At 49.2% G+C, this 69,301-nt stretch overlaps 4 protein-coding genes across 11 annotated transcripts; 2 read left to right on the forward strand and 2 right to left on the reverse strand.

Moving 5' to 3' along the window:
• Window positions 1-326: 326 nt before the first annotated feature.
• Window positions 327-24,874, reverse strand: BAG6 (BAG cochaperone 6). 8 transcript variants are annotated; one of them, XM_033141670.1, is made up of 26 exons: window positions 24,615-24,874; window positions 20,055-20,163; window positions 18,695-18,812; window positions 17,689-17,912; window positions 15,831-15,884; window positions 13,732-13,806; window positions 13,147-13,322; window positions 12,745-12,874; window positions 11,518-11,715; window positions 11,091-11,367; window positions 10,550-10,636; window positions 10,304-10,411; window positions 10,086-10,198; window positions 9,909-9,993; window positions 8,180-8,562; window positions 7,112-7,448; window positions 5,587-5,756; window positions 5,425-5,478; window positions 3,904-4,006; window positions 3,677-3,801; window positions 2,624-2,770; window positions 2,081-2,140; window positions 1,267-1,410; window positions 1,046-1,153; window positions 794-940; window positions 327-648 (listed from the first exon to the last, which is right to left on the reverse strand). In XM_033141670.1, exons 2-26 carry the CDS (start codon window positions 20,130-20,132, stop codon window positions 550-552), a joined length of 3,600 nt encoding a protein of 1,199 aa, XP_032997561.1. In that variant the 5' UTR covers window positions 20,133-20,163; window positions 24,615-24,874; the 3' UTR covers window positions 327-549. The 8 variants fall into 8 exon arrangements, with proteins under 8 accessions (XP_032997561.1, XP_032997562.1, XP_032997566.1 ...); XM_033141671.1 differs by having other exon boundaries at window positions 24,611-24,874; XM_033141675.1 differs by having other exon boundaries at window positions 17,722-17,912; window positions 24,615-24,873.
• A 284-nt stretch (window positions 24,875-25,158) lies between these two features.
• On the forward strand, window positions 25,159-26,913 carry LOC117042404 (U4/U6 small nuclear ribonucleoprotein Prp4-like). Its single transcript, XM_033141951.1, has 3 exons — window positions 25,159-25,198; window positions 25,904-26,497; window positions 26,813-26,913. The coding sequence occupies exons 1-3, from the start codon at window positions 25,159-25,161 to the stop codon at window positions 26,911-26,913; spliced, it is 735 nt and encodes a 244-aa protein (XP_032997842.1).
• A 3,168-nt stretch (window positions 26,914-30,081) lies between these two features.
• On the forward strand, window positions 30,082-43,899 carry APOM (apolipoprotein M). Its single transcript, XM_033141679.1, has 7 exons — window positions 30,082-30,311; window positions 32,684-32,826; window positions 35,743-35,816; window positions 37,997-38,095; window positions 38,199-38,299; window positions 39,353-39,391; window positions 43,780-43,899. The coding sequence occupies exons 1-6, from the start codon at window positions 30,150-30,152 to the stop codon at window positions 39,374-39,376; spliced, it is 603 nt and encodes a 200-aa protein (XP_032997570.1). The 5' UTR covers window positions 30,082-30,149; the 3' UTR covers window positions 39,377-39,391; window positions 43,780-43,899.
• Window positions 43,900-50,261: 6,362 nt separating this feature from the next.
• C2H6orf47 (chromosome 2 C6orf47 homolog) lies at window positions 50,262-50,949 on the reverse strand. Its single transcript, XM_033141952.1, is given in 2 exon segments — window positions 50,262-50,821; window positions 50,824-50,949. Coding segments are annotated over 2 exon segments (639 nt in total). The 5' UTR covers window positions 50,903-50,949.
• Between the last annotated feature and the right edge of the window lie 18,352 nt (window positions 50,950-69,301).

The following is a 69,301-nucleotide window of genomic DNA, read 5'->3' on the forward strand; positions in this document are numbered from 1 at the left end:
CCTTTCTAGGTTTTTTTTAAAAAAAGGAAAGCATGTAAATATATATACACACAATATACATATATGAGATGTAAGGTTTGGTTGTTAAGAACGAAATAGTTTTTTTAAAAAAAACACCTTTAGTTGGTTTTACTTGTATATTATTAACACGGCTGTCGAGGAAGCAATATCAACTGTAAAGATTTAAATCGGCCTTTTCCTTGTCGACTGAAATTGCCGGTTTTGATCAATTCATCCTTGTAATGCAGATTGATGCACTTGGCTGCAGTCGCCGGGCCATGAAGCAGCTCAATATCCCACCAGCCAAAACACACAAGCACCACCAGTCCTTGGACAAGTGGCTTTATTTACTGATTCAGCAGCAACTCGAGCGCTCCGCTGGGGGAGAAAGGTCACAGCAACCAGAAGATGGGGTTGGGAAGGGGGACGTAAGTTGGGAAGGAACTTAAATATTTGGCCTGAGAAGGGAGTGGCTGTCTGCATCGTGCACAAAAAGGGACAAAGAGGTGGGGGGCCTCCCTATCCAGGAGGGTTTTGGGGCAGTGACCATTACAAGTCCTCGGCCACAAAGGCTTGCTGGGCGTTGGGGAACCTCTGCGGGGTGAAGCTGGGATCAGCTTGCAGCCGCTTCTGCAAATCAGATTTCAGCTGAAAGAGAAGAAAAAGGGAGAGTGAGGGGCAGGAGTCCGGCTGCCCCAAATCACCTGGACAGACAGGTGTTAATACAGCCCCCATTGGGGTGAAAAGCAAAAACAAAGGCCCCACCCTCCCACCAACAGACCCCCGTCCTCACCTGCTGTCGGTAGCCTTCCTGCAGCGCTGGCTCTGCCAGGTCTCTGCTCAGGCTCTCGGCGCTTGTCAGAGGTTTCACGCCTGCTACTTTGGCCGCTTTGTTGACTGCCTCGGACAGAAGGAGCTGGGGACCATCCCCCTGCATAGTCTTCCAAGAGAGGGAAGAGACACGTTTAGGATTCTGCGCTTGCGAAAGATGCTGAAGCAACCTGAGCGAAGCGAACCCTCCCTGGGGCAAGAAGGGCCCTCTCACCTTGCGCCGCTTGGCCGGCATGCCGCTCAGGTAGGCGTCGCTGAGGGGGGGCTGCTGCTTCAGCTTGCGCTGGCTCTGGATGTCCTCCCGGATGATGGGCACCCACTCCTTGCGGAAGAGGAGGGAAGAGGAAAGCATTGAGGGACCCATTAGCAACTCCAGAAATTATTTCTCCCCGGCCTCCCCCTAGTCTCCGCCTGCTTCCGCCCCAGACCACTCACAGGGGGCACGGCAGCCGCCCAGGGCTCTGCGTCGGGGGCAGGCGGCTCCCCTTGCTGCGGCTCCTCATGCTCTGGCTCCCCGTGCTGCTGGGGCATGGCCTCCTCGGCCGTTGTGGCCGGGGCCGGGGATGCGGCGCTGTCTCGCTGCAAGGAAAGAGAGGAGAGAATGGGAGCGGGGCCCAAGCAGGGTGCGCCTGCCAGGCACGTATCCCCCGTGTTTCAGGCAGAAAGGGGCTTGGTCCCAAAGTCAGACACTGTGCAGCACTGGGTAGGGGCAGCTTCATAATCAATAAAAGTTTTTCCCCGATATACCAGCTAGTTGTGAAAGCCTCTGGTTCAGACACACACGCTGAGCCTCGGAGGGGGGGAGGCAGCCTCAGTCCTTCCATCTGCTATATGGGAACACTCATCACCTACCTCTCAGGGTTCTTACAAGGATCACTGGCGGCAGCACATGCTAAGGGCTTTGTATTTTATTTTATTTTATTTATATGCCGCCCATGCAACCGGTTTTCCCCAGCCACTCTAGGCAGTAGCTAAATGTAAAGGCACAATAAAACATCAACTATTAATAACTTCCCTGTACAGGGATGCCTTCAGGTGTCTTCTGAAAGTCTCCTTGAGGGCGTTACACAAGGTGGGTGCCACCACCGAGAAGGCCCTCTGCCTGGCTCCCTGTAACCTCACTTCTCACAGTGAGGGAAACCGCCAGAAGACCCTTGGAACCATACCTTCTCCCAGCTCCACAGCACCCTGACACATTCAAAGAAGCCTGCTAGACACAGGCCAGGGGCTCCTGGCCCCCACTCCGTACCTGCAGGGTTTCAGAAGGCTGCTCTGCAGCCTGAAGCTCCATCGGCTCTTCTGGTACAGGCTGAGAGGATGGGAGAAGAGAGAGAGTGCATTCAGAGGCCTTGGCGGCGATACCCAGCACCCACAACTGAGTCACGGTCTCCCCACACACCTCCCCTCTGATCTCCCAACAAACAAGTCCCACCGGGAGGTGGTCCACAAAACAATCTGATCTGGCTCCTGGTGGCCCTACCAAATCTTAGCCAAAGGGGAAATGAAGAAGGCGAGAGAGACTGCAAACAGCCCCCCGCAACTGCTCTCTCCTTGGGTTTTGCATGGAATGTCTCGGCTGTGCCAGACATTATGCCCCGTAACTGCAATGTCCTCACTGCAACTGAAATTGTGGATTGCGGGACAGTACGGGGTTATGGGCAAAAATGCTCAACACTCAGAGACGTGGACCAGTGTCTCCTCCACAACAGAGGAGCCTCCAAAAAGGCACAGGAAACTAGGGTTTAGTGCCTGATTCCGCCCCTGCTTCTCTATCCGATTTCAGGAGTCTTACCTGTGGGGGGTCGCCCATCCTGCGGACATACTGTAGTATTTGATCCTCTGTGACGGGCATGTGCTCCAGGATGACCTGCAGCCGCATGCTCATCATGGTGGTGAGCCAGCTCACCAAGGAGGGGTTCATGTCTGCCGACATCCGCCTCTGCCGCCCAGGCGGGCCGAGAAAGAGAAAGAGACAAAGGCTGTCAGGACCACAAACTCCCATTCCAAGCCAGCTGCCTTCAGTAAACGAGACGGCGTCCTCCAATTCATTGACGCAACCTCGAAGTTAGCCGGGGCAACAAGTCCTTTGGGACAAGTTAAGTGAGTTGGCAATATACGACTCACAAAGTTATCTGTTTCAACAAAAAGGAGTAAGTTGCTAGTCCTCAGGGCTGAAGAAAGTGGGAGACCAGCTGAGATCTTCCATTTGTTTTCCTAAGGTACTTCATGACCAACACAACTCCGATGTTGCATTAGCTGAGGCCCAGTGCAATACAGAACAGAGTACGCTAGACTCTGGGGAGGCTGGGAATGCTTCCTATAATCCCCCCTCAGTTACAAAGCACACCGGTGAGACTCTGGTTCAGCTGCTCCCTGCCAGGCCAGTCTACCTTCCGAGATAAATTGGGATGGTTGACTTCCATACTTCATTCAATCAGTTTCGTTCTCCATTTTTTCTGTACCATTTTTAACGAGATCATTATCATTGGGCAGACGTTAAGGGTGAAACAGACGCACTTTGGACAGTGAAGGACTTTATAGGGCCTTCATTTGCCAGGAGCACAGTGTGCTCTGTGCCCGACAATGTTTCCCACGCCATATTTCAATCATCTCACCCCTGGGCACATCCATATCAATTTACGCTTGCAGAATTCCAAACGGGACTTCCAGCATGCAGCTATGCCCATGCGATTCCGACGCTGCCGCCGGGGGGCGCCACAACTCGTGGGCTTCCTTTTCTCGCAACTCTTCAAGTGGCTCTAGTACCTCCCCGACTGCCCTGCATCAGTCCTACATCCCCTGAAGATGGGGGAGGAACGTCAGCGGAACACAACACATCACTCACAATGCGGTCGTTGATGACAGCAGTCAGGGCTCCCTGCTCCCCGCGTAAGCAGTAGAGGTTCAGCGCCAGGCACTCAAACAGGCCCTGGTTGCACAGCTCCAGCAGCCGATACCCAAAGGTATTATCTGGAAGGAGAGGGGAGATGGACGCTGCAGAGGGGGGCGGGGACACCAGGAGGAGAGGCAGCCCCCTCTGGAAAGCTCCCTGAACTCAGTCCACTCCCTTACCAGCGCAGTGGAGGATGTGCATAGCAATGCGGTTGAATTGTTCCTGCAGGAACTCCAAGTTGGTGCGGGTGATGTCAACGCCATCTTGAACTCGGACGGAGGCCTGGGGGGGAAATGGGAGGCATCAGAGACGAGGGGGAGGGAGAAGTCGGGGTAATATACCTTTAGGGCAGCAAGAAGCCAGCTCAAAGAGCATTTTCGCCTGCATCTGTAGACACACAGAGACGTTCTTGTCACATGTAGGCTGCCTACCATTGTGGAGGCTAGACAAAAACCGCAGGGAGGAAATCAATCTCCCGCTTTGACAATTGTTCTGTTAGTGCAGGATTTCCCAAACCTGAGCTTTCTGCTGCTTTGGAGTACAATCCCATTATCCCTGACCACTGCTCCTGCTAGCTAGGGATGATGGGAGTTGTACTCCAAAAACAGCTGGAGACCCAAGTTTGGGGAAACCTGCATCAGTGCAAGAATTTCAGCTTGCCAATTGGAATGATCCCCTCTCTTGTCCATCCACCCAGTGCAGGTCTGGGGCTTCACCACACAAAAACAGCAGGAATCAACACTATGGTCAAAGAGACAGACAAGGAATACCTAGCAAAACTTGAGACAAAGTTTTGTTTTCCCCACAGAAGACCCAACCTAACCCATCAGAGGCAGGGAAGATCTGGAGGGTAGGATGACTCCTTCCCCTGGAGGAGGAGGCAAAATTTTGAAGACCCTGTGATGGTAAGAATTACAAATGCTGGAAATGTGAAGAAAAAGAAGGAACCTTTTATTATATGTGGTGGATATGTAAAGTAATTTAAAATTTCTGGGAGATGATTTATAATGAAATGAAAAAAAAGTTTAAAATAACTTTTGTTAAAAAACCAGAAACTTTTTAATTAGGAATTATTGGTACCAAGATACCAAAGGACCAGAAAATACTGTTCATATATGTGACAACAGCTGCACGGATACTACTAGCTCAGAGATGGAAGGAAGAAACAACCCTGACCAGAGAAGAATGGCAAACCAAGTTGATGGGACTATGCCAAAATGGCAAAATTAACTGGGAAGCACAGAAATCAAGAAGGCAAGAACTTTAATAAAGAATGGGAAAAGTTTATAATTTATTTATGAGACCATTGTAAGCAGGTTAAAACACTGGCAGAATTTTAACCACACTTGTAATGTAACGGAAAGGATGGATAATTTAAGAAGGATAAAAGTTTGGATATTTATTGATATGCAGTTGGAAATATTACCATTAGGACCCATGGAAGGGATGGAGGGGAAGTCAAGAGATTCAGAACAATCTCGATATTTGGATTCTGAATTGGTTTTTTTTTGTTGTACGTTTATATTTTGGAAAATCAAATAAGAAAATTATATAAAGAAATACAACGCTGTCCCGGGAACCATGCAATCATTTCAGTGACCAATGAGGTGCCAGCGGAAGATGCCTGGGCCCATCTAAATCCTGCCCCAAGTCTCCACAGCCCACAAACACTTCGCTGCGCAGGAGGAAGTGGAACTTACAAAACTCTCGCGGATGTACTCCTCCAAGCCGTTGATCAGATTGTACGTGGCCATCTGGAAAAGCCGGAAGAAAGGGGGAACTGTTAGTAAGCACCACAGGAATGGACTCGAGGGGGGGAAGGGAGGGAGGTTGCGCTTGGAACTAGGGGCAGGTCCACTCACCCGAACGTTGCGCTCGGTGGGCTCCTGGCCATGCAGGTACTCCTCCCGGAAGAAGCGGCTGAGCTGGGGCTGGATCCGCTGGAGCGGCTGGAACTGCCCGTGCAGCAGCATCACCATGTCGACCATGGAGAAGTTCTGGCAGATGAGGGAGAGCAGATCTCCAAAGAAGCCTGGAAGGTAGGGAGACAAACCTTGCAAGGTGACCCTCTGCTTAACCCAAATGGGACGGGGGGGGGGGAGGCAGCAACAGCTGGAAAGGCCAGGTGAAAGAGAGAACGGAAGCAGGTATTGACTACTCTCCCTTGCCCTGCCCTGGGATTTCCCCAGGGAGAAAGAGCCTCGTGGCACTTCTGCCCGGCTGGAGGGAAGGGAGCAATGTCAGCTGGGAGAGGCCGTCCCTCGGGCGAAAAACGCCACTATGGGATATTTGCTGGCAAGGAGCTCAGGCAGAAGAGTGGCCAAGAGGCAGAGCTGCAACCCAGCTTGTCCCGTTTCAGCCACGAGCTTGTTCTCGTCAGCCTAAGGCAAGTAATTATCCCTTTGCCCCAGGATGAAGCGGAGCTGCCATGCAGAGCAACACACGAGAGAGGAAGGGAATCCCCCCCCCCTCCACCTTCTCCTCCTTGGGCAACGGTGGCAGAGCCAGGGCCCCTAAGTCCAAACCAGTGTTTCCCATCATCCTGAGCAAGACCAGTGGTCGGAGATGATGGGAATTGTAGTCCAAAAATAGTCGGAGACACAAGTTTGGGAAACGCTGGTCCAGACTGTGGGATGTTGTGGGCGACAGACATCCAAGAAAGAGGAGGAGCAAGGTTTGCAAGGGGTTCTACAGAGGGTAGTGACTGGAGAGATCAAAAGGGCCAGACTGCCTCTCCCGACTGGGGCAACCAGGACCCCAGAAAACAGGAGTCTTTGAATTAGTTAGGAGGCAGAAGGCAGCCTTCTCCAACCCAGAAAGTTTCCGAGCACAATTCAAAGTGTTGGTGCTGAACTTTAAAGCCCTAAACGGCCTTGGCCCAGTATACCTGAAGGAGCATCTCCACCCCCATCGTCCAGCCCAGACACTGAGATCCAGCTCTGAGGGGCTTCTGGCAGTTCCCTCACTGCAAAAGGTGAGGTTACAGGGAACCAGGCAGAGGGCCTTCTCGGTGGTGACGCCCACCCTGTGGAACGCCCTCCCATCAGATGTCAAGGAAATAAGCAATCTAACTTTTAGAAGTGTGCATGCACATGAAAGCTCATACCAAGAACAAACTTAGTTGGTCTCTTAAAGTGCTACTGGAAGGAATTTATTTATTTATTTATTTTTGTTTCAACTTTTAGAAGACACCTGAAGGCAGCCCTGTTTAGGGAAGTTTTTAATGTTTGATGTTTTATCGTGTTTTAATATTCTGTTGGGAGCCACCCAGAGTGTCTGGGGAAACCCAGCCAGGTGGGAGTGGTATAAATAATAATTTTTTATTATTATTAACCGGAAGCCCCCACCCCAACCGTGCAAGGGGGGCACATCCAAGACCTTCCTTACCCAGGGCCCCTTCTGTGCCTGGCTCAAAGATGTTGCTGGTGCCACTCAAGCGCTGGATGAAGTCCGCAATGCTCTCGGTGCTGCCCTGCTGGGCACTGAGCGACCCCATCATGGACGACAGCACCCCTTGCACCACGCTGGTGAAGAACTCGGGCGGCAGGGCGTCTGCCGAGGCGCCGCCACGGACGTTGCTGCTCCCTCCCCCCAAAGGCGGCTCCATGCCACTCTGGGGAGCCGAGGGCGGGGGAGGAGGCGGTGGCGGTGGAGAGGCCGCTGGCTGCGGAGGAGGCGGGGGTTGCTCCGGAGGGTGGGGAGGAGCCGCCCCCATCTGCGTCGCCTGTGGAGAGGAAGGGGGGGGGAGAGTGAGGCCAGAAGGGTGCTGGGGAAACACATGCAAAGGCTTCCAGGCCAGCAGGTGCAGGTCAAAAGGGAAGGCAGGTCTCTGGGTGACCCGAAGCACATCAGCAAGGGCTTTGGATAGCCAGCCGTTAAAGGAGATACGATAGCCATCTTTTCTCCTGCTCTGGAGGGTAGGACTCGAACCAATGGCTTCAAGTGACAAGAAAGGAGATTCCGACTAAACATCAGGAGAAAATTTCTGACAGCAAGAGCTGTTCGACACTGGAACAGTCGTGGGCTCTCCTTCCTTGGAGGTTTTTAAGCAGAGGTTGGCTGGTCATCTGTCCTGGATGCTTTAGCTGAGATTCCTGCATTCCAGGGGGTTGGACCTGATGAACCGTGGGGTTCCTTCCAATTCTCTGACTTTGCTCCCCAGAATTACACGGCTTAAATGGGCGTCGGGGGTAACTTGGAGCAGATTTTCGTTCAGAAGGACCGAGTCTGGCTCCATTTAAAAATGCCACACTTTTATTATGGTTGTGAATCGCTTCAAGGCTTTTAATAGTGGGGAACGTTATATGGATTCAACAGACAGAACCCGAAACCCAGTATCTCCTGAAAGTACGCCGGCAGACCCTTCCTCCCCTGAGAGAGGGGCTACCACCACCGCCCCACCCCCTGCTGAAACCGCCACTCCTGGGAATGAAGCAAGGCTAGGACCAAGCTTACCTGGAGGAAGTCTGTCATGCCTTGCAGGAAAGCCGGGACGCCCGGCATTGCCACGGTGATGGTGGGGGAACCCAGGCCGGCCACACCAGCCATGCTGGAGCCAGCTGCCCCCAGGATGTTCCCCAGCAGCTGAGAGAACTGGAGCTCCGCGGCGGCCGCCGTCGGGGGTTGGCCGGAGGGGATGGGCCCTCCCGGGGCACCAGCCGAGCTGCCCCCTGCAGCGGTGGTGGCAGTGTTGGTGGTGCCAGCGCTGGCCGAGGCTGTGGGAGGGGAGGCAGAATTGCTGGTGCTGAAGGTGGCCTGGGCGCTGACAGAGGAAGAGGTGGAGGAGGAGGAGGAGGAGGAGGAGGACGAAGAAGAAGATGAAGTCCCGCTGCCCTGAGCTAGGAAGGAAAAACGAAGAGGTCTGCTACGTCAGTGACCAGGCAAGGGCATGGGAGCATTTGAGAGAAGAAGATTCCTTCCCAGGTAGTCACTGACCACTGCTGGGTGCCCACCCCTAACTAGAGCCTGGGACAGCTTGTCTCCTGACCAGCTGCTTCATCTCAAAAAACAAACAAACAAAAACAGGTCCATCACAGACTCCTGATTTTAAAGGTTTCCTTCTGGCTAGCTTGCCTGGACCACACACGAACCCCAGATGGAGTTCTCTATCTGTTTTCCAAAACAGGCTGGAGGGAAGCTAAACCCATGTGGGTATGCCTACAGAGACCACACCATCTCACTGCAGAAACAGCCAGGATTCACAAGGGCCAAGGCTGCTCTTATGCTACAATTCTTCAGGGAACAGAGAACAAGTAGGGAATGTCTACTCTTCTGGAGAACCCCCGCTTCCTTTTCGGAAAAGAAAGAAAGAATGCAAAGCTATGTTTGGAAGCGTGTAGGAAACCTTGCCTAATCATGGAAACCAGAGGAGCTGTATAGGGCTTACAGGAACTGGAGGTGGGGCTCTCCCCATCAAATTTTCTCCTACAGATGCTGTTTTTTAATCAGTTTGTAAAAAAAGACAAGTGAGGCTTTGGAAAAGGCACTTGGGAAGAAACCTGTGGGGAAAATTAAAAAGCAAAACGCTCATCCTTTCCAAGTTCCCTTTTTTGCTCTTCTCCCAATTTACCAGCAAAACAGAATTATGGAAGTGTCTGAATTGCAGAATTTATACAGTTTGCAGAATTCAGCTTTTCTTGTTTCGGAATTTAAATTTTCATAGCCCAAAAGACACATGGCCCTTGGCTTATCAACTCTTTGGTCTGATATTTGCAATTACCAGCACATCTTGAAATCACTGTTTGCATGTTTGTTTGTTTTTATGAAAAGACGTCTGAAAGAGTTTGAAAATCCTAATATAGGATTGCACAATGAAAATAACAAAACAGCACTGTTTGCATGCAAACCTTCATAATAATAATAATAATATATTTGTACGCCGCCCATCTAGCTGGGTCTCCCCGGCCACTCTGGGCAGCTTCCAACAAATATAAAAATACATTAGAATATCACAGATATTCAATGGACAAAGTCAGCACCCTGCCCTCTCTCTCTCATTCTCTCTATGTCACACACAATCCCCTATGCCATTAACTATTCCAGAAAAAGAGTTATGTACTGATGAGGTCCAACTCCCATTAAGTGCTCACTGCAAAACGACCCACCCACATGTTTCCATTCCAAACACTACAAAAACGTCACCACGCACTTCCCCACCCCCTTCTCTCTGCCTCTCGCCACGTACCAACTATCACAGGCTGCATGAGGAGCTGCCCCACCAGCCCGCTGATCATCTGGGCCAAGGAAGCATTCCCCCCGAGGCCAGGGCCCTGCAAGAGAGAAAGAGATTTGGTAGAAGATGGCCGACGGGGAGCAGCGATCCCCTCTCGGAAAAGGATGCTCCCTCCGCCCTAGTCCTCACCCCTTGTCCTGGTGCCTGGGGTGACCCAGGGTGTGTGGGCCGCACAGACGGAGCAGAGGGCCTGGCGATCACTACACGTGTCGGAGCCGACTGGAAACTGGGGACCTGCTGGCCTAGGGAACAGGAAAAGGCAGGTAGAAGTCTGTTCCCTTCAAAATCCGTTCCCGCCCCCAAAACAGTATCCTCTGCTGTGTTTCAGCGCCCTCCCGTGCCATTACCTGTCGCCGCTGATGCAGCCGCTGCCATAGCCTGCTGGGTTATCTGATGGGCAACAGCCTGCATAAACTCTGGCGGGAGGCTGGGGAGCGGCATGTGAGCAGTGCCACCTTGGGGGGTGGGGTGGGAGGAGGGAGAGAACACAAAAAACAGAGGGCAGGCTCAACTAACAACCCACAGTCATGGTGTGCAATCTCATACACACCCCTCTTCCCCCCACCACCCCAGCCTTCATTCTCCCTCCTTACCCATTCCTTGGGGGTGCCCAGCGGGTCCGGCAGGTCCTGTGGGTGGCACTCCGGCCGAGCCACTCCCACCCATCGGGGAACCTGAGTCTTGAAGGATGAGAAAGGCAAGCAGAACTTAAAACGACAACAAGTGTCAAGACTCCCCTGCACCCTCCCAGAGAAACTGAACTGTGCAGGACCCTACATGCGAACCTATGTCTCGTGTGTTTGGGGAGGGGGGCTTTGTTAGAAGAAATCTGCAGCATCGCTCACCCTTGAGTCCCCACTTTCTCTCTTCTTCTGCTCCCCCTTTTCTCCTGGGTTCTTTTCCTCCTTGCTACCTACGCAGAACTCAGCCAATCAGAGACCTCTTGGTCTAACCCCGCCCTGCTAGCCAGCCCACTACGCTGCAAGGCCCTGGGAACCCTTCTACAAATGACCTGCTAAGCCAATGCCAGAAGGAAGCCAGCATCCCCTAGAAAAAATGAAGACTCTTTGCCCTCCCCCACAGCCCTACAATCGGTCTCTCTCTCTCCCCCATCGGCTCCCGGGCAGTGCTTACCCTGTATGTTCATGTGCATCATGACCACCGGCTCGACAGTCTGGTGAGAGATGCGGATCACACGGGGGTGGCCTGTCTGGGAGGCCTGAGTCTGAGTCGGGGTGACAACCGGGGATGACGAAGGGGGTGGCCCTTCGGATGGCTGCCCGGCCTCGATGGGGCTGGAAGTGCGGGGCTGGGTGGCGGGGGCAGCCGGGGAAGCAGCGGAGCCTTCTGAGCCGGCTGGGGCCCCACGAGCGCCGTTGCCTGTCATGGTGACTGTGGTCCCAACGTTGATCTGGAAGAGAGAGTGAGAGAGCAGGCTGCAGGTGCCGCTGCTCCTTTCCGCTCTCCCTCGCTGAGCTGGCCAGCCTGCAGTCGATGCCTCAGCCAGGGAAGGCAGAAGCGCCGTCGACACCTACCGCCCATTCACAAGCAGTGCACTCACCTGGATGGGAATGGCAGCCTGCTGCAGCACCATGGGGGCTGTGTAGTGGGACATGGGCCGCACCACGTGGAGGTGGCGGGGGGCACTGCAGGAGAGGTTGCAGCGCAGGTCAGAGAGCGCCACAAAGGTGTTCCCCAGGAGGCGCAGAGACTCCCCCACCAGGTTGATAATGCGTTGGTCCTCTTCGCGGCCCTCCGTCTGCCAAACGCAAAAGGCAGTAGAAAGACAGTGAGCAGCCACAGGCTTCGGATTCCAGCAGGAGAGGCACCAGCGAGTCTCTGCCAACCCCATCTACTCTCACCTCCCAGCTGAAACCATTTCTGGCTGCTAAGTGCACTACAAAGGGCAGGGCAGGAACCCCTTGTAACGTAATTGGCAGGGCAGGTAGAGGCTAACAAGGAACAGAGATCAGCTTTCGAGAAGGGCACCTTAAAAATGACCAGGACGGTGGCCTGGTCAATGGGGTGCAAGGACCTAACTCTACAGCACTGCTGAAGCAAACCAGATGCAAAACTGGCTGGTTCTCTAATTAGGAGCCCCATCCAAGAATGGTCACCAGGGGGTCAGGGTGGCTCCTTCCTGGAACAGTGGTGGAAAGCCCCAGGCACTCTGATGGAGTGAAGCTGGCTTGCTGTTGTCTTCGCACAGCGCAGCACACCAAGCTAGCCGACTCCCCCACTACTCGCTCCCCTTCCCAACAAACAAGACTGTCCCAGAAACATATGGAAGATAATCGCCCATTGTCTCAACCACCGGGATAGGGGACGAGCGGGCCAAACACTCGCCAAAATTCAGCCCCAGAACTTCCTCCGGGTTCAGCCCAGAAACATACAAAACGCCCTAACATTTCTCAACAAGCAATGACAAGTGGCTCCCAAACACAGATTCCCCAGTTCTAGTTACAGGTAGGTAGTCGTGTTGGTCTGCTGTAGTCGAAACAAAACAAAACAAAACAAAAAATCCTTCCAATAGCACATCAGAGACCAACTAAGTTTGCTATCGGTATGAGCTTTCGTGTGCATGCATTCTTCAGATTATTTTTTATTTTGTTTTGACAGATTCCCCAGCCATGTTTGAGTCCCAGCATTTGTTGTATGAGTAACACACTGCATAGAAAAGAAAGCATTGGGCGGGGGGAATACCCAACCCCCCCCCACATGAAAACAGAACAAGATTCCGATCACTGCTCTGGGATGCCACGACGCACACCTCCAAGTTCGCCCTTACGTTATTGTTGTAGTCTGCAGTGCCGGCCGTTCCAAGGATCTCCTCGTATCTCTGGAGGAAGGGCTGGAGCCTGCTCTCCACCCCGCGGAGCTCCCCCAAGACCTCCACGTACTCGCCTGGGGACGGGTGGCTGTGGGGGAAGAGAGAAAGGGTGCTCAGATGATGCCTAGGCCTCCTCGATGATGATCATCTGGCAGAAGCAACAAGGCCTCCCTTCTGAGCTCACCCATCTACTCCACTCCACCCTCCTCCTCAGACGCCCCCCTCTTTTGCACCAACCACCCTCTTGTTTTGGCGACCCCTCCACCACCACCATGCAGCAGCTCCCCCCTTTGAATGCCAAGCCACAGAAGCCAGCCGGGACCCCATTTGCCCTCCCTGCCCAGTATGCCAGCTGCTCACTTGGGCGCAGCAGCCTCAGCGGTAGGGGGCGGCTCAGCCCCTGATGGGGGCGTCTCCTCAGCTGGTGTGGGCTCGCTGGGAGGCTCAGACTCGGCTCCCTCCATGGGCTCCCGTTCGGTGGGGCTGGCAGATGCTGTCTCCTCAGGTCCCGATGCAACTTGGCCGTTGGTGCGGCCCTAAGAAAAGGAGGAGGATGTGGCGGCTGAAGCCCAGAAGGAGGTGTCCCTGCCCTACATCTAAGTTGTTGTCATTATTATTATTATTATTATTATTATTATTATTATTATTATTATTAATTCAATTTATATACCACACTTTGTCAAAAGATCCCAGGGAGGTGTTGTGTTGTTTAGTTGTTTAGTCGTGTCCGACTCTTCGTGACCACATGGACCAGAGCATGAGGTGTACAACATTAAAAACACATTACGGAGCACAATAAGAAAATCATAACAACAGACAGCATAATAAAAAAATCAGTAGATTAACAACTGCCCCTCCCCCAAGCTTTAACATTATATTAAACTGGTATATTCCTGTCTGCACACACACACACACACACCCAAAAAGTTTCAAAGGCCGGCTCACCTCTAGTCGGTTCAGAATGCCCTGGACATCCCGTAGCATATGCTGAGCCATAACAAGGCGGACTCGAGGCTCGCTCTGGAACGAGAGGAGAGGAGAGGGGACCCCAATCAAACAAAGGGGCTCACCTTGCCAGAGTCCCCTTCCCCCACTTCTCTGAATCAGAAAACACAATCCCCCTCCAGCCCCCTTACAGAGCTAATGCCAACTAGGAAAATGGGCTCATTTAAGACTAAATGCCATCCCCCTCCTATTCCATCTTCTGCTCAAAACAACAAAAAAGGGGGAGGTGAACTCAGAGGGCCAGACAAAAACAGGGTTCAGGAGCCAGAATGTGTGTAGTCCTCCACCAGTAGTCAGATTGGATTCACCCAACCAACACCCTGTTTCCCCCAAACTGCCACCCTCCTGAACCTCAGACCCTCAGAGATCACCTTCATAGAACAGAGAGAGAGAGGTGTCTTATGCCAGACCCCAACCGAGCCCAATATTGCCTAGTCTGACCAGAAGTAAATCTTGGTGTCACAGCAAGAGGGTCTTTCACATTATCTGCTTCCTGGGCCTTGTAACTCAGGGATGGGGAACCTCTGGCCCTCCAGTTTTACTGGACCACAACTCCTCTCACCCCTGACCATTGGACAGGCTGGTTAGGGCTAATGGAGCTGGGGTTCAACAACACCTGGAAGGCCACCAGCTTCCCAGCTCTGTTCTAACACGTGATGCCATGAAACTGGAAAGTTCTGTGTGCCAAGGAGATGCTCTACCTGTCAGCTGCAGCCCATTCCCGTGCCAGCAACTGCCAAGTCTAACTTCAGGGATAGGCAACGCTGCTAGCAATGCCGTGGGAAGTGGGAGGGCCAGCGCTTTCCCAGTTGTGACGCTGACCCTTTGAAATCCTTCCCCTAGAGACATCTAACCGGCTTCTCCTTCTGAGAAGCCTTTAAGAAGCACATAAATGAGCTTTATCTTCTTTTCTTGCAACAGGCACCTGAAATGTGTTTTCTTCAACACGGAGGCAATTCGTGACCGTTCATATTTCGTTTCTTTTTGTTGCAGTTTTAACTTCATGGTCTGAACAACAGCAAGGCACCCAGTAGTTTCAGTAGCATTATGCAGATTTTAGGCAGGGGTTGTTGTTGTTGTTGTTTTGGTAACAGCAATATTTGAAGACTTAAAACGCCCTCGGAAGTTACATTTTGCGATTCTCCTGGGGGTCACCGCAAACGGGCTGCCTAGAACACTGAACCCACAGATTTGGGACACCATCCTGCCAGTGGAAACGTCTACCGAAAAGAGATGGTGGGAGCCAGGCAGATGAATGGCCTTCACACAGGAAAATACCCCCGATGGAGGAAGCCCCAGACTGTCACATGACTAGTGAAGCAAGAACCACATATTTCAAACATGAATTTAGCAAGAGTCATGCTCACTAGGGAACCAGCTCTTGTGAGGTGCTGAGTAGAGGTGACATCCTCTGTTCATAAAAATTCTGGCATCTAAGGATAAGCCCCAGACCATGTCCAGAGTTCCAATGTTCCAATGGGGAAGAAGTCTTCAAAAAAAAAAGTTTAGAACAAAGTGACCCCAGCAAAGCCTGTCCTTTATTAAGGTAATGCTACATTCCTTGTTCAAAGCCTGGACTGGTGCCTGGCACATTTGCCCTCAGCCTGGCCACCTAAGGCAGCAATGTCTAGATCTATACAATGCGCTATAATAAAAAGGTAGCTTGCCACTTACACAAGGGCAGTCTTGAAATCGTAATATTTGACTAGGGTGAAATAAGAGGCTGGCTGTCAACTGACCAGGTCACAGCTGCATCACATCAACAGTGAAAGCGTGAACCCGAACAACAATTTAGGACTCCCAAAAAATTTGGGAAGGCACCCAAATTAGTTATAAAAATGGACAAATCAATTTACATCACCAGCAGTTATCTTCATGGAAAATTAACCCCCCCCAAAAAAAAATCAAACATCACCAAGATGCCACTGAAATAAATCATTGTTGTTACGCAAACACACACGTGCGCACACACACACACACCCGACAGAATATGTACAACCTTTAGTCAGTAAATCCCAGTCTTCCCACCCCACTTGTACCTGTATGGGAGCCTGGTCCATATTTATATGAACATCCACAGACGATCCATCGCTCTTTGGGAAGCGGGGTTGGGGGAGAGAAAAGGAAGAGACAGAGGGGGAGGAAATTAAAGAAACAAACAAAAAATATAGGAGCGGGAGGGGAGGGAGAGGATGGAAGAGAAGAGAGAAATAACAAAATGGAGCAGAAAGAAAAGCAAGGAAATCCAGGAGAAAACAACACCACCATCAAACCACGGCTTCCACCCCACCCCTCAGGGTCTCTTCTGACATTACACAGCACTTGCAAGATACTGTCCCATAGTACTGGCTGCACCGAGACTGGAGTCTGATTTTTCATGAGACAAACTTGGTCAAGACACACTGTTAAACCATATTCAAACATTACTTCCAAGTCTCCATCTGCCCAGGCAATCCAGATTCTGCACCACAGAAGGCAGGCATTGGAAATCATGACTTTCTTTGCTAGTCACAGGAACCAGCACTGAGGTATGGAGAACACACCGAAACCCTGCCTGCAAACTGACCATCCGATTCAGCTGCCCCTTGGCTTCTCAAGAGTTCATCAGGCGCTTTTAAGCTTAACTGTCACAGCCTTGAGGGCTGGAAATGTGTGTTTTGTTACGAAGGAAACTGGGATTCTCAGGAAGCTGAACCTGGGGGCAAAGGCACATGATCTGCAGTCTCTGGGCTCTTGTGGGTTCACAGGTTATGCAAGCTGCAGCATTATCCCAAGCTGCACAAAGACGGTCAGAGGGAAGCAGATGCAAGCCTGACCAAAACTGGTTCATCCCTGTGTGTGTGTGTGTGTGTGTATGTTTTGAAAGGCGGGCATGCATGCACTTGGGCTGGAAGTAAGCCTCAAAAGGGAGTGTTTCTGAAGCTTAGGACCATGCTGCGAGGCACTGATCCACGTTACGTGGCGGAGCGAATAAATCATTTTGAAAGACCTCATTCGCCAGCCGGCCATCACACCACCGTTTGAAGTGCATTAACAAGCACGCGTAATTTCAGAAGTGGCCCTTGCCTTGCTTCATGGGTGGCCACTATCCTGTCACCATTGCCCAGAACCACCACCCTCCCTACGCCCCCTGCAAGCCCAGCTAAGGTCGTGCATGCTGCCCACACAAGCCAACAAGTCAGCTGCTCTGGGAATACAATGGAAGGTGCAAAGCCGGATAGGAATTTGTCCCCGATGAGACCCTGTAGAGACGTATAGGCAAGGTCGCCGCTTCTCATTCCGAAGACCAGACCTTTAGAGGTCTCTCCCAGGCAGCAGTAGAAAATGTTGCCGTGGCTACTCTAAGTCAGTGTTTTTCAACCTTTTTTGGGCAAAGGCACACTTGTTTCATGAAAAAAATCACGAGGCACACCACCATTAGAAAATGTTAAAAAATTTAATTCTGTGCCTATATATATAAAGTAATTTTTCCATTTTTCCCACGGCACACCAGGCAACATCTCGCGGCACACTAGTGTGCCGCGGAACAGTGGTTGAAAAACACTGCTCTAAGTGGTTCCCTTGCTGAATCCTGTCCCTTGCCCCCTCCCTCACCAGCTGCTTGCAAAAGGGCAAGAGGACCAGGCAGAAGGATGCATTCTCTCCTGCTGCATCACCAAGTGTCTGGGGTTAAGAAGGACAGCTCAGGTACAGCACAGCGCCCTCCGCCACTGACTGCATGCAAGAGCACCCAGCTACTAAGCCCCCACCACCGTGTTTGCCCCCCTCTCCACGTAGCGTTAACACCAGCAATCCCTCCCCTTTTTATTGTGGGGGGGGGAGAGCACTAAAAGCATTACGGGGAGGCACGACACTCCCCCTTCCCCTGCATTGCAGCACCCTTTGGCTAAAACTCACTTGCGTGGGTGGCTGCGGGTCCATAATGCTTACTGGTAAGTTGAAGGTTCCCACCATGACGTAGCTGTTGGCATTGCGGTCGTGCACAGTTGGGCCCGTCACCCGGGGGCCTGCTCCGTTGTGAGGGACGGAGGACGAGCCGGCTCCAGAAGGGCCCCCCAAGGAGGGCGACTGTGTCTGAGGAGGCGCACGCTCCACCAGGTGGATGACTTTGCCCCCGACATCTGGCACGGAAGAGAGGACAAGCGTGAAGGTTTTGTCAAAAGGGCACTCGCCTTCTATCCTCCCGGCAACCCTCCAAAGCTGAGGGGTCAAAGAGCGGGTCTTGGGTTTCAACAAGGGTATCAGCACGGGCCTTCGCCTGGCATACTCACGCTCTTTGAGAAGCAGCTCTCTTTAGGGGTAAAGATGCACATTTCAGGGAAATGTACATAGGAAAAGCCCAGACAGCTCCCTTTTTTAAATGAAAAGAACTTTCACTGGGTGTATTTTAAGCAGAGAAGTGGCAGAGAGGGTGCCTAACTCTCTCCCCGCCGGTCGTTTTCTGCTTGACATTATCTACTCTCACGACTGTTCTGCCCTCATCCAGGCCCACACTGGATTTCAGATGCATGTTTACGAAGATAAAAACAGGCATGGGAACCTGCTAGGCAAAACAACAGCAACAACGAAGCACTGGAGCAGAAAACAGCTAAGCACCTCCCTCGCTGTTTAAGAATTACAGCCTCCTCAGGCAGTTTTACATGTGTTTCTTTTTAAATTTTGGGGCTCTGATGCACACAGTGTGACTAACAGTAGCACACACTAGATCAGCCAGCAATTATGAGAGCCCTCCAAAGTAATTATGGAACAAGGAAATTATACAATGTTCCTATTCAATGCTAAGCTTGCTCAAGGGCCTTTTCTGGGGGGGACGGGGGATGGCAGGAACCAGCCCTTTTCATTGTCCCTCACAACTTATCAGGCCCTCACAACCCTCACACCCCCCACTGGAATTTCCACTCACTGTATTCTCTCAACTTCTTGTCATCCTGAAGGACTCTCCCTTGATAGATGAGGCGCTGCTTTTCCGAGGGGATGCTGACTGAACCTGCAATGTGCTCCTTAAAATCCTTCACTGTGATCTACAAAGCAGAAACAATCGCACTGAGAAGATGTAGCAGGGCAACCCTCCACCCCTCATCAGTCCATGGCCTCTGCTCCATGTCAGTATTAGTCAAATAAATAACAAACCCTCCAGGGAGTATACAACTTCTGTAAAGTACTAACACACTGTTACTACATGAGTGACAGTGGCAAAAAAAACCCTATCCAACTACCCTAAATGATCCAACACAATACCAATAGAGTTCCACAGGCACCCCCCCCCCAAATCTGCTGCAGAGGATACCCTGGTCCCCAGCAGCTGATTATGAAGATGTGCGAAGGGCTGGAGGAGACAGCAGAAGAATTTCTGCTGTGCTCATGGAAACTAGTTGCACCAGCAGTGCTGTGGCACTGGATATGGCCTTATCACAGGATTAAAAACTACCCGGGACACTCTGGAACTGAGCTTAAGATGGCCATTCCGGAAAGGAAGAATGCAATGTGAAATGGGTCGCTAAAAATTAATCCAAAAGTTTGATGCCATCGCTTGTGGGTTGAATCGAGACAGGATTTTTCACCACACTACATGTGATGCCAGAATATCTACGCCCCTCTTAAAATAATGGAGTATGTGGAAACTGCTAGGCTAATGGGGAAGATTAGACAACTGGGGAATGAAACTTTTGAAAAAGAATGGGGAATTTTTTTGGATTATATTGAAAAGATTTGTTGAACATTGAACTATGGAGATAGACCTTGCAGCGTGAGTAAAAGTAATTAAAGTGGAGACTATAAGGAAGTTGTAATGTAAGAAAGAAACTGTATATTTAGAAATGAGTATACCGTACTACTAAATTAAGTGGTGAAAGTATGGAAAATGAAGGAGAAAGGGAGTGAAATAAGAAGGACAATGCGAAAAATAAATGCTTTATTTAAAGAAGACAGCAGAAGGAAAATTGGAAGTCAAGTTATGGAACAATGTGTATTAGTATGTATATATATATGTATATGATAAAAAAATCAATAAAAATACTTGAGGGGGGGGGAAAGAATATCTACACCCCTCTTTTTTAATTCTCCAGAGGCCTCCCGGCTAGTGTTTCCCAACCTACCAGCCCCTGCCACTTCTGGGTCAGCAACTGGGCCTGGGGATCCTCAGTTGTTCCTCCAAGGCATGAGCCCTCCAGATCCCACCCCCCAGTAGATACCAGAGCACCTTAATAGTTACCCCTCGCTACCCTCCCACCTTCTGGCTGCAACCCCAGCTAAGGGCTTCTCACCTCTTCTTCCACTGTGAAAGTCCTTGTCTGAGAGTCCAAGGTTTTAACCATCACCTCAAGGTTCTCTGGCTCCGCCATGACGCCGCCTCAAATTCTTCCTTAGCTACTCCTGCAAGAAGGGGAAACATAGCAATCCGATTCTTGGCGATTGTAACCAAAGAAGTACAATTGTGAAGGCATCAAAAACAAAACAGGCTTAGGAAGGGGTGCCTTTCCCGAATAGATCTTCAGCTGCTGGGTGTGGTTTTTAAAGGTAACATACAAAAATATCCACACAGAACAATGCTGGCTATATAATATTAAAGAGTACAGCTTTAAGTATGTGCAATAATACAATTTATATGTAAAAAAGGAAGATAAAGTGATTTCAAACTGTAAGACAATGTAAATAAAAGAAGCAATAAAAATACGATTAAAAATCTAACAGCATCTAGCAGTGTATTACAACTGCTACAACCATTAAGCGGTCCATCAAGACCCTCAGCAATTTTCAAGTGGTCCATGGGGTAGGGAGTTTGAGAACCAATGGACAAACATCATTTTGTCACATACATAGCATACCCTTAACTGGCAGATTGCAAGAAGTAGAGCCTCTGACATTTCTAAGCAAAGCTCTACTTGCTCTACTTTGTGCTACATTTGAACTTTGCACACACAAACAAACAAAAAATGTAAGACCAAGTAGTTTTGGCTGTACACCCATGTATGCATCTCTCCCTTTTCAAGGATAACCCTTCATGCATCTGATTAACTGGGCTCTAGTTCACAAGTTGTCTTTGTCCATGGAGTTTTCTTGGCAGGGATACTGGAGTGGCTTGCCAGTTCCTTCTCCAGGTGGATCACATTTAGTCAAAACTCTCCACTATGACCTGCCCATCTTGGGTGGCCCTGTACGGCATAGCTCATAGTTTCTCTGAGTTATTCAAGCCCCTTCGCCACGACAAGGCAGTGATCCATGAAGGGTTCCATGATCACTGCAGATGGTGACAGCAGTCACAAAATTAAAAGACACCTGCTTCTTGGGAGAAAAGCAATGACAAATAGACAGCATCTTAAAAAGCAGAGACACCACCTTGCCGACAAAGGTCCGTATAGTGAAAGCTATGGTTTTCCCAGTAGTAATGTATGGAAGTGAGAGCTGGACCGTAAAGAAGGCTGATCGCCAAAGAATTGATGCTTTTGAATTATGGTGCTGGAGGAGACTCTTGAGAGTCCCACGGACTGCAAAAAGATCAAACCTATCCATTCTGAAGCATATCAGCCCTGAGTGCTCACTGGAAGGACAGGTCCGGAAGCTGAGGCTCCAGTACTTTGGCCACCTCATGAGAAGAGAAGACTCCATGGAAAAGACCCTGATGCTGGGAAAGATTGAGGGCACAAGGAGAAGGGGATGACAGAGGACAAGGTGGTTGGACAGTGTTCTCAAGGCTACCAACATGAGTCTGACCAAACTGCGGAGGCAGTGAAAGACAGGCGTGCCTGGCATGCTCTGGTCCATGGGGTCACGAAGAGTCAGACACGACTGAACGACTGAACAACAAGTCCACAAGTGCTTATACCACAATGAATCTGTATGTTCTGTTGTCTTTGCCCTTCCTTTTGTGACACCACTCACCCCTACTGGCTTACTTATTACTGATACATATGTCTTGACTGGCTTAACAAAAGGTACGTGCACTCTGCATTCTAAGTATTTTGTTTCCATGTCTACCAAAACATTATCATCACTTGCGTTCTCTGCAACAATAGCACGTGGAACGACATACAAAGTATAAAGTGCAAAATTCCAAGCTGGACAAGTATTAACCACTCTCGGGTTTTATTGCAGGCTTCCTCAACCACGCCCCTCCAGATGTTTTTGGCCTACAACTCCCATGATCCCTAGCTAGCAGGACCAGTGGTCAGGGGTGATGGGAATTGTAGTCTCAAAACATCCGGAAGGCCGAGGTTGAGGAAGCCTGTTTTATTGCATGCCTTGGGACTGAAAAGGAAGAAATGTCCCTCAAAAGTTGCAGTGTGTTTCTAGCCCTCCTGCACTAGGTTCCACTGTACAAGACTGTGCTGAAAGTACATCTCTCTTCTTCAGGAGGCAGGGGGTACCACTAACACCTGTACAAGCTTTACAGGAGTCCACAATGCTTACCAACCCACCAATCTACATATGAGTATGTTAGACATTTGTGACCTAAAAGAAAGAAGAAATCAATTTGCTTCCTTGTCTGGTGACCTGGAACAAATTCTAACTTTTTACGTATTTATAAAATTTCTATACCGTCCTTCATCCAAAGAAACAAGAAATGTTATGAATTCCTATGAGGAAGCATAAGAAACCCATTGGCCATGATAAAAAACAAAACAGCACATGTAGACTGCAACTGAGCACATTCGTTTGGAAGTACATTGAAATCAACAGCCTTACTGCTATATTAACATGACGAGGATTCAACCTTGGTTCTGCCTAACATGGTGCTAACCTTAGGTTTCCAAAGACTGATAATGTCCCCCCCACACACACACACACACACAAAGAAAGACCACTCAGGCTCCTTTAGCCTTTCACTCTCCTTTCTGTACCATTTATAAAGCATCCCACAAGCAACAATCCCTCTTCCAGGAAGGATTACAGTTCAAATACCTGCTCAGCAATGAAGATCATTGCACAGTATTATGTGCATAGCCTTATGTGCACCTAAGATAAATATTTTAGGACCAACCCTATTCTCATGATTGTAATCTGTATTAACTGTTTTAATGTATTTTTAAATTGGGATCTCATGGTGAAAGGCAGGTAATAAATCAAATACAGTGGTACCTTGGTTTACAACCATAATCCGTTCTGGAGGTCCGTTCGTAAAACAAAACAGGTTGTAACCCAAGGCGCGCTTTGGCCAATGGGGCCTCCAAATTTTTTTGTTCATAATCCAAAAAAATGGGTTGTAATCCAAAAAAAGATTGCAAACCAGGACACACACTTCCAGATTTGATATGTTTGTAATTCAAAACGTACACAAACCAAGACGTATGCAAACCAAGGTACCACTGTAATAATAATAGTGCAAGTCACAGTCTCTTAACTTATCCTGAGATCCTGGAAAAAGAGCTATGACCTTTCCTCACTTCATCTCTACCTGCCTGACCTTTTTTATTTATCAGACTTATGTATATTCCATCATGTGGACTCAGAGCGTGTTACAGCAAGCTTTCCAAGAGAGATGTTGTTGTGGTCAATAGGCTCACAATCTAAGTAAATTAGGGTTAAAGATAAGTAACATGCATTAAAAACAGCATTTTATAAACAAGTAGAAGTTTAATTTAGGAACTTAATTTTATCCAACGCCCCAAACAAAAGATGGATAACCTAACTGTCCTCCAGGGTACAAAACAGAAATTGGCAAGTCTCTCATACAACTTGAAAACGGCTAGCCGCTATTTTATTTATTTAAGCTTTTTCATCCATCTCCAAAAGAAGCTTACAAAGCATTGGGTACTTGCTCACCCCTATATGCATCAACTTTTATTTGCTTTCAGGCTCATGAAACCTGGCAGTCTTTGCTCCTAAAAGTTACAGAGTTCTTGTAACTACTAGCTGGGGAGCCAAACCCAATCTAGTCACCTTCTTTCAAGAGGTGCTGGGCTGTGGCACGTACAAGGCAATTTACAAAGGGAACCTGGAACGCCACCAACTGATACCACAGTTAGCAAAGGAAAAAGAGCAGTGCATGTGATCCAGCCACTTACAGGGAAATCCTCACACCAGCAGAACCCCTCCCTGCCATCCCTTGGTTACATACAGCAGCACAATAAGCTGAAAGAGATGTCAGATCTCAGGGCTTGACCTTAAGTTTCTTGGCCTCCTTTCTCAAGAGGATTGTGTGACGTCGCAGGGAAAGGAGCCTGGTTCAAGAAACACAGGCTAATTTCTACCTGGCTTGAGTGCTTTTTCTCCATTAGTTTGCGACGGAACCTACATAAACGGAGTCCATCCTCACAGAACTATCCCTTGCTTCACCTCACACCCCCAAGGATCCACACACATGCAGGCCGCAGGATCTGGTCCTCAGGAGACCTGGCAACTATGTATCCTAGTGCCACCACCCAGAGCTTGCCAGCCATAGGAAGCAGAAACATCCTCCCTTCTTTTTCCTTCTCCTCCTCCTCGCCCCCCCTTAATATGCTGAGCCACAAATTTATTTTTCAAACCTGCCCTCCGTCCTTTCCGCTTCACGTCCGAGAGGGAGCCAATTCCAGCACAAAACTCCTACTTCCGCTCAAATGCAAGGACACTTCCGGTCAAACAAACGACCGTCCAGAAGTCGAGCCACTGACGCACCATAGAGATAGTAATGGGGGGAATGAAGACGAGTCGTCGTCGTCCCCCGCCACGATCGTCTCTAAATTAATGAGCTGGCTTTTCACTCTTAACGTCCAACGCAAATGATAATGATACAGACACCGTCAGAACAGAGATGCCGAGTGGCTAAGCAACGCCATTACGCGAAGGCTTTGTGCCGCAGCTTCTATACAACTCTATACTTTTCTAGCTCTACGCAACTCACTTGCCTCTCTCCCAAGATGGCGGCACTTCCGCTTCCCTCGGCGACCAGAGGGAAAGGAGGGGGTGGTCTACGGGATTACCGGAATCTTCCCGCTTCGTGTTCCTTCTCACGAAATTCCTTTCTGCCTCCCCCGCACCCCTCCGGGACTACAAAACTCTGAAGCGGCCGTTGGTGACGAAACCGCCGCCGGCCTCGCGCCTGGAGTGTCTCCTTCCTCCTGCGCCGTCGCGTTCCCCGGCTACTCTCTACAACGCATGCGCTAGCGGCCCGCCAGGACTATTTAAGTCTTGCTCTTCCGTTCCCGGCGTATAGCTGACTATAAAGAGTGCCTGATTTACTTTACTTTACTTGCAAGCGGTCTCCATGACCGCCTTCACGGTTCTGGTTCCCTCATTCCATATTTTGGGTCAGGATGTGCTTTAAAACAAATCCTCGTATCTGAATGGAGGCTTTTCTGCTCCTAAATAAATGCTTAAAAGAGCGAAGTGGGAGAAGCTTAATAACCTCACGCCTGCGCCCTGCTTTCCTGACGTCAGTACGTTACCCTTATGACGCATTTCCGCCTCATCAAGCGCCTGGCCGTGAACGGTAACTTCTGAAGAAGTCAAAACAAAACAAAATAAAAAATTCATTCCAGTAGCACCTTAGAGGCCAACTAAGTTTGTTCTTGGTATGAGCTTTCGTGTGCATCTGAAGAAGTGTGCATGCAGACGAAAGCTCATACCAAGTTGGTCTCTAAGGTGCTACTGGAATGATTTTTTTTATTTTGTTTCATAAAAGGAAGTGAAGCCCGCTGCGGAGTTTGAAGTTGGCGCAGGACAAACAGCCTTTGGTGAATCCAGTTTACCTGCCATGTTGGTTACAGGCACGGGAAGTTGCGTTGTTCGCCATGTTTGTTTAGGGCATGCTTCCCTTGTAACCCGAAAACCAATCCTGTCGCCGCCATTTTTGTTTACCCTGTTTCCTAGCAACAGTTTCCAAACTGATCAAAATCCCATTTAACTCGTTAAATTCACTTGGGAATTACTTCTGTCTAGGCACGGTTGGAATTCTCCTGTGTGTGAATGTAATGCAGGAAGTCCAAAATATGGGACGCACACACAGGCAGTCCTTGCTTATTATCCCATAACCAATGGAAAGCACCAATATCCTTTTTCATTGGGATAACATGAATGTCTTTAGGGGAACAAAATAAAATAAAAAATTCCTTCCAGTAGCACCTTAGAGACCAACTAAGTTAGTTCTTGGTATGAGCTTTCGTGTGCATGCACACTTCTTCAGTTATCTGAAAAACTTTGCGAGGGCACAACACCAACGTCAGAGCCATTGTCTTTCACCCCAAGGCAACCATCTTCCTGGACAAGAAGGATGTCAACCTGGCTTCATGTGCTGTGAATGGCTCTGTCAAACTCTGGAGTCTTGAAAGTGATGAACCAGTGGCTGACATCGAGGGACACAAAGCGAGAGTAGCCCGGGTGATATGGCATCCCTCTCGCAGGTTTCTGGGCACCACCTGCTATGACCACTCTTGGCGCCTGTGGGACCTGGAGGCTCAGGTGGAGTTCTTGCACGAGGAGGGGCACAGCAAAGGAGTCTATGACATCGCCTTCCATGTTGACTGCTCTCTTTCTGCCACTGGTAGCCTTGATGAATTTGGCCGCTTGTGGGATCTGCGGACAGGGCATTGTATCATGTTTTTGGAGGGTCATCTCAAGGAGATCTGTGGGATCAACTTTTCTCCTAATGGGTACCACATTGCCACTGGCAGCGGCGACAACTTTCTCCGCCAGAGAAAGTGCATCTACACCATCCCTGCCCATCAGAACCTGGTGACAGGGGTGAAGTTTGAACCAAATCATGGCAACTTCTTGCTTGAGAGCCAGTGTGGTGTAGTGGTTAAGAGCGGTAGACTCGTAATCTGGGGAACCGGGTTCGCGTCTCCGCTCCTCCACATGCAGCTGCTGGGTGACCTTGGGCTAGTCACACTTCTCTGAAGTCTCTCAGCCCCACTCACCTCACAGGGTGTTTGTTGTGGGGGAGGAAGGGAAAGGAGAATGTTAGCCGCTTTGAGACTCCTTCGGGTAGTGAAAAGCGGGATATCAAATCCAAACTCTTCTTCTTCTTCTTCTTCTACCGGAGCTTACGACAACACAGCCAAGGTCTGGACGCACCCAGGCTCATCCCCACTGAAAACCTTGGCAGGACAAGTGGGCAAAGTCATGGGCTTGGACATCTCCATGGACGGGCAGCTGATCGCCACATGCTCTTATGACAGGACTTTCAAGCTTTGGATGGCAGAGTAGGGGGAAGGAGCATTTCCACCGGACTGGCCCTCCCCAGCTCCCGCAGCCAAGGAAGGCAGCCTGCTGTGACACCCTGGGCCTCCACCGCAGATCAGGGCATGGCTTGGTGCGCTTCTGAGATACTGCCTCCTCCTCACACATGCACACCCTCTGGTCAGGTGAAGCTGAGTTTGAGAACGCCTTCCCTATTGCATTTTGCTTTAGTTTTGTACTCTCCCTTCCCTTCCCTGTGGACTGGGCTTGCATTGATCCAACACCACCAACCTTTAGGAATATCCAGGGTGCTAATAGAGCTGGTAGGGTTTGTTGTTCTGGTTGTTATTTGGGAGTGGGGTCACAGCTTCTTCTCACTCGGACAGAGATTTTTTATTGAAAAACGACACCCTAACATTAAAGCAGAGTGGCTGCTTGAAAATTGGGGGGGGGGGGCGGGACAGCACTTGCTGTACTCAGATTTGAAATGTACATGGGTTGAAACCTATATAAATTAATTTGAATAAGCTAACAAGTAATGATAATTTATGAGGCACAGCCCATATTCTCTCCAAATCACTGCCACAGTTTTTGCCTATGCAATCTGGTCAACACTGTTTCCCAAAGCAAGGCGTGGGTGTTGCCTGTCAATCACATTTTAAATCCACCCACCCTTGCCATTGGCTGAGCTGTTCTCATGTCAAGAAACACTGAGTCAATATGTACCCTCAGTTTACAGCCTGAAACTCATTAGGCCCTGAGGTGGCAGATGCAGGAAGCAGCTGTGTGTTGTAATACATCTGTATGTGTAATGTAGCCTGCACTAAGCTCGTCTGCTACCCTCAAGTGCTGTGGAGGAAGTTGCCATGTTTCTAACTTTGTACATGAACGGACAGGCATTGTCTTGTCCTTTGCCTCAGGCAGCATAATATATTGGGCCAGCTTTGTATTGCAGAACAATATATCTCTAATAGGACCATATATATTCCCGGTAGATGGTGACCTTTCTCTATTTGTGGAATACCCTTTCTGATGAAGTGTATTTGGCTGCCCCATTATTAACATTCAGGAGGTGTTTTAAAACTTTCCAGAGAGAAAATAGCTTAGCTAACAGAATTCTTATCAGCCACCGTTGCACAAGATGAATTATTTGGACACATTCCCCAAAGAAGACTGTTTGGAAAACATTTCTCGGGAACTTGGGACTAACTAGGACATACTTGAAAAAGATGTAAGGTCGAAAAGGATCTATAGCTGGTTGTTCTGCAGTGTTACTGTTCATTGTCATTTTTAACATGTTTGTTCTTTGGAGTCCATAACAACAACAACAACAACAACAACAACAATTTATTTATACCCAGCCACTCTGGGAGGCTTCTAACAGAATGTTAAAATACAATAATCTATTAAACATTCAAAGCTTCCCTAAACAGGGCTGCTTTCAGATGTCTCCTAAAAGTCTGGTAGTTGGTTTTCTCTTTGACATCTGGTGGGAGGGTGTTCCACAGGGCGGGTGCCACTACAGAGAAGGCCCTCTGCCTGGTTCCCTGTAACTTGGCTTCTTGCAGCGAGGGAACCGCCAGAAGGCCCTCAGCACTGGATCTCAGGCTGAATGATGGGGGTGGAGACGCTCCTTCAGGTATACAGGACCGAGGCCGTTTAGGGCTTTAAAGTTCAGCACCAACACTTTGAATTGTGCTCGGAAACATACTGGGAACCAATGTAGGTCTTTCAAGACCGGTGTTACGTGGTCTCGGCGGCCGCTCCCAGTCACCAGTCTATCTGCCGCATTCTGGATTAGTTGTAGTTTCCGGGTCCAGCCATTATTCACATTTGTTGGTCTCATCACTTATTATGTTTAAAGCATAGGAATTCTTGGGGCATATTATACTGTACGGTTGGCAAAAGAGAGAGCTTGGGAGGCAGAGGATTCGAACCGCACACAGCAGGAGAAAACCAACCCCACTTCCAAATCAATGAAATTTAAAAGGGTCACTGGAGTGGCCAAACTAATCTAGAGGAAATCCCTATTTGATATCAAATATGTGCTTGCTTGCTTGCTTGCTTGCTTGCTTGCTTAGAACAAACCTAGTTGGTCTCTAAGGTGCTACTGGAAAGAAATTTTTATTTTGTTTTGCTTGCTTATAATTATAGACTACTCTTCAGAGTAGTGAACACAGTATAAAACAATGAAACAATTATTCATCATCGGAGCAAGACAAGAAATCAGCAGCGAGCGTTTGAATTCCCCTGCCCACTTACTGACCTATTTCCAAAGTGCTATGTGAAAATATGTGTTTAAGCTGCCATCTAAAAAAAGGGGGGGGCGGGGAAAGAGGGAGTTCCACAAATGGGGGGCTACCACAGAGAAGACCTTCTCCTGCTTCACCCTGCAACAGGCTACCCCTGCTGTTGGGACCACACAAAGGGAGATATGGAAGAATGGCAGATGAAGCTAATGGACTTTATGGAACTCGCTGAACTGACCGCGAGACTCCGAGACCAGAGGGAGGAGAAGGTGCAACAGGACTGGAAGAAATTTAAAGATTATTTTAAAAATCGTGTAAAATTGGATATCTGAGCAGAATTAGCATGGTGAATTGGCTTTAGCTAGTTGATGTTAGAAAAACTGTACACAAGAAGTATTGTTATGAACGATCTAAATGTTTAAGAATGTTTTAGGATATGTAGTCTAAGTAATGAACTATATTAGATTAATTAATGTCTTAAAGACTATTAAGAAGAGTGGTTAATGTTAAGAAAAAAGATACAAAGTTACTAAAGTATATTGATATTGAACGCAGTTGAGGGAGCGGGGGAAGTCCCCCCTCAAAGAAGATAGAAACTAGAATTAAATAATGATAGTTTATTGTTCCTGTTTATGTAGGTATGTATAAGTTTTCTTTTATTCTTTGTTGTTTTTGTTTGATATGTTTATTATGTTTTCTTTATTGTGTATTTGTGTATGTATTGTGTTTTTGTTGTTTAATGTGAAAATAATAAAATATTTTTTTTAAAAAAAAAAAAAAAGGAAAGAGGCATTCCATTGTGTAATGATTATCTCTGTTTTCCCGCAATAACGTCTCCATCATCAGGAACACTGCTTCCCTTGTTTGCTCTCTGGGCCCCCGGTTATGCTTGGTAGGGTCTTTCTGGATTTCAATCTCTCCCTCTGCTGTGAGGCACAGGGCAGCCCAGGCTGGACTCTAGACCCCAGAGAGCTAAACATTTAACAGGCAGGGGGCAAAGGTGAGCCTCGCAGGATGTTCCGTGCAGAGGTGGATTCTCCAAGTGTGTTGCCTGCCATTCCCGCAATGGAGGGTCTGTGGTGCTATCTCTTCTACCTCTACGGGGTCCTTGTGGACGCTCTCTCCTTGTGTGAGGGTCCCGCGAAGCTGCATGCCAGCGAGCTGAACCGAGATCAGGTAGCCGAAGCCGATGGAGGGCAGCTGGGGTTGGCGGCAGGTGGAAGCCTCTTAAATGCTTTGTGTCCAAGCAGGTAGAACCCTTGAAGAAAGAGGAGTCCTTCATCCAGCATTTGGGGGGGGGGGGAGACGAAATGCACATGATTATTATCACTATTTATCCTAATATTATTTTTCCATCACAGTGGAATCTTGGTTCTCAAATGCCTTGGTACTCAAACATTTCGGCTCCCGAACGCCGAAAACCCGGAAGTAAGTGTTCCGGTTTTCAAACAGAAGGCGAAGGTCTGATGCGGCTGTCAGGTATTGTTTCCGGGGCTCCTACGCCAATCGGAAGCCGCGTTTTGGTTTTCGAACGTTTTCGGGAGTTGAATGGACTTCCGGAACGGATTACGTTCGAGAACCAAGGTACCACTGTATTTTTTTATTGCCCCCCCTAGTAGCAGTTGCCTTTTTATTTTTATTTTGAACAATGAAAGCAAAGTATACAAATGAAAATTAAGAACCTGAGGAAAAGCACGCTGCAACGGATACAGGATCCGTCTAGTCAAGGGATGGGGGAACTGTGGCCCTCCAGATGCTGTTCCGACTCCCAACTCCCATCAGCCCCAGCCAGCAAGGCCAATGGTGAGGCATGATGGGAGCTGTAGTCCAGCTACATCTGGAGAGCCACGCAGGATCCCGTTCCCTGATCTAGTCTGTGCCTTCTTGTTTCTCATTGGCAGCAGGGCACAACTCCTGCCCCTGGGGGAAACACAGAGGAGGTTTATCAGAGGTGGATTTAAGGGAGTGCAACAGCTTTGGCCATGCTGGTGCAGAGCCTCGGGGGCACTGCAACACTTGAGTAGGATGGAAGGCAAGAGGCAGGGGTGTGAATTTAGGCATTGCCGCTGAAAGTTTAGACCTCCTACTGGGTTCAGGGGTCTCGCAGGAGGTGGAAAGGGGGAGAAAGTCTCATTATGCAAGCAGACCTCATTCTGTACACACATACATCAATGAGTGTCATGTTTAATTCCACCCCCTGTCCTTCTGCTTTTTTATTATTTTAATCAGGGTTTTGGGGGGGGGGGGAGCCTTTGGGAGTTTGTTTGTGAAGTGGCTGTTTCCTGCATTTATGATTTATAGCCAACTAACTTTTACTCAGAGTAGACCCACTGAAATCAATGCGCCTAAGTTAGGCATATCCATTAATTTTAATGTAAGGCTGTCATGTGTCCAGAATTTCCTGGATATATCTGAGATTTGTCCAGACGGAATTTCTGAAAATTGGTAAAATGTTCAGGAAGAACCAGGCGTATGGCAACCCATGTTGGAAGTGTTGGGTTTCCCCCCCAAATTTCCTTTAAAAAAATTAGCTAAAAAAGTAATGGGGGGCGGCGGGGGGAAGCTCAACAATTTTTGTGTCCAGATTATGGCAACCCTATTTTAATGGCTCTCCTCTGAGCAGGTCTAACAGTGGCCATGACCCTTTGTAGGTGGGGGTTCTTAGCATCATCATTTTCTTCTTCTGTGAAATGGGTATTTTGTGGGGCCCGTTATACATTATCAGGTTTTGAAATGTGCCCTGGGCCCAAGAAGATTGGGAACATCTTGGGAAAGAGCCACCAAAGTTAAAAGACACACTTTTTGCATGTAACATGCACTTTGGCCCAGGCCAAAGACATTTCGGCATCTGAGGCGAACCACAAAATGTGCCCCCACCCCCAGCCAGGGAAGAAGGGATGAGTGAAGGTCTACATCAGGAACTAGGGAGAAATTAATTTCTACTTTGGGAACAAGGGGGAAGTAAAGGGGGAACAAGGGTGGCGCTGTGGGTTAAACCACAGAGTCTAGGGCTTGCTGATCAGAAGGTCGGCGGTTTGAATCCCCGCGACGGGGTGGGGGGGAGAGCTCCCATTGCTCGGTCCCTGCTCCTGCCCACCTAGCAGTTCGAAAGCACGTCAAAAGTGCAAGTAGATAAATAGGTACCGTTCCGGCGGGAAGGTAAACGGCGTTTCCGTGCGCTGCTCTGGTTCGCCAGAAGCGGCTTTGTCATGCTGGCCACATGACCCGGAAGCTGTACGCCGGCTCCTTCGGCCAGTAAAGCGAGATGAGCGCCGCAACCCCAGAATCAGACACGACTGGACCTAATGGTCAGGGGTCCCTTTACCTTTAAAGATCTACACTGAAAACAAGGTGTGGGAATCAAACCAACCTTATCCAATGGTTGAAGTGAGAATTTATCACTACAGAAGAAGCCGGTGACACATTCCTTGCAGGTTGAATCTGCTGCCTCTGTGGATCCTGCCACCTGAGGCAGCTGCCTTGCCTTGCCTCATGGGTGTGCCGGCCCTGCTTTGTCCCCAGGCGTGACTCAGTTCTCCCCTTTGCAGTATATCGGCAGGTGGTTCTTCATCGCAGCAGCTGCAGCATCCCCTTCCTCACTGGCGACGTTCTCCAGCAGTGACAGCAGCATCTTCAGCATGACACAAAGCAGCAGCCCAGAGCGGTTGCAACTGGAGGCTGCCATCCGACTGTGAGTTTCATTTCCCTTTGGCCCTTTCCCCGCAAAGCACACTACTTTCCCAGGGAACCAAGACTGAGCAAAGGCTCTCTAGGGCCGGTGTGATGAAATAACAAAGAAGAGTGTTTCTCGAGCATGTGCAGAGCACAGGTCTCGAGATGTTTCGATCCAAATGGGACTCTCTACGTAGGACTCTGTGGATACCTTGAGGGGAGGGGGAGTTCGGAGATTTGGTAGGAGAGGATCCTGCAAGTTGGTAGTGTTGTAGGGGAAAAATGGGGTTGGTTTTTACACTCCAACTCTCCTCAAAGGATTCAGTGTCCCCTAAGTCTTATCGGTCAGAGAGAAATGGATGGAAGCAGCAGGAACCAGTCTGAGCAAGGAAGATAATTTATTTTTCTGTTGCAACAGTGCCTCTCCACACACACACACACACACACACACACACTTTGCAAGGAGGCAAGGACCCAGAACAAGATGTACAGGAACTTTTAAAGGCTTTAGAAATTGCCCAACTCCTTAGCCAAAGACCACCCAAAAGCATCACCCAAGCATCACAGAAAGAGGTGGGTCTACAGCAGAAATTTGAGTGTGTAGCTCATCTCCTGTCAGGGTACCTGGTAATATTTGCTGACTGTTGTTTCCTGGCTAGTCAGGGCCATTCCTCCCAAATCTGATACACAGCAGATTCTCTTTTGACAGGTCTGCTTTGCCTTTAACAAATACTTGCCAGACCGATTTGCAGGATCTGCAAGTGAAAGAAAATATGGGGAAAGGTTTTCCAAGATGAGAGGAAATGGATTCGGGATTGCTCAAATGAACTCAAATGAAGTGTAATTTTCTCAGGGAACATTTCCTAAATTTTGAAGGGTGACGGATTGGTTTTATGTGGAGTGTGTTTCCCCTGTGCGTGTGCACCCTAAGTAGACACCCCCAGTCCTTGCAGAAAAATACTCCCAGGAGGTCACACCAACAAAGGCCAAGTCCGTGCGCTGGTGCTTACAATGGCAGAACCAGCACCAGGAGTTGGCATCATTGGGCATTTGCCAAGGCCCCACTGCCACTCTGGAGATGTCTGGCCTTGCTGTTGTTGGCTCATCGCCTGCCTTTTCTGGACATGCATCTCCCACTTGCCTTCTGCTCTCTTCTGGGATAGGAGTATGGATTGGAACCCTTTTGAGCATGAGACCTCAAAGTTTTACCATTGTGTAGTAGATTAGTTTCTACAAACACTCACAGACACCCTTATCTGTCCCCCATCCCAGAAGGCAAGAAGCATCAACAGAGTTCAGGGGCACATTTCAGACAGGCAAAGCACCCCAGGGAATGTTTCAAAGGCCAGTTGGACCTCACACCTTATTTACCAAATCCAGTTCTCCACCAATTTACCACACATCCATTTAGTTAGATGCTCGGACATTCATCATTCAAGTTCTCTGTGGGGGGAAAGCCGTATCACTGTCCTTCCATGGACCTTTTTTCCCATCTGTCCAAATCACTCTTTCTTCAAGGAAAAATCTGGGTGGGTATTTCGCCAAAGATGCATGTAGTAACTATGAGAAATCCTGGATTTTAATTGAGTGTATTGTGTTCGAAAACCTCCTCCTAACAACAAAGGGACACAGCAGAGGGATGGTATCCGCAATATACAAAATACTACTCCAAAATCCCACGAACTCCCTAGGCGCAATCAAAAAACAATGGGAGGATGACATAGGATATGTGATTAATCCTACTCAATGGACCAGAATGTGGTCTAATCCCCCCTTTAAATCCTTATCAACGAAAAGAACTCACTCTGAAACTCACCTACAGGTGGTACCTAACGCCAAGAAAATTAGCGCTAATACGCCCAGGAAACTCATTCAAAATGCTGGAGAGGGGCACCTCCACAGGCACATACCTCCACATGTGGTGGGAGTGCCCCAAAATCCAACTATTCTGGACAACAACCATACAAGAAATATGTAAAATAACCAAGCAAGTATTAGAAACCACCCCAGAATTGGCCTTAATAAACATCTTCCAAGACAATAATGCCCAGTTATACCACAAAGAACTCATAACCCACCTACTTTCAGCAGCCAGAAACATCATAACCAGACACTGGAGAGACCTGTCAGGAGTAAGCATGGACCAATGGTACCAAATAGTGTGGAAAACAGCCTTACTAGAAAAAAATTAACCAATAAGCTGAAAATGACACGGAGACAAATAGAAGAAGATGCCTTCACCCCGGTATGGCTCCCCTTTATCTCACACACACAGCCCAACAAGACAACGACAAAAATCCACCAACAGCATACAAATCAATATGGCTAACCTGATCCAAAACACCCACCCACCCCACTCACACATGAAAACAAAGATCACCACAGCCAACCACAAATGAACAACCACACCCTAGGCCAACCCCAACCTCTCTCACCACCAAAGAAACACAAGCGAACAACAGAGAACCTGCACAAGCAACGCTGACATCAAACCCTACATATATTAAGTAAAATAGAAACTTCGTCACCCGACCCCACCCCCACCCATCTTCACCCCCCGTCCACCTCTTTCCCCCTTTTCTTCCTAATGTCTCAACAAATGAAACTGATTTGTAAAAATGGTACATGGGGGAAAAAAATCGAGAGAGACATTGCACATACTTTTGTAAATCAAGAAATCTTTAATAAAAATACTTTTTTTAAAAAATTGAGCGTATTGTTACATCAGCTGACCTACAGAGTGATATTGAAAAATATGCAGGATTTAAAAATAAATTAAGAGGTAACATGTTAAGAGGTTTCCCCCCCCCCCAAGGCCTCTCAGTTGTATCTGACTCCATTACATTTGGCTGGTTAGCCATCCATCCATCCATCCATCCATCCATCCTCTCTCTCTCTCTCTCTCTCTCTCTCTCTCTCTCTCTCTCTCTCTCAGGAAGACAGGCCAGTGTGTTCCCAGATCATGGATTTACTTACTTAAGGAGCAGAGTGCTGATCTGGCTACAGAAGGTAAGGCAGAACTTCCTTTTCTAATGGCCCTTTGGATAAGCCCACTCTCAAAGCTGAGCTCAGAACAGGACTGGCCCTATCAGCAGAGCAGGCAGAGGGAGGAGCGTTGCAGGTAGGGAGAAGCAGCAGCAAGGTGTTTAGGGGTCAGGACTGCGAGTGTCATGTGGCCTGCCTACCGGAGCAGCTGAAGACGCTGCTGTGTTGACCTAAAATTAATCTGCAAGTCCAGCCAGCTTCTCCGTGTGGAAATGGGAGGAGAGCATCACCTTGTCCTCCTCCTCCTGCAGCAAAATGTCTCAGGCCAGCCCCAGTTCAGAAAAATAACATGGTACAGCCAGTCAAAACAAAATTAAAAATTAAATTAAAAAAAATCCTTCCAGTAGCACATTAGAGACCAACTAAGTTTGTTCTTGGTGTGAGCTTTCGTGTGCATGCACACTTCTCCAGTGTTAGTAAATGAGATATGAAAGCTAGGAGCTAAACCTAGGTTATGGGCGGAACAACGGAATGTCTAGGCACACTTCTTTAACAACAAGAATACAAAGCTGAAAATGAGTGGACTGCGCTAAAATATTCTATTCATCTTTCACATGGTCACATTAATCTTTCCCCTGCCCCCCCCCTAATATTCTTAAGAGGGTCTCTTCTCCAGTCTTCAGAGAGTAGCTGGAAGTGGGGAGGCAGGAAAAGGTCCTCCTTTCCTTCCCCTCTGCAGTTTTAATAGGTGCAGTACCGCACCCAGAGCTCAGAAACTGCTCGCACTAATGAAATTCCCCAGCGCATTAAAATATTTGAATTTAAAATGAAATTGTATCTCACTATATGGTTATGACAATTGGATATGGACACTGCGATAACAGATAATGCTTTGAAAGACAAATTCTGGGACCACAAGGGAGGGAGGAGTACGAGTAATATGGAAAATTTTGGTTAAGACAATGAGAAAATACAGAAGTATTATGAGGCGGAAGTAGAGAAATGTTAAATAGAAAAAATGATGAGATGGATTTTAAATTAGAGTTAAAGTTAAAAAAAATATGGAATTATGTGATAATTTGGAAATCAGTAAGGGGGGGAATGAGGAAGTCACTGTAAGAAGCAATGATGGGAATTTAACTAACTGACCTAGGAAGAGGGTCAGCTGCACGCTATGATTTGGAAAATATGTGGTTAAATGTGAAATGATTTTTGTTACCTCTGTGAGAGGGGGGTTTTGTATTTGTTGCTCCCCTTGGTGGGAGAGGGGGGAGTCTGGAGTGTTTAGCCATGTATTGTATTTTATTGTTTTTAATTGGTTTTTTAATTGGAAAATCCTATAAATTCTAATGAAATTCCCCAGTGCAAAATGCGCCTAGAACAATGGGAGTTTTGAACGCTGGGTATAGCCCAAGACCATGTTTGAACCCTGATCCCGAGGTTCTCCCTATTTGTATAGCCCTACTAGGACTGGGGTGGCATTAAGTCCTGCTGCATTTGGCTATGTGCCCCAGTTACCCACAGCAAACTAGAGTGCGCAGCCAGACTGAGCAGTCCTGCTTCACTGTCTGCATGCTCTGCCTCCCTGCAAAGTGAACTATCTCAAAGTGAGTTGGTCTTCCAGGATATTGATAATAGCCCCTCAATTTACCTCTGCATTCAGTTGCTTGAATTTGTTTGGTATGTATCTCGACTTGAGTAAATGGTTACAGGTAGGTAGCCGTGTTGGTCTGCCATAGTCAAAACAAAATAATTTTTAAAAAAAAATTCCTTCCAGTAGCACCTTAGAGACCAACTAAGTTTGTTCTTGGTATGAGCTTTCGTGTGCATGCACACTTCTTCAGATACACTTCTGTTTCAGTGTATCTGAAGAAGTGTGCATGCACACGAAAGCTCATACCAAGAACAACTTAATTGGTCTCTAAGGTGCTACTGGAAGGATTTTGTTTTGTTTGTTTGTTTTGAGTAAATGGGTTATTTTTCTCACCCGCGTTCTGAAGTGGTACAGTCCTGGGATGGTGTCCTGGGATGCTTGGCAGGGGGTTGGACTAGATGGCCCTTGCGGTCTCTTCCAACTCTATGATTCTATGATTCTATGGGAAGGCTGCACCACGGAAATATGTCCATCAGCCTGCAGCCTCGACCTGCAGCTCCCATGACCTATTAGCATGGTGTTTTTTTTCTCTCCAACTTCTCCACTCCAGGCCGCCCTCACATGAGGACAGAGCTGTTCTCTGGCAAGTGCCCCGACTCCATCATTGTCCAGGAAACAGACCGAGACTACCAGAGGATCCTTCTGTATTGTGAGTCTTTCATCCACAGATGGGGAGCTTGATTGGGTTAGGGTAACGAATCTTGGAATCGAAATGTCCTCGCATCTGAGCTGCAACCGTCCTCTCTCCCCAGCCCGAGTCCTCCACCCTGCTGAGGGCTGTATTTCTGATTTCAAAGGCAAAGCTTCCTGCCTTGACATGAACGAATTCCTGCTTATACCCAGGACCCAAGGTAGGTATTACTAGTGAACTGGGGTAGCGCTTTTCATGTTGTTGCAGCTTTTCTGCTTTTAGCATCTCTCCGATGGAGGGTGGCCACATATGCATCACCCCAAAAATAGGACATAAGAAAACACAGATAGGTTCGCTTATACCTTGGTTCTCAAACTTAATCCGTTCTGGAAGTCCGTTCCAAAACCAAAGCGTTCCTAACCAAGGCGCGCTTTCCCATAGAAAGCAATGCAACAACGGATTCATCCGTTCCAGACTTTTAAAAACAACCCCTAAAACAGCGATTTAACATGAATTTTACTATCTAACGAGACCATTGATCCATAAAATGAAAGCAATAATCAATGTACTGTACTATAAAATAAATAAGACAGTATTGTAGATGATAAAAATTAAATGATGGTCATGTTCGGCCGGGAGGCTTTATCCATTTTCCGCAGCCACACAATCAATCATGACCTGGAAGCGGTAGCGCCGGCTCCCTCGGTCAGTAAAGCGAGATGAGCACTGCAACCCCAGAGTCGTCCGCGACTGGACCTAACGTCAGGGGTCCCTTTTACCTTACCTTTACTGTACAACATTTGTCTCACCATGTGGGGAAGACCACTCAGTCCGTTGCTCAGGTGGTAGCAGGCCGATGGGCAACTTCAAAGCCCCATGCTTCTTTCTTCTGCACCTCCAAACTGGATTTGGACTGGAGAGCACTTCTTATAGAGGACTGTTTCAAACAGAGGACTGTCCTTTGCAACGTAGGGCACCTTGTCAACCTTAGTCAGATGTGACTGCTCCTTTCTACAGAGGCTGTTTCTGGAGCACCCCAAAATCAAGATTGTGTACCCCACACTTGCCCTAAGCAAAGCAAAATCTTGTCATTATAGCTCAGCTACGACATCTCGGGGCTGGAGGAGAGCACATTTCTTGTCCACGACACACCCGGCTATGAAAACAACTTCACATTTACCATCCCTTGTTCTGCCCTGCAGACTCAAAATTCACTTCTGGATTCCAAAGACCAGAGTCACAACTAACTTTGCAATATTTCTCTACTTTCAGGTGGCCTGTGAATTCCAAGCATCTTGACCTCGAACTTCTTGGGTAAGATAAGCCATCCTGTCCCAGCCCAAATACATATTAACTTCCCTACCATCCTAAAATCACCAATCTCCCTGTGGTATGAGTCAAACCTTTTGTTGTTGTTGTTCAGTCGTTCAGTCGTGTCCGACTCTTCATGACCCCATGGACCAGAGCACGCCAGGCGCGTCTATCCTTCACTGCCTCTCGCAGTTTGGCCAACTCATGTTAGTAGCTTCGAGACACTGTCCAACCATCTCATCCTCTGTCGTCCCCTTCTCCTTGTGCCCTCCTCTTTCCCAACATCAAGGTCTTTTCCAGGGAGTCTTCTCTTCTCATGAGGTGGCCAAAGTACTGGAGCCTCAACTTCAGATCTGTCCTTCTAGTGAGCACTCAGGGCTGATTTCTTTAAGGAATGGATAGGTTTGATCTTCTTGCAGTCCATGGGACTCTCAAGAGTCTCCTCCAGCACCATAATTCAAAAGCATCAATTCTTCGGGGCGATCAGCCTCTTTATGGTCCAGCTCTCACTTCGGTACATTACTACTGGGAAACCATAGCTTTAACTATACGGACCTTTGTCGGCAAGGTGATGTCTTTGCTTTTAAGATGCTGTCTAGTTTGTCATTGCTTTTCTCCCAAGAAGCAGGTGTCTTCTAATTTAGGGTGCCTAATAGTAAGAAATGTCCCTGATCTATAGGCGTCTAGTTCATTCTCCACCCCCCGGAATAATTTATTAGATTTTATAAAGAGAGATACAAAGATGATGGGTCAAATATAGTTTTTGGCCCAAACTAATACGCTTATTAGATAAAATTAAAATGTAGATCCAGAGGAAAAGAAGGGAAAAGAAAGAAAGAAAGAAAGAAAGGAAAGAAAGAAAGAAAGAAAGAAAGAAAGAAAGAAAGAAAGAATTAAAAGAGAGAAAATAAATAAATAAATAAAGTTAAGAAACTAAAGCACTTCTGGTTCATCTGTCAGCTGTATATAACAACATTCAACTCATCTGCTCAAATATAACACTCAGCCAACTACTTCTTATAAACCAACATTCTCTTCGGCCTTCAAACCCAAATGTCATTACAGTCATACCTCGGAAGTTGAACACCCTGCTACTCAAACGTTTTGGCTCCCAAACGCCGCAAACCTGGAAGTGAGTGTTCCGGTTTGCGAATGTTCTTTGGAACCCAAACATCCGACGCGGGTTCCGTGGGTTCCGATTGGCTGCAGGAGCTTCCTGCAGCCAATTGGAAGCCACGCCTTGGTTTCCGAACGTTTTGAAAGTCGAACGGACTTCCGAACGGATTCCGTTTCAGCTTCCGAGGTACGGCTATATTTCTTTTACACACAAAAAGTGGGAGAGAGTTTTCCCATCTTTAGTAAATGTTAACGGCGACTTTTTCCTCTGATTAGACACATCGATTTCGCCATCTCGGCTAAGTCTGATAATTTCAATGAGCATTCCTCCATTGTTGGCAACAATGAGTCTCCCCATCTTACAAATATAGTTTTAAAATGGCCCTTGCCTAGCAGCTCCGGGCAGCTGGGTCTGCCTGCCATTTTCAATTCCCCAAAATGCTACAGCAAGGGCATTGTGGGAAACCGAAAATGGCAGCTGGCACCCTGGCACCCAACAACTTGGGGCTCATCGGAGAGCACGTTGACCAAGGCCCCATCAAAGCTGGAGGCAGCCAAGGGCACCTCAGAAAGAAAGCCAAGCGGAAGCAACCATGTTTTCATCCTCTTCTGGAGAGCAGGACTCGAACCAATGGCTTCAAGTGACAAGAAGGAGATTCCAACTAAACATTCGGGGGGGGAAAACCTTGACAGCAAGAATAGTTCAGCAGTGGAACGGTCTCCCTCGGGAGGTTGTGGACTCTCCTTCCTTGCAGATTTTTACACAGAGGTTGGATGGCCACCTTCATGGATCATAGAATCATAGAATCCTAGAGTTGGAAGAGACCACAAGGGCCATCCAGTCCAACCCTCTGCCAAGCATGAAACACCATCGAAGCATTCCTGACAGATGGCTGTCAAGCCTCTGCTTAAAGACCTCCAAAGAAGGAGACTCCACCACACTCCTTGGCAGCAAATTCCACTGTCGAACAGCTCTCACTGTCAGGAAGTTCTTCCTAATGTTTAGGTGGAATCTTCTTTCTTGTAGTTTGAATCCATTGGCCCGCGTCCGCTTCTCTGGAGCAGCAGAAAACAACCTTTCACCCTCCTCTATATGACATCCTTTTATATATTTGAACATGGCTATCATATCACCCCTTAACCTTCTCTTCTCCAGGCTAAACATACCCAGCTCCCTAAGCCGTTCCTCATAAGGCATTGTTTCCAGGCCTTTGACCATATGCCTTCAGCTGTGATTCCTGCATTGCGGGGGGTTGACTAGATGAACCCAGGTGGGGGTGTCCCTCCCAGCTCTACAATGCTATAAAACAAAGTGGGTAGTTAGTTAGTTAGTTAGTTAGTTAGTTAGTTAGTTAGTTAGTTAGTTAGTTCTATACCGCTTTGTATTTTTAAAAAAAACCTCAAAGCGATGTACAGCATTAAATCAATAAAACAATAGCCGGGCGATCGATGTTCCTCCGGCCTCATGAAGGGCCTCTTCAGTAGGGCTGGTGAGGGTGGGCCTTACCCCCTAGGCCAGTGGAAAGGGCCTTGCAGGGAGCGGCCTTCACACTCAGGGGCGTCTTACCCATAGAGGCTAGTGGCGAGAGGCGCCAGGCCACAAGGAAGAGGCAGAGGCTGGGACGTGGCACCTCCCTGCATCAGCTCGTAGCCGTTGCCCGCCTCCGCCATGCTGGCGCTGAAGCAGTGCCGTGCCCGGAGCCTCCGTCTGCTGTGGCCATCACAGCACGAAGCTGCCCAGCTGAGCCGGGAGGCGCTGCGGCCAGCCCACGCCTCTTCCCCGCCGGAGGAGCCGCCCTCCAGCGGCTGCCCGCCTCCTCCAACCCCACCGGCAGCGCCGACCTCCCTAAAAAACTCCTAGGAAATGGGGGGGGGGCGCACCGGAGGGAACTTTGCACCACAGTGCCGGATATGCTTAAGACGGCCCTGTTCACACTCACAGCCGGGTGATGTTATTCAACTATGGCAGGCATGTCCAACAGGTAGATCGTGATTTACCGGTAGATCACTGGGACTTCTGTGGTAGATCACTGGCTCCCCCCCAAAGACACTCACAACTTTGGCTCCCCTAAAAAAGCTCAATATTTTTGCCTTTACCCCAAAAACTGTGGCTTTCCTTCTCCCTAAAAGAAACACTGGACAACTTTGATCTGAATGCCTTACAAAACGGGCCTTCCTCCTCCCCAAAAGCTGAACAACGTTGACCTGAACCCCAAAAAAGGGGGTAGATCACTGCCAGTTTTTAACTTTGTAAGTAGATCGCAGTCTCTTGGGGAGTTGGCCCACCCCTGAACTATGTATTACGCGGAATAGACCTATTGGAATTAGTAGACCCAATTTGCTCACGTTTGTTAATTTTAATGGCGCTACTCTTGAGTGAAACTTAGTTCAATACCACCCATAGGAAGCTGCCTCATTCGGAGTCAGACAACCGTCCAAGCTAGCTCACTGGCTGCTGTAGCTTTCCAGGTTTAAGGGCAGGAGACAATCCTAGCCCTGGCCTGGAGATGCCGGGGATTGAACCTGGGACCTTCTGCATACAGGGCAGCTGCACTGTCACTGAGCTACAGCCCTTCCCAGCTTGCAGGCGAACGTCTGTGGCTCGCATATCAGCCTGCCCCTGGAATGCAGGGTTGCATTGTGCTATTCTCCGGGTGTGTTTGTTCTCTGTGGTCCACAGTCGCGAAGTTCACGGCAGGGGAAACCAGGAGGGCCTTACGGAAAGGGCCAGAGCACAGTCAGTAGAAGTGGGCAAAATTATGAAGAGCGTGGGGGCAGAATGGTTTTTCTCCTTCTCTCAATACTGCCGGAACCCGGGCTCATCCACTGGAGGTGAACGTTGCAAGCTTCATGGAAAAGAAAGGGCTTTTGAATAAACGGTACATTTTGCTCCCAAAGGAAGTAGTGGTGATGGGCGGTTGCGAAAGAGGATTAGACGAATTCATGAAGGATGAAGCAATCAATCGCTATTAGATGAGCCTCAAAACATTTGTGTCGGTACACGTTTTAACGCTGCACCATGGTTAGGTTGGAAAAGGCAGAGGAGGGGAAGATTTGCATACAAAGCCCAGGAGAAAAAGGATTGTGTAACAAGCCTCCAGGGCACTCCTGATCTCGTAAGAGACGCCGGGAGTCGCCAAGAGGCAATTTTGCTTTCTGGTTATCTACTCACCAGATCCAGTTCCCTAGTTGCTCACGGAACCAATGAAATTCGAAACCTCCGATTCTTTCAGTACCAACCCTCCTCATTCCTTCCTTTCTTGTTTTCACATCAGCTTTGGACCCGCTACGGCAGGACTTAACCGTACACAGAAGTTCGTTTGCCTCACTCACTGGGGGAACAGGTGGTTTTACCGGTCCTGTGGTGTTGAATAAAATTCCTTTGAGCCAAAAGTGGACTTCCAGGTCTCTGTGTCCGGCCTTTGGGTTTCTCCTCAGACACACCTCCTCAAGTGCTTTTGCCTGGCTAGAATGTGTCCCTGAACTGTAGTAATGCCTCCTGCTTGTCTGCATGGAGAGGTGTGTGCTTGTGTGTGTGTGGATAGAAACCCAACTTTTGTGGCTGTTGTTGTTCAGTCGTTCAGTCATGTCCGACTCTTCGTGACCCCATGGACCAGAGCACGCCAGGCACCCTATCCTCCACTGCCTCCCGCAGTTTGGCCAAACTCATGCTAGTCACTTCGAGAACACTGTCCAACCATCTCATCCTCTGTCGTCCCTTTCTCCTTGTGCTCTCCATCTTTGTGTGGCTAGAATGCAGCAAACTGCACCAAGCAGTGAAGGATAGCTCAGTTGGCAGAGCACGAGACTCTTAATCTTAGGGTCATGGGTTAGAGCCCCCATGTTGGGCAAAAAGATTCCTGCATTGCAGGAGGTTGGACTAGACCCCTAGATGATTCTTGTGGTTCCTTCCACCTCTATGATTCTGTGACATCAGTTGCTCCTCCCATTTTTTGTCTCTGGCCCCACCCACTACTGGCATGGTCCCCAGAAGTTTCCCCACAAGGGACTTTGGCTGAAAATATGTTCACCCCGCCCACCCTATAGTATTTATTGCATACAATAAAATACAAAACAGGAAAATGAAAGAAGCAATAAAAATGCAATTCCAAATCGAGATGAATATTCACATGATGTATGAGCTTCCTCCCATGTTCCACCACAAATACACATACCACACACACTGTGTTAATGAATGAAGTTTGTGGGCCCTGCTGTAAATCATTTTGCCTCCCAGCTGAGCTATGAAAAGTGAAAGCAAGCCCAGCTGAAAGCAGGAGGGGGGGCGAAGGCAGGGACCCACAGCGCAGCAGGTATTTGCCAAAGAGCACTGGCAGAGGAATTATGAACCCCTTTCTTCCCTCCCATCCAGTAAAAACTGCCAACCGTAGGTCGCTCTGGCTGCAACTGAGAATTGCAGAGCCTCGCATTGTTCTTTGTAGTTTCCCTTTTATTTAAATATAAGATATATAGATATATTAACACAGGTTGGAAAAATAAACAAATCCAAATCAACAGTGTTTTAAACTGTTAAAACAGCAGTCAGGATATAGATACACAGGTTAGTTTATGCAGTTCCCCGCCTGCAGCCACCCCCCTATACACATCCAATGCGTTCCCAAGTAAAACAGGGTAATTTGGTCCCCCACCCCCATCCCACCCAATGAAGAAAATATCCACTATGCTTCCAAAATCACAAACAGCAACACACTTCTCAGGCACCGGGACATCTAGAGTGGTACATGACCAAACAGGACAGGGAAGAGGTATATTTTGGCAAACAAGGGGTTGCAGAGATGTACCGTTCTGTGGAGACATACATAGAGGCACCCAGCCTCCTGTACATACAGTTATTATTTTTCTCCCTTGACCTTTCCTCACAGTTTTCATAACAATGCTGCCTCAGGATGGAGCCTATTAAAATTCTAGCGTCTCCCTCCCTCCAACACAGAATAGCACAGCCAGCGGTGCGATGACACAGGTGCATACGTTTCAGCAGGAACATCGCAGGCGGCTACTGGCTAGTATGTGTGACGCCACTCACACCCCTCAATACCTGCCATCTTGAGATTGATTCGTACGCAATATAAATTTGCTGAGGAATTACTAGGTTTCCCAAATGAGCACTTGGTAACCCCAGTAAGTGAGACGGCGAGTGTTTTTGTTTTTGTATTTTTAAGAGCACTGCGTTGCATTGAAACCAACATAATAAGTCAGTCACTACTAAGAGGGTGGAACGTCACATTATGTGGAAAAACCGCATGATTTCCAGCTTCGTCTATTCCTTTTGGCACGGGACACTTTCAGGGGAGGGTTAGCAGGCAGGTGGAAGGCCTTAACCCTTCCTGAGTTGCTCGTTCTCAAAAATGCCCTCACAAATCCTCACCCCCAACTCCCCCTGACCCCAGCTCAGTTTGGTTGAGGAAAGAATGAGGTTTTTTGGGGGGTGCAGTTGTAGTGGGAAATCAACAGATGCAAGAAGGGTTAATGCCCACCTTTCTCCTACCTGCCTTTCCGCATGAAAGTTCCCACAAATTCACATTCAGAGATAGGTTTGCCAAGGAAGTTCTGCCTTCAAATGTTTTTGGGACTCACCAGGAACTCATTTTAACTGGAGCATTTTGTGTGTGTGGGGGGGTGCTTGCTTCCTTTGGCCCCTCATTATAAGACTCAGTCATTCCAAAATATTTTCTTGACTCCCCTCTCCCCTTTCCTTTCAAAAACAAGATGGGTTCCTAATCATTTGTAGAAGCGTCAGAAATCCTGTTCTGCCTGCTTCTGAGGTGTGGAGAGCTCTCTAGATCCAGCCCCACAAGTCCTTTCTCTAGATTGGCCTCTTCTAGGGATAACAGTTAGTGACATTTCAGTGGGTGGAAGATGGCTTTGGCCCACAAGGAGGCAACCTGTGGCCCTCCAGATGTGTTTTGTACTACACTTCCCATCATTCCCAGGTCACATAGTCAGGGACGATGGCAGTTGTAGTATTAGCAACCAGACGCACAAACAGCACGAGGGGAAGAATTCCGTAAGACTTTGTGCTAAGGAAGGACTTTTATGCTGGTGGGTTTAGTTTTAGACTGGCTTGTGCCGTTCTGAACTGAATTTAAAAAAAAAACACAACGACATACCTGTAGACCTAATATACACCCGAACCCGATGGACTGTAGTCAAGGCTCTCGATCAATTTGAGGACACAGCAAATTCCGCTCTACAGCTTCAAGTAAACTTCTTGGAGAAAATAGGGCCGAGGGACAAAAGTAGACATTTTGGTACCACAACTATATCACAAGATGGGATTTTTAGGAGTCCCTCGAGGCCATAGTATCACACAAGCGTCACATCCACGACTGCTGCTAGTGGTTGGCTCAGTTAGTCAGCTACAAGGGCCCTGAGATTAAGGTGGGGACATGCAACCTCCCCTCTCACTGCTCTCTGGAACGCCAGGTGAAAAACTGTACCTGGATAGGAGACAGATGTGATGTGTTCTAATCATGGAAGGGGCTTCTGCTGTTTGCCTCAGGGTGCCTCCCCTCCTGACCGCTTTCCTCAGCGTAGGGAGCAACAAAGAGCGACGGCCATTGCGATGGCTTCTACTCGTCCCTGAGCAAGAGGGGAAGAGGTTTGTAGGTGAACGTGAGGGAGAAATTAAAAGGGTGTGCACTTCAGATCTGGCACCCAGAGAGACAAAGATCTAGCACATGACCCTGGGCAAAGGGAACCGTTTCCTCTCAGTTCCTATCTCTAATTCAGGGTGGGGGAACCTGTGGCCCTCCGGACTACAAATCCTATCATTCCTAATTACTGACCGTTCCGACTAGGGCTGATGGAAGTTGGGATTCCGACAGCATTTGGGAGGCCAAAGCCCTGCTTTTCTTTCTCCCTGGAACAGGAACGCAAACTGCATCACGGCGACCACAAAAGCAGCGTTCGCCGGCAACCGCAGTGGCAAGCCAGAAGTTTGAAAGGATAGAGAAGGCATTCATTCTGCCTCAGAACCGGAACGCTTAAGTTTTTTTTTTATTCTTGCTCGAGGCAGATGGCATGGGACGTTCTGGCTCTATCCGGACAAGAGAGGGTGTTTCACTTGAAAGATATCACATGGGTATTATTAGACAATATTCAGAGAAGGAAATGAATCTGAGAGAGCTTTTGCAGAAAGGGTTGTGCGGAAACATTTTGGAAAAGGCCTTGAATCCCGATGACCTTTCCTAGATGAAATGGGAGTGTTTCTGCTGAAAATGAGATGCAGCTTGCTCTGAATGTGGTTGCAACATAGAATTATTTTCTGCAACCATTTTTTTAAAAATGAATGATCTGATCTGCCACTTTCTTGTCTATCACAACATGGAGAGAGAGAGAGGGATCAAGTGGATGTCCTGGATCTCAAGGAGCTAGAGGGAGAAGGATGATCTAGGGGGGGGGGAAGGGGACATCACAAAAGGGATTAATGAGAAAGGGGTATATGTTCTAGGTTCCAGAGACTCAAAATCAAAGCATGTTTTATGCATCACTGCTTGCGGCTAACGGAGGAGTGTTCAGAGGAGAGGTTAAACTGCATTTGTGTTTGTGGAAGGAGTGGGGATCACTCAGTGAGAACATCTGGTTTGGGGGCATTCTGGGCAGCATCAGAGACGTGGATCTTGAAGGGAAGGAGGAGGGAGACAGAAATGTAAGGTATATACTTGGAAAGGACCTGACTGAGGACCTCACGTAGTTACATCATAGGATGGATTCCACACAAGAACGTGGCGTTTGTTTTAGGAGATCGCAACAGACATACATGATCACAACAGAACTGAAGAATGAAGTGCGTCGAGCGGATCTGGAAAGATGTGCTGGCCTAGGAATGTGGAGGCCGTACCAGAATGAGACTCCCCACTTTGGGGAAAGGAATAATGTTCCTACGAACACAGCTGCCACATCCGCTCCAGTGGTCCCTAGTTCCAACGGCAAGCATGGCGCAATATAAACTTCCCATCCCCTGGCAAAAAAACACCAACAGGACATTGGAACAGAGGCTGATTGGGCCTATGGCTGGCAGCCCAGATTGCAAGCCTGTACAGGTAACCAAGCTGCCCGCAGGTGAACATTCATGTTCTGGGAAACTTGGGTCACCTTCTTGCGAGGCAATAGGGCACACCTCAGGTGCAGGTTTGTGGTAAAGGTAGACATTGTATCCCTGCGCAGCTCAAGCACACCTGGGCCGCTGAGAGGCGTGCTGAGATCCTCTCTCCATCACACACAGATCCTTTGGGAACACGTTGTCCACACTGCAAGCTGATCTCATTATTGCTGAAGTTGGTGGGGTGAGTATCATGAAAACAGGGCAAAGAGCTAGACTTTCCTGCTGCTGGAAAAAGTTCTAGATGCTGGTGAGGAGCAGGTGGGATCTAGCTGAAATTCTAGGCTCAGAACTGCTTATCCCTGAGGTTTGGGGTGGAGGGGAAGATCAACTTTCTAAACAGCCACCCTGCCCCTTCAGAATAAGCTAGGGAGAGCAGTCCGTTTCTAACAGGGTGTCCTCAGTAGTCCACCCCATCCAGATTCCTCCTCAGTAGTTTTACATATTTCCTGATAGTGCCCTCCAGAAGTTCCTGAACTCCAACTCCCATCAGCCCCGGCAAGCCCAGCCAATAACCAGGGGTGATGGGAACCGTAGTCCAACTATCAGGTGCCATGATGGGTAGCCCTGCTCTAAGTTGCGGGAGGCTTTCATGACTTCCTGGAATCTTCCTCCCCTAGATTAGATGTCATACCAATTAGAAAACTTCCTGCCAAACCCCAGTCCTCTCATCGGCACCTTTGAATCCTCTTGTGCACGCGCAGTAGGTCTCTCTCATAGGATCTGACCCTTAGTTCTCAAATCCACCCCACCCTATCCTCAGATAAACCCACTCTCTGGTCCCAGTTAAGAAAGGTGTTCTCCATCCCACTGGATTCATCCCTAGTACACACTCGCCCCCAGCCTGAGACGGGGCCAAGAAGATGCAATGTGGCATCTACTGGCTCTTCCCAGGTCATTTACCTTCCACCCCCCAAAGTGATTGTCCAAAAGGCAGCCTCTTGCCCTCACCTGCTAGGCCACCAGGGCAGAAAGCTGCGCTTGCTTGCTGTCCGAGATCAAAGCACAGCTCCCAATGTCCATTCTAGATGACTCACACTGGGTCTGGGGACACCTCTGCTAAAACCTTAAGAGGACCCATTGAAAGATGAAATCGCCAGTCTTTGCAGATTATAGGAACTGGGTATGTGCGGACCACCCACCAACGCTTCTTGAAAACCGCCAGCCAACATGCTTACAGAGGCGTTCTTCAGTGGTCAAATAGTTCCCCCGTCGAGGAACCCTCGAGTTCCCTCACCTTCCCGCCCAAATCTAGTTCCCAAGATCCGCTGGGGGCAGGCAAGACAGGAAAACCAGGTTCAGACTGGTTTGGGTGTGGAGTGCACCCAACTCTCCCCATCCCTGTGCCCCATGATTTATCCAAGGCCCCTCTGGGTGGTAATAGTTGTGATGGATTTCCCCCCTTTGCCCCAAAAAGCCATTCACGAATGGGCAGTGGAACCACTGCGGGGACGGGGGGACACACTACATATGTTTTTGCAAACATACACACGCTGCACAACACTCCCTATTCCCCCCACCCCTTTTGTGCGTGTCTGTCCAGCCATCCTAAATGGGCCACATCGGCTGCGCTCTTTGGCTCCCATCCCCCATTTCTACCCGAACAGCCGCAGGAGGCGGGCCAAAACAGTCTTCCTAATATAGCGGCGGCGGTGACTGCGCCTGTGCGGCTGCCGGCACCGTTCCTCTTCCTTGGGCTCGGTCGGGGGCGATGGGCTCTTTCTCCTCCGGGGGCTCAGACCCGCCAGCCTGGATACTGACGCACAAAACCAAGGTCTGCAGGAAGCCGTAGAGGCAGGCAAACTGGACGAGGTACTCCTGCACCAGCCACAGGGCCAAGTACATCCCGTAAGCGGTGACTAAGAAGCAGGCGACGCCGTGGAGCCAGACCTTCAGGGCCCCCCCGAATCCCAGGATATCCAAAACCAGCCGGAAGGCCGGCGACGAAGCACAGAGCAAAGTCACCACGCACAAGTCAAAGAGGTGGCGGGTGAAGTTGAAGCAGATCTGCAAGTGCTCTGGCGACTCGGCGGATGCTTTCGGCGGGGAGAGGTGCGGAGGTATCCCGGCCAATAGGGAGCTCTCTCCAGCAGCGGAACTTTGGCCCCAACCAATGGCTCCCAGGAGGCGGCGGCCGCTCCACCACCTTGATTTCGGGGGCGCCGTGCTTCCCTCCAGCTCCTCCTGCAATTTTCCTCTTCCTTTTTCGCGTCCTTCGCCTTTCCTCGTCGCCAAGGCAGTCCAGGGAGCCACGACTTGGCTCTGCTGAGGAACATGGCGCAGGGAGAGGATGCACAATAATATAGATATTATTATTATAATATAGATATGTAAACAACTAAAGAGCAGGTGTGGGAGCTACACACTGCGAGAGCAACCAAAGTTTACTTGGGACCCGAGGCTCTCGAAGATCAGCTCCCTGCCACGAAGAATACGGCCTAGCATGGCATGTTCTGCTCCTCCTCCTCTCCTCTCGCATCCGCTTGGTTTCTGCCGCTTCAGATGCCAAGGCTGGTGGCTCGGTCTTCAAGGAAACCACAATTGTGGGTTATCCATAAATCTTGGCTCTTCCGGGCTTGGGAGCTGTTCTAGATGCTGGCTGCCGAGAACATGAATCTCCTCTGTCCAATGAAATACATATGTTGGGAGAACGGTTTGCTCACAAAGAGGGAAGTTGAGCTTCCTGCCACATCACACAGATTTTTGCAACACTCCTGGCAAACCAACCATCTTAGGAAGTGCAGGTCCATTTCCCCAAACGAGCATGGTGGGTTCAGTTCCCTGTTTTCAAAAGGGTGTGTATTTGTACCTCCCAAAATAATAATAAAAATCTCAGCTTCTTTCATTCAGGGGCTCCAAATCTCGCATCATGCCGCCTCAAATCAACGATGGGATTTCACTCCATTACAGCCTCCCCTATGAAACAAAGCAAGAAATTTTCAGTCAGCGAACTGACTGCAGGTGGGACAAGATGGAAATTAAGGGGAGGCAGGTTGTAGGCAAAGAGCTGGCTCTCACAGCTGCAGAAATTGTTGGAAGGGAATTGTTTAAATTCTGTTTTGCGTCCCTTAAATACATAGGGTTTTCATATCAGGTACATACCGAGATTACAAAAGGAACACTTTCATATTTCTGATTGAACCTATCACTTCTTATCTTGAAAAATGGTGATAATAGTGACCCATGGGCTTATTGCAAGCATGAACAATGTTTTAAATGCTGAAAACTGAAGACTAAAAGGCGAATAAACTTTAATTCTCATCCATCATGAAGATTTTCCGTCTAGCTGGCAGGAAATTTTGGACCCCCAAATACTGACAAGGCCGTGATATTAACTGTGGGTTATCGTCAACTAGGTTTTACTCAGTGCAGAGATACTGAAAATAACATGGATAAGTTAGAGCCATTCGCTCTGATAAGGGAAATTTACCCGCCACCACCTTCCCCCACTGCTATGCCTCCCCGGTAGCGAGTGCGGGACTCGTGAACTCGCTAAAAGCCCGACGATGAGCGGGCATTCTTTCCCCCTTTTTATGTCCATCTCCCTACACTTTACATGTCACACAAGCACCACATAAAACCCTCGTGATGAAGGGTTCCCCAAAATCCCAATCTGCGTTCCGAAAAAGCCCCTGGAAAAGCGCTTCTGTCAAACAGCGCTCCGCTGGTCTCCATTTTCTCAATGAACGGGAAACCCACCAATCAGGAGCATGCATTCAGCTCAGCCTGCAAAATGGAACGTTCAGATCAGCTACTATGATTCAATCATCACCTTCACGCTTGACTGAACACTAAGTGGGTTTTGACAGGCTCCCTGCTGGGAGAACAATGGAATCGAAACCAAAATGTAACCAGTTGGGGAAACTATTAATTATAACTTGCAACAATGTATCAAATGGACAATTTAGACGCTGGGTGGCCCAATTTTGACAGCTCGAAATATTTATTATTGTAAAAATCCACAACTCCTGAACGCAGTGTCCGATTTGCCTGGTTCGGGTGTCTATTTGCTCCTTGTAAAATAACCTTTCTAACCCCTCGGTCCCCGCCATCCTCCGATCATCAGAAGTATTATTTCGATACTGCATAATTTTTGGACTCTCCACTCAGTGGCTTTCATAATCCCCTAAGCAGCGAGTCACGTCCGCAGGAGGAGATACACCCCTCCCGATAATCCAGTCAAGCACCCATCCATCAGCTACCATGGCAGCAGACATCCTCCTAGGAGCTTTCTATTGTCCTGACGCAGAAGAAACCTTCAATGTGTATTACACCCACCCTAGATCCATTCACCGGTTCCTGCCATCCTTCCTGATATGCAAAACTTGTTTTTCCCCTATGTAAATTTTACTGTAACCTCCTCTCTCCCTCCCCATCTCTGACGTTTCTGTGATGTATTTCGCTATGTATTCTGGGCTATCGCGGGAACTTTTAAAAGTCCAGGACCCTTTGTTCGGGGTTCGGATCCTCCTGAACCTTGTTGCGCAATAAACTCCTTTGCTTTTGCTCCAATCTCGGCTGGTCTCCATTGCCTCCGCAGCGAACCACGGGCTTCTTCCGTAGGACCGGGAGCTGAGCCTCCTCGACCCGGTAATTTCCGTAACAGTCTTGGTGCCGAAACCCGGGATCTGCGTTCTCCCGTGGTGGCCGGGGACCCCATCGAGTCTTCAGCCGGCATCGGGACCCTCTTCTCCCGTGGAGACCCCATCGGACCTCCGGCCATCCTCCGGGCGGTAATTGCAGGTCCCAAGGGGAGCCAACCGGGGAGCAAAGGCAAAGCTCAGCCGGCTTCGTCTTCAACGATCCAGCGGATCGCAGTGGAAGACGCGTAAGTATAAATCCAGTGCACTGGTGTGTGGGAAGGGGGGAGGAAATCCTGGCAACCGCAACTCTGCTTTCTTACCTATCACTTCTTGACTGTTTCTTGGTCTGTCCAGTGGACCACTGCTCGACTCGAAAAGGGGAGTTCTGAGCTCTATCTCTTTTCCTACAATACCCAGTCAGCCGCCCCGTTAGCTGGTCTAACGAACGCAAGGGACTGGGCTCTTTTTCTACTTTGCCAGCTGCCAAGGGGCAAAGGACTTCTCTGCACTATCCCAGACCTCAGCCGCCCCGGTCGGGCCATGTAAAACACGCTGGTCGTGCGTGAGCCCGCTTCCGAACGCAAGGGGTTTTTCCGGACCGTTTAAACTCTATCTAAAGGGCTGCCCGATCTGGCACTGCAGTGGCAGGCGTCCAGTAGGGCTCCCTTCCTTAGCTGTTGATGATAGGTAGGAGGTTGCCAGGCGTGGGGTTATTTTTGCACGGGTGGAAATGGGAAATGAGAAATAGGAATAGTGAGAAGGAATAGTGAAAAGAGGAACACGGAAGAGAAGGGAAGAGGAAGGGAGCTCCAGAAAAAAAAAGAGGAAAGGAAAGAGGTAGTTTAGTGTAGATCCCCCTGGTCAGCCGCCCCGCTAGCCGATCTAGTGAACGCAAGGGACCAGGCTAGCTTATTGCAACGTTGTGTATTATTTGCTGTTAGAAAACCCCTCTGTCCCACTCCCCTTTGTGAAATTCCCGTTTTACTGAGATATCTCTCCCATCCCTCTTTCCAAAACCCCAGGTTCCTCTTAAAACCAAGGAACAATGGGCGCCAAGGCTTCGAAGCCCAGTCGTACTTCCGCTGGGAGGAAGGCTTCTTGCAAGCCTTCTTTTGCCCAGCCGGAACCCGACTCCCCCCTCGAGTTTGTACTAGATCACTGGAAAGAGATTCCGGGCTCAGAAATATTATCCAGGCAGAAGTTGCAAGAACTCTGCGAAACACCTGGCCATCTTTTACTGATAAAATGACATCTGAACTCCGCTGGCCACCGGAGGGATCCTTCAACCAGGATCGTTTGAATGCTCTAAAGAAGCACTTACTAGAGGAAAGACCCGCCAATTGGACTACCTAAAGCTTTTGAGGTCGTATATCAAATCCTCACTACTCTGAAGGATTCCCCGGCTCTCCAGATGCCTATGATAAAACCTCCTAAGAAAGCCTCTAGGAAACCCAAGGGAGGTCCTGCACCGCCCCCTTATGAGGATCCATCGGACGATGACTCTATGGATCAGGCCATGGCGCTATACTATAATAGACCCAGACAAGCACCCACAGCTCCCCCTGCACAGAATGATGTCCCTGGGCAAAATAATCTCCCGGGACCCGAAAATGATGCAGACCCGAACAATCAGGCAGGAGCTCAAGGCGGGCAGCTAATAGTCCAACCCATGGACCAGGAAGAGATAGCCACAGTATCCACGACCAAATGGAAACTGACCCGGTCTTAACGCCAGTCAGTGACCACGCTGCTTATACTCTGTCGCCCCACTCCAATCTTCTTGAGAACGTGGAGGGCATGACCACCGCTCTATGGTGCAGACTGCTAAGGACCTTGCCATCCGCATCCAGGGTGCCTTTTCGCCATCTGCTTCCCGGCAGCCAGTAAAGGGAAAGGCTAAAGGGAGTGGGGGAATCAATCACCAGGCGGCCTCCTACCAGATGCCCTACGTGCCTTCCCCATCCCTCCTGCAACTCCGGATGGGGCCCCACGGATGATTTACACCCACCAGCCCTTCCGGACTGCAGACTTAGTAAACTGGGCAAACGTGATGCCCTCTTTGAGGGATGACTCCTGACAAGTGCCACCGGCAAATCGCTACAATCTTCTCTTCCCATCACCCTGTCTTGGACGGATGTCCACGTACTCTTAAATGCCCTATTCAATGAGGCTGAGAAGGCTGACATTCTCAGTAAGGCTGAAGAAGCTCCTAACCAAGGAAACCTACAAGAAGGAAGACCTCAGGGGTGGAGGCCCTGACACCTAGGGATCTCCGTATTGAACCCAACCCTGCTTGGGACTTCAATACCCCTAATGGCGTCTGGTGTCTGAACCTGTTTAAAAAGGCCATCTTAGACGGCATTAAAGCTTCAGGGCAGCGCTCCATAAACTGGACTAAAGTTCAGACTGTGATCCAGGGTCCCAATGAACACCCGTCGGACTATTATTCTAGGTTGGTGGCGGCTATTAAAACCTGGGGCGGAATAGACCCCGAGAATCCGCACCATGATATAATAGTAAAAGGCTTTTTTAAAGACCAAGCAACGCCAGATATACGGAAAGCCTTAAATCTCCTGGTTGGCTACGACGGAAAAACTTTTAGCGAAATATGTCCATCGCCAAGTCCGTCTTTAACAACCGGGACGAAAAGAAAAAGAAAGACACCAAGGCTGAGGATGAGGCAGTGCTTGCTCTCAGCATGGAACCCCCTTACTTCCCAACCCCAGGATTCCCGGCAAGAGGGCGAGTAAGAGGAAGAGGAAGAGGAGGGGACCAACCGCGAATCCAGCAATGCCACGACCTTGGGCCCCTCTACTGGCCTTTGCTATCTATGCTCCCAGCCAGGGCACATAAAACGAAATTGCCCATATTTGTACCCGGGGAGCCCTTGGGTTGAAGCCACCACTGCCCAGCCCCTGAAGGAAATCCGCCCTACGCAGCCTTTCCTCAGCACCCACCTAGGCACCAAGGGTACATCAACCAACAGATGGTGCAACCCCCTCCACCAGGAAACTGGCCTCCGCAAAGTGCCCAGGGCCCAACGGTCCAGCCAACTACTGGATCACAACCATCAGCACCCTTCAGTGCTCCTCTGCCAGTCCAACCAACACCCCAATCTGCTCAAACCCTTGCTTCCGAAGCTAGAAGGAACCCAGCTAACCCATATTGACAATCAACAGGGGATCTCACCCAAGCCCAAGCCATCTGTCCCGTGTTAGCTCTATCTCCAGAAGATCCCGTCTGTACTATTGAGATAGACGGACACCCCTACACCTGTCTCTTGGACACCGGGGCTACTTATTCAACTTTAACCAGTAGCCACCTAAGACCCGAGAAGAGACTAGGAAAGTAATGGGTTTGGATGGGATACCCCGCACCTGCCCTCTGTCACAACCAGCAAAGGTTACTTTGGGACCCTTATTGGCCGAACATACTTTCCTCCTTACCTCTAGCCCAGTTAACCTGTTGGGGCGAGACCTCCTGTGCAAACTAAATGCCACCATTACCTGTTCCCCTGATGGCATCTACTTACATATGCCAGATGAGTCAGTGGCATCTTTCCAGGGGATCTTGCAAGAGGCTAGATGAGCGCCAATTCCCCGACCTTCCTTTGGAATTGGAGCAGGAAATGCCACCCTGGTTGTGGGGGACCGAGTCTACCTCTGTGGGGCTTTTAAAATCAGCAACCCCAGTGCGAATCTCCTTCAAGGCTGACCAACCATACCCGTGCGCAAAACAATACCCCATACCCCCAGAAGCCATTGAGGACTGACACCCATGATACAGGACTTTTTGGAACAAGGAATATTGGTTTCCCTGTGCCTCCCCTTGCAATTTCCGATACTCCCCATTAAAAAAAACCGGGAGGTGAAGGAGCCCCTGTGCGCTAACCACACCGCTTTGTACAGGACCTTCGGTTAATAAACCAATTTTGTAATACCCCGGCAATCCGGTGGTGGGAAATCCAAACTCCCTCCTAAATGCAGTTCCACCAGATACCACATGGTACAGTGTAGCTGACTTGGTTCTGCATTCTTCAGCATACCTGTTGCCACCGGAGAGCCAATTCCTTTTTACCGCATTACTTGGGGACCTGGCCAATTAACCTGGACCAGATTACCCCAAGGATATGTGGAATCACCGGCCATCTTTTCAGCAACCTTGCACCGTGACCTCCAGGATGTCAATCTCCCTGCAGGCTCCTCCTACTTGTTATATGTAGATGATATACTCATTTGTTCTAATAGTGAGGAGGCGTGCAGGAGAGACACTAAATACCTCCTTATACAGCTAGCCTTTAAAGGGCATAAGGTGGTCCCCAAGAACTTCAATTCTGCAAACAGAAGTCAAGTACCTTGGGCACATCCTTGGGAATTGGAACCAGAAAGCCTGGCTACCGATCGCGTGGAAGCTGTCGCCAAGATACCCTTACCCCAGACTAAGAGACAGTTGAGGGGGTTTCTAGGAATGTGTGGGTTCTGCAGAGATTTCATCGTAGGATACAGCCAAATTACCAAGCCCCTCTCTGCAATGACACGCCAAGACCACCCAGATAAACTGCAATGGTCAGAGGAAGCCTTTGCCCAATTTGAACGGCTGAAAAGAGAGCTCCGCTCCGCCCCTGCTCTAGGGTTACCAGACTATCGGTTTACCCTTTAATCTATTCGTCCATGAGCAAGAGGGAGTAGCTTCTGGGGTCCTAACCCAATCATTCCGGGACCGACAAAGACCTGTAGCGTATTACAGTCTCCAATTGGACACCACTGCAAAGGGATCCATTAGCTGTCTAAGGGCAATTGCTGCTGCTGCCATCCTCCTCCAGAAGGCGCAAGATACGTACTAGGACACGAAGTCATTGTACACGTCCCACATGCAGTAGCCACCCTGCTGACCCTCAAAGGAACACATCATTTCTCAAATCCCCCGCCAAAACCGGTACGAAGCTCTCCTTTTAGCCCCGTCGAATGTAACCATAAAAAGGGTTAACATCTTTAAACCAGCTACCCTTCTCCCACTACCCGAGGACGGCACCCCGCATCACGATTGTACCCAAATAGTCCGGCAGGCAGAGAAACCCCGTGAGGACTTGGACCATCTACCCCTGCAAAACCCAGACCTCATCCTATATACCGATGGGAGCTCAAAGATCGTAGAAGGGGAACGGAAGACGGGTACTCTGTGGTGTCTGATTTCGAAGTGGTGGAGGCAGAGCCAGTAAACCCCCAGTATAGTGCCCAAGCTGCCGAGTTAATTGCACTCATCAGGGCTTGCGAGCTAGCAGAGGGACAGCGAGTGACAATCTACACCGACAGCAAGTACTGCTTTGGTCTAGTCCATACCACCGGACAAATTTGGCTTCAGCGAGGCTTTCTCACCGCCTCAGGCTCCCAATATCTCCCATGCTGCCTTAGTGGAGAGACTCCTAAATGCTATCCACTTACCAAAAGCTATAGCGTGGTCCATTGCAAGGCACACACTAAAGGAAGGGATCCCGTCTCAAAAGGAAACAGACGGGCTGATCAGGCCGCCCAGACAGCTGCCCTTCAGCCCATAAGCGGAAGCACCCAGTTCCAATGTATTCAACTGCCTGCCGAAATTGAATTTCAGCCTAATGTACGATGGTGCAGGGGAACAGGAACGGGACATGTGGGCATCCATCGGGGCAAAGCTAACCAATGGGGTATGGTCCCTGCCTGATGGAAGAATCGTTATTCCTAAGGCTTGGACCCCTAAATTTGTCAGGATCCTACATCAACAAACCCATTGGGGAAAGACCAGGCTCATAGACTACGTCCAAGTGTGCTGGTATGCCCCGGGAACTGCCATGGCCGCTACTGCAGCAACTAAAAAATTGCCTCACATGTCAGTCCTTCAACCCCAAGAGGGAACCAAAAACGTCCACCGAGGGCTAGACCATGGGCTTTGTCCCTTTTGAGAGTCTGCAGCTCGATTTTATCGAACTACCCCCATGCCAGGGGTACAAGTATGCCCTCATCGTAGTAGATCAATTTCCTCTTGGGTAGAAGGGTATCCGGCTAGAAGAGCCACCGCTACAGTCGTGGCAAGGGCCCTTTTGCAGGAGATCATCCCGAGGTTTGGGGTTCCCACGCAGGCTGGACAGCGACAGGGGGACCCACTTCACTGCAGAAGTAGTTCCAACAGATTGCCAAGGCTTTGGGAATCAAGTGGGAGCTACATACTCCTTACCATCCAGCGTCATCAGGACAGGTGGAGCGCATGAACCAGGAGGTAAGGTACAGCTTGGAAGGTATGCAAACAGTACTGGACTCAAATGGGTGAATGCGCTGCCCTTGGTGCTCCACAACATAAGGAGTGCCCCTACAGGACCCTTAAAGCTCTCTCCTTTCGAACTATTGTTTGGTAGGCCCCCTCCTGTGTACAACACTCAGTTTCCCCTCTCCGAACTTGACCTAGGAGAAGCTGAACTTACCACTTATGTGATTCAATTCCAACAACAATTACGCCGCCTCCACCAGTATGCGGCTATAGAGGGCCAAAACTTACCAGCTGATATGGCAGTACACTCTTTCCAACCTGGGGATTGGATCTCACCAAGGTATACCCAAAAGTGCCCCTGAAGCCCACCTGGGAGGGCCCCTTTCAAGTGCTCCTCATCTCACCCACGGCTGTTAAAATTGGGAGAAGAACTCCTGGCTACATCATACTCGATGCAAGCCTAACCCAACCCCCCTCCGGACAATTTTGAGAGTGGGGGGGAGGACTATACGTTTGATAAACCCCCTTCTGCTCCAGACTCCTACATCGACGACCAAGATCCCGAAGAACTACAGACCGGACCTGATTCGGAGCCACAGGATCGGGCTCTACAGACCGGACCTGATTCGGAGCCACAGGATCGGGCTACAGACCGGACCTGCTTCGGAGCCACTGGATCGGGCTCTACAGCCTGGACCGGACCCCGACGCCACCGAGTGGACATCAGAGCTCGTACCAGACGGCATCCGACTGCGCTTGAAACGCAATTGATAGCTCGACGCACCCCAGCAACGCACCCCAGCAACGCACCCTAGCAACGCACCCAGCATCGCACCCCAGTTCCTGTTCACCGCACCCCAGCATCGCACCCCAGTTCCGTTCGTCGTACCCCAGTTCCTGTTCGTCGTACCCCAGTTCCTGTTCGTCGTACCCCAGTTCCTGTTCGTCGTACCCCAGTTCCTGTTCGTCGTACCCCAGTTCCCGTTCGTTGTACCCCAGATCCTGTCTACCGCGCCCAGTCCCTGTGTCACCGTTCCCAAGTCTTCAGGCATCGTTCCTGCTTGTGTTTTCGGACTTGCCGGCTATTGACAGCTTTTGACAGCTGTTTGACAGCCTCCGTGGTTTCGGACTTGCCGCTATTGACAGCTTTTGACAGCTGTTTGACAGCCCTCCGTGTTTTCGGACTTGCCGCTATTGACAGCTTTTGACAGGCTGTTTGACCAGCCCTCCGTGTTTTCGGACTTGCCGCTATTGACCAGCTGTTTGACAGCCCTCCGTGTTTTCGGACTTGCCGCTATTGACAGCTTTTGACAGCTGTCTGACAGCCCTCCGTGTTTTTCGGACTTGCCGCTATTGACAGCTTTTGACAGCTGTTTGACAGCCCTCCGTGTTTTCGGACTTGCCGCTATTGACAGCTTTTGACAACTGTTTGACAGCTCTCCGTGTTTTCGGACCTTGCCGCTATTGACAGCTATTGACAGCTTTTGACAGCTCTCAGTGTTTTCGAACTTGCCGCTATTGACAGCTTTTGACAGCTATTTGACAGTTCCCTGTGTTTGTTTCCAAACTTGCTGCCTTTTGACAGCTCGCCTTTAAAAGCTTACTTTGACAGCTTCTCCTTAAAAATGAACTCCATCACGGTACTCTTCCTTTCCCTTTCCTGGGCAGTCCCCTCGCTTGGGACTCTGACACTGCCCTGGAATAATGACTGACCACCAATACCTGGACTTCACCTTTTGGAACAGGGCGGCAAGCAAAATCCGGACCGGATTGGGGATTTTGATTTCTGTCTCCCTGAAAGCAGGACCCTGTTACGCCACTCACTGGTCCCCAAGATGAATGGGACACAGCAGTGGGACCTGTTTTGTACGCTCCAAGGACTATAGGAGGCTGGGCTCAGCCTCCGTCATTCTAGATCAAGGGAGGTATCGCCTTACCTGTGTCAATGGCTCATACCTCCTCTTTAGCCATGGAGAGGTATCCAAGAGCCCTAATTGGACTGAAGTGCAGCAAGGTGGGGGCTCCCACAACTTTTACTGACACTTCCTCTCCCCCCACGCAAAACCTCATTTTTGGGTTTCAATGTACCCCGCCTGGTACCACCGCCTTCCAGACCCCTGATCCAAGGTATCTGCCTGAGACGTTTCTGTTGCTTATGGGACCTGGGTCCCACCGAGGACTGGAGGGGCTCTGACTACCTGGGAGGGCTGGTATCACCCCATCCTACCCTCAGACCACCAGTTTGGGATCACACCGGACCCCTGCGATGTGGAGGAATTGCCAAGACAGCCTCCCTTTTAAACACCACTGATCCCCTTCACCCTGTTGGAACTGCTCCACGTCGCCTGGCTGCAGACTCTTCCATCCCTGAGCCAGACTTCCTCTCATCATGGGATCAAAACTCCTTCATCAACTCCTTGGCAAGGTGGCCAAGGAGACAGAATACCCGAACTGTTGGATTTGTGCCCATGCCCCAAGCCACCTCCGGCAAGGACTTCCCCTGGTTCCTTTTGCAGTCACCCTGGAACAGCTCCGCCTAGGAAACGTGGCTTCGTGGAACCTCACTGCCTTAAACCTTACCCACCAGTATCTGTATCTCACTGGTCCTACCCACGGACCCCTCTGCCGTGTTTTCTCTGGAGATGGTGCCTCAGTGGGGACCTAGTTCCTGCGACAACCTCTCTGGAAATCCACGAGAATGGACAAGTGACTGTTAGTACCCAATCAAAATCACATTTGGTTACTGACCTTCCATCAGCCTGGGCGCTGGCAGTAGGTGCCAATCCAGTGGACCAGACCCTCGCGCCCCAACATCGCCTTCCTCCACAGCTTCGCCTCTGGCAGACTCGGGACTGACCTAGCCGGACTGTGGTGGATCTGTGCCCACCGGGCCTACCGATGGGTAAGCCCCCACATGGTCTGGCTCCTGCTACCTAGGGTACATCGTCCCAGGGGTACGCGTCACCCAAGACCTACCTACTGGGAGACTGCGGAATAAGCGGGAGGAGCAGGCCCTCTCCGACCTGTCTGATGTGGCTGCAAATGGAGAGACCTGGGGAAGAGCCCTATTCCCAGCATACGTCGCCGGTTCAAACACGTTGATATCCTGAGGCTCACCGATGTCCCTCCTCAAATTCATGCGGGAGGCTGAGCAAATCACGGATTCGCTGACCACCGAACCTCTCACAGTGAGACAACTTGGAATTCAAAACCGAATTGCTACGGACTTTTTATTATCATCGGAGGGCGGGACTTGTGCTCTGATTGGCTCCGAGTGTTGCACATATGTGACAGATCAAACCCTGAACATTACAGGACATTTGAAACAACATCCACCGTCTGACCTCCACTTTGCACGACATTCAACATGAAGGAATGTCAGACTTTGATCTTTGGAGCTGGTTGCCCAACTTGGGTGGGCGAAACAACTTTTAAAGGGTATTTTTCTGGTCATCATAGTATAGTGTTGTGCATGCTAGTGCTTTGTTGTATCTCTCGTTGCTTGACCCCATGCTGTTCTTTGACCCGCTGTCCTTAAACCCACCTTCCTCCTCCATGTTCCCCTCCGGGCTTACTATCAGGGCCAGCCCACCTTCCCTGAATACGTCCATTTAAGACACCTGGGGGAAGGTGAGTACCAAGTTACGGAGGTGTAGGTGTGGAGAAAAGGATTTGTGGTTTCTGGCGAACCAAGATACAAATCTTATCTCCAAGTGCGGGACTGAATAGGGAAATTTACCCGCCAGCCACCTTCCCCCACTGCTATGCCTCCCCGTAGCGAGTGCGGGACTCGTGAACTCCGCTAAAAGCCCGACGATGAGCGGGCATTCTTTCCCCCTTTTATGTCCATCTCCCTACACTTTACATGTCACAACAAGCACCACATAAAAACCCTCGTGAATGAAGGGTTCCCCAACAATCCCAATCTGCGTTCCAGAAAAAGCCCCTGGAAAAGCGCTTCTGTCAAACAGCGCTACCCATTGTCCTCCAATTTCCTCAATGAACGGGAACCCACCAATCAGGAGGCATCAGCATTCAGCATCAGCCTGCAGAAATGGTAAACGTTCAAGATCAGCTACTATGATGCAATCATCACCTTCACGCTTGACTGAACACTAGTGGGTTTGACAGGCTCCCTGCTGGGAGAACAAGGAATCGAACCAAAATGTAACCAGTTGGGGGAAACTATTAATTATAAACTTGCAACAATGTATCAAAATGGACAATTTAGACGCTGGGTGGCCCAATTTTGACAGCTCGAATATTTATTATTGTAAAAATCCACAACTCCTGAACGCAGTGTCCGATTTGCCTGGTTCGGGGTGTCTATTGCTCCTTGTAAATAACCTTTCTAACCCCTCGGTCCCCGCCATCCTCCGATCATCCAGAAGTATATTATTTCGATACTGCATAATTTTTGGACTCTCCACTCAGTGGCTTCATATCCCCTAAGCAGCGAGTCACGTCCGCAGAGGAGATACACCCCCCCGATAATCCAGTCAGCACCCATCCATCAGCTACCATGGCAGCAGACATCCTCCTAGACTTTCTATTGTCCTGACGCAGAAGAAACCTCAATGTGTATTACACCCACCCTAGATCCATTCACCGGTTCCTGCCATCCTTCCTGATATGCAAAACTTGTTTTTTCCCCTATGTAAATTTTACTGTAGACCTCCTCTCTCCCCTCCCCATCTCTGACGTTTTCTGTGATGTATTTCGCTATGTATTCTGGGCTATCGCGGGAACTTTTAAAAGTCCAGGACACCCTTTGTTCGGGGTTCGGATCCTCCTGAACCTGTTGCGCAAATAAACTCCTTGCTTTTGCTCCAATCTCCGGCTGGTCTCCATTGCCTCCGCAGCGAACCCACGGGCTTCTTCCGTAGGACCGGGAGCTGAGCCTCCTCGACCCGGTAATTTCCGTAACAGCTTCAATAGGCCTACGATGAGTAAAACGTAGCTGAATACCACACAATGTTCCCTGGTAGTTTCTCCAGGAGATTATCATTAAAAAAAACAAAACAAAAAACACTGATCACATGTTACAGTTCCCAAAACACTGATTCTCACCAATTCTCAAACTTGGTTTTATCCAATAATAAATTATTATTTCATTGACCAGGTTTGTATCCTCACCCTTCACCACAGGCTCCCAGGGCAGGCTACACAAATCACAAAACCAAGCGTTGAATACAAATAATAAAACAGCAGCTAAAACTTGAAAGAACTGCTATTGAAACAGAGAGCAGTGAAAGACAACAGGACCAGCACACTGCTCAAGACCTCCCAAAGGCCTCACACAGAGAAGTGTATCTTCAAGCAGTATCAGAGCCAGACATACTTCAGAGAGGAGTTACAGGTAGGTAGCCATGTTGGTCTGCCATAGTCAAAACAAAATAAAAAATAATAAAATTCCTTTCAGTAGCACCTTAGAGAGGTGCTACTGGAAGGATTTTTTTTTTAAATTTTATTTTGTTCAGAGAGGAGGTGATTCTGAAGATGGGTTCTACTTCTGAGAAGACTTTACCTTGGTTCTGAGAAGGACCTCCCCTGCTGACCAATAACGCGGGCGGTAGGTTCAGTTATAGGGAAGAGGCGTTCCTTCAGATATTTGGGGCCACATCATTTAGGGCTTAAAAGGTAAGGTAAAGGTTGTGTCCGATTCTGGGGTTGCGGCGCTCATCTCATGTTACTGGCCGAGGGAAGCCGGCGTACAGCTTCCGGGTCATGCAGCCAGCATGACTAAGCCGCTTCTGGCAAACCAGAGCAGCGTACGGAAACGCCGGTTTCCTTCCTGCCAGAGCGGTACCTATTTATCTACTTGCTCTTTGACGTGCTTTCAAACTGCTAGGTGGGCAGGGAGCAGGGACCGAGCAACGGGAGCTCACCCCGTCGAGGAGATTCAAACCGCCGACCTTCCGATCGGCAAGCCCTAGGCTCAGTGGTTTAACCCACAGCGCCACCAGAGTCCCTTTACGGCTTTACAGAGGCCCAACCCCAAGTGCTGGTTTTGACCTATAAAACCTTAAAACAGAACCACAATGCCTCAAGGACTGCCTCTCTCCATATGAAACAACCCAGACTCTCCCCGTTCATCATCCGAGGCCCTTCTTCATGTCCCTCCTCTGTGAGAGGTCCGGAGGGTGGCAACAAGAGAACGGGGTCTTTTCTGCAGCGGCTCCCCGTTTGTGTGATGCTCTCCCCAGGGAGGCTCGCCTGGCACCTTCATTATACAACTGGATGTATCAGTTGCAGCTTCCAAGCTGTCTTCAGGAGCAGCCTCACTGCAGTAATCCAACCTGGAGGTGTAACCAGAGCATGGGCAACTGTGGCAAAGCAAGACCAAAATGTAGCCCCTTTGCCCAAGTCAGCTTTTGCAGGCAAGACAGTGATTAAGGGACAGTTTTAAATCAAATTATTATCCTGGATTAGACTACTTCAGACTGCAGGTGGGGGGGGGGACAAATCTTGAATGCAGTGTGTGCGTGTTCCTACATGTAAAAAGCAGCATATTGGGAAACAGTTCAAGCTCGCCTTTTCTGTATTTGTCCATCTAACAGGAGGATTTTCTGTTGGGGAAGCACTCAGACCTAATTTCCTGCAGTTGTACGCTCCAAAAAATAAAAAAATAAAAATCCCTTTACATCACTTGAATCTGCTGCTTGTATACACTGACCCTAATCTCTCTCTGTCTGTCTCAGAATACAAATGCATTCAATCAGCCACCCCCAATCCCTTGATTGCTTTGGAATTTAATTCCAAAACTCTGAAAAGGGGTTTATACCTCCTGAATTTTTATTTCCCCTATCTTAGTTGACCTATCTTAGTTTCTCTCTGCTCTCTCTCTCCTCGCCCACCCCCATCCCAATAATCTCTTTTGGATGGCACGAACCCAAAATATGCAATTAGTTGAAAATAAGCAGATGGATACCCACCATCTGTAGCCACAAAACAAGATCTGCATGGCGTAATAGATACGATATTTTGCAACACCAAGCCGAAACCTGTTATCTATAATCATCTATGCATTTCTGCTGCTGTAGGGGGTTAATATGCCAACAAGGAGCCCTCAAGACGAACAAAAAACCTCATTTAAACTCTCAGAAAAGTGACTTCCCCAACCTGGCGCTGGTTGGGACTGATGGGAGTTGTAGTCCAAAACACTTGGAAGGAACCAGTCTGGGGAAGGCTCCCTTAGTGCATAAACAAACATGGCGGCCCTCCAGATGGGTACTGTTGGACCACAACTCCCATCAGCCCCAGGCAGTGTGGCCCACAGAAAGGGATGATGGGAGCTGGAGTTCAACGGGATCAAGAGGTAAACACATCAGCTACCCCTGTAAGGGGGGGAGGAGAGAACATATATACCACTCTAAGTTTCCCATTATCCAACAACTTGTATGAAACTAGGGGTCAGAGGCGGATTTAGGGGAGCCCGACTGGTTCACCCACACTGGGCACTGATCCGAGAGGGTGCCGCAACAAGGACAAAAGACATGCCGGGGGGGAGGGAATTGGGTGTCATACAGGGTGCCGCGGAAATGTTAAAGCCCAAAGTTCGCCACTGCTAGGGGTTCACAAAAGGGTCCCAGAGCACCTCAGAAGTGCTACCAATGAAAGAGAATGCCTCCGAACATGTTCAGAGTGCTTTCTGTTCACCACCGAATAACCACAACTAGTGCTTGAGATTTTCTAGTCACCCATGTCAGTTGTACAGCAGCTTTCTTTCTTCAAAAAAAAAAAGACTTTTGAAAGCCTTGGTTTTCTCCCGTATTCTGCTTATTATAATGGCTGTTGGCTCTGCTCGTTCATCTTTTTATCTCAGTTGTCTATTACGTACACTGATCTTACACATGTTAATGGGGTTGTGGCCCCTCTAGCCCAAGTCGAGAGTTAGAACTACTGGAACGAACGATCGTGGCTAAACTGAGGACCGCCGATTCCGACGGACCTGCTCCGGATAGGGCTAGCAAGGGACACAACCCTTTTGCAGAAAATGAGAATGAGTGGAACAATCACAAAACCCACAAATGGCTTCACAACCACCCACAAGCGCAAATACCTCAGGCAATGGGAAGAGACGCTGCTTGACGAATCAAACCTTTTGCATGCAGCCACATGTATATGCAGAAACAGCCTACCTCAAAACATGCGTCTCTGTGCGTTAATGAAATGGCAAGGCTGCACCTTCTAATAGGAAGCGAGCATGCACTTGGGATTCCTCGTGAGCCACTTTCAGATTGGGCTGGGAGTCTGGTGTTAGGTGTAATTATGGTGCCATATGTGCTGGGGGGGGAGAGGGGGGGACCCCATTCCGACCAGTGTGGTTTTATTCGGCTTAGAGGGGATTGTGCCCTAAGGAGCTGTAGGTTATTAAGAACAAGGATTCTCATGGTGGGGAATATTTCTGACGTTATATGTCATTAGCTCTCTGCAGCTCTGGAGTGTGCAGCAAGCGTGACTTTTGCGGGACTAATCGGAAAAGGTGCCTCAACATGTGTACATTTATAGCATAATAGCCTCTTTATGGAAACATCCTGTATCGACTGCTTTTAAGTTCTTAAAACAATCAATGAGTGTGTGTGTGTGTGTGTGTGTATAGGGCTATCCTCTGCACTGCTGTGCAATAAGGACACTTGGGATTTATATAATGCATTTCAAGCAAGCAAGATATCTCTCACAACACATTTAACTCTGCAATGTTTCAGACCGTGTGTGTGGTGCGTGTGTATGGGGCGGGGGTTAAGGGGTTGTCAACCAACATCTGGTCTATTTATAGGCTTCATGAGATTCCCGGTGGAGGGGAACTGCCTTCTTAGGCCTTTATTGCACAAAATACTCCCCCCCCCGCCTTCTAAATTAAATAATCCTTGCAAACCCTCACTTGAATCCTAATCGATGCAGCCACACACACACAAAAACAGCAAACCCCCCCCCAAGAGCTGCTCCCTTAGCTCAAAGATCCCTCCCTCCCCCGAGAATTTGTACACCCCCCTCCCTGAGCGACTGCACCCAACGATCCTAATTAGGGCCGTTTCTCCCGATCACCCCCCCCACCCCCCAAAAAATAAACCCCTCCAGGAATATACACCATCCGCTTGCCGGAGAGACCGCAGCGCTGCAACACGCGCCCCCCCCCCCTTTCCACCTCCCCTCCGTTTAGCACGTACCGGGTGAGAGCCGGAGAAGAGATGGCTCCGGAGCAACTTTTTTTTTTCCCCTCCCCTCCCTACGGATTTCTTTCTCCTTCCGATCTCAGCTTTTTATCTTGCAAGGAGGAAGAGTGGGACGATTTGATTTCATCCCTTTCCTCCACCTCCCCTGGAAGGGTAGCAACGCTCTTCTTTTTAAGGTCCCCTACCTTTTTTAAATAATAAATATATATGACCAAACTCCAGCAAAAGAGGGACTTTTCCGGAGGATCTTTGGCCCCGCCGAGCAAAGGGAGAGAAGGAAGGGGTGAGACTAGCCCAGCCCTAGATGGAGAAGGAGGGGGAGGAAGAGACGCGAGGAGGAGGAGTGGGGGGGGGAGAAGTCTCTTCCTTGGGATTTTCTGGTAGGACTGGATTAGGAGAAGCGCCACCCCAAAGGCGGGAGGAGCCTCTAGGGAGGGGGGGTCACCGTGCAACTGGGAAGGAGGGACTACCTGGTGGGTGGAGGAAGTGGGAGAACTGGGAGGGCGGACTGGGTGTCGGAGGGAGCGGAAGGGGCTGGGAGCTTGCGCGCAGCCCGGACTCCTGGGTTCGCTGCGAGGGCGCCAGGATCTTTATGGTTTCATTCATTGCTGTTAGTCAATGGAACAGCAAGCCCCAGAGGCGGGTTGCAACAGTGTGAAGTCAGCGGGGTGTTGAAATT

This window comes from Lacerta agilis, chromosome 2, assembly GCF_009819535.1.
Source record: "Lacerta agilis isolate rLacAgi1 chromosome 2, rLacAgi1.pri, whole genome shotgun sequence".
NCBI lineage: Eukaryota > Metazoa > Chordata > Lepidosauria > Squamata > Lacertidae > Lacerta > Lacerta agilis.

What these genes read in the sequence shown, in the direction of transcription:
- APOM (XM_033141679.1), top strand. Translation starts at nt 30,150, where the DNA reads ATGTTCCGTGCAGAGGTGGATTCTCCAAGTGTGTTGCCTGCCATTCCC. An exon ending in GCGAGCTGAACCGAGATCAG is followed by an intron (nt 30,312 to 32,683) that starts GTAGCCGAAGCC and finishes TCCCCTTTGCAG; the next exon opens with TATATCGGCAGGTGGTTCTT. An exon ending in TTATACCCAGGACCCAAGGT is followed by an intron (nt 38,300 to 39,352) that starts AGGTATTACTAG and finishes TACTTTCAGGTG; the next exon opens with GCCTGTGAATTCCAAGCATC.
- BAG6 (XM_033141670.1), bottom strand. Translation starts at nt 20,132, where the DNA reads ATGGCGGAGCCAGAGAACCTTGAGGTGATGGTTAAAACCTTGGACTCT. An exon ending in AGGCTGCCATTCCCATCCAG is followed by an intron (nt 11,368 to 11,517) that starts GTGAGTGCACTG and finishes TCTCTCTTCCAG; the next exon opens with ATCAACGTTGGGACCACAGT. An exon ending in TGGGCACCCCCAAGGAATGG is followed by an intron (nt 10,412 to 10,549) that starts GTAAGGAGGGAG and finishes CCACCCCCCAAG; the next exon opens with GTGGCACTGCTCACATGCCG.
- LOC117042404 (XM_033141951.1), top strand. Translation starts at nt 25,159, where the DNA reads ATGACGCATTTCCGCCTCATCAAGCGCCTGGCCGTGAACG. An exon ending in CAAGCGCCTGGCCGTGAACG is followed by an intron (nt 25,199 to 25,903) that starts GTAACTTCTGAA and finishes TTATCTGAAAAA; the next exon opens with CTTTGCGAGGGCACAACACC. An exon ending in CTTGCTTGAGAGCCAGTGTG is followed by an intron (nt 26,498 to 26,812) that starts GTGTAGTGGTTA and finishes AAACCTTGGCAG; the next exon opens with GACAAGTGGGCAAAGTCATG.